Genomic DNA, 72,089 nt, shown 5'->3' on the forward strand with positions numbered 1-72,089 from the left:
CATGATACTATGATAAGTAAACATATCATTAAGTATATTAACAATGAACTACATATGTAAAAACAAGACTACTAACTTAATGATTTTTAAACGAGACATATATGTAATGATTATCGTTGTAAAGACATTTAATGTATATATATATCATATTAAGAGATATTCATACATGATAATATCATGATAATATAATAATTTAAAATCTCATTTGATATTATAAACATTGGGTTAACAACATTTAACAAGATCGTTAACCTAAAGGTTTCAAAACAACACTTACATGTAACGACTAACGATGACTTAACGACTCAGTTAAAATGTATATACATGTAGTGTTTTAATATGTATTTATACACTTTTGAAAGACTTCAATAAACTTATCAAAATACTTCTACTTAACAAAAATGCTTACAATTACATCCTCGTTCAGTTTCATCAACAATTCTACTCGTATGCACCCGTATTCGTACTCGTACAATACACAGCTTTTAGATGTATGTACTATTGGTATATACACTCCAATGATCAGCTCTTAGCATTCCATGTGAGTCACCTAACACATGTTGGAACCATCATTTGGCAACTAGCATGAAATATCTCATAAAATTACAAAAATATGAGTAATCATTCATGACTTATTTACATGAAAACAAAATTACATATCCTTTATATCTAATCCATACACCAACGACCAAAAACACCTACAAACACTTTCATTCTTCAATTTTCTTCACCTAATTGATCTCTCTCAAGTTCTATCTTCAAGTTCTAAGTGTTCTTCATATATTCTACAAGTTCTAGTTACATAAAATCAAGAATACTTTCAAGTTTGCTAGCTCACTTCCAATCTTGTAAGGTGATCATCCAACCTCAAGAAATCTTTGTTTCTTACAGTAGGTTATCATTCTAATACAAAGTAATAATCATATTCAAACTTTGGTTCAATTTCTATAACTATAACAATCTTATTTCAAGTGATGATCTTACTTGAACTTGTTTTCGTGTCATGATTCTGCTTCAAGAACTTCGAGCCATCCAAGGATCCATTGAAGCTAGATCCATTTTTTTATTTTCCAGTAGGTTTATCCAAGGAACTTAAGGTAGTAATGATGTTCATAACATCATTCGATTCATATATATAAAGCTATCTTATTCGAAGGTTTAAACTTGTAATCACTAGAACATAGTTTAGTTAATTCTAAACTTGTTCGCAAACAAAAGTTAATCCTTCTAACTTGACTTTTAAAATCAACTAAACACATGTTCTATATCTATATGATATGCTAACTTAATGATTTAAAACCTGGAAACACGAAAAACACCGTAAAACCGGATTTACGCCGTCGTAGTAACACCGCGGGCTGTTTTGGGTTAGTTAATTAAAAACTATGATAAACTTTGATTTAAAAGTTGTTATTCTGAGAAAATGAATTTTATTATGAACATAAAACTATATCCAAAAATTATGGTTAAACTCAAAGTGGAAGTATGTTTTCTAAAATGGTCAGCTAGACGTCGTTCTTTCGACTTAAATGACTACCTTTACAAAAACGACTTGTAACTTATTTTTCCGACTATAAACCTGTACTTTTTCTGTTTAGATTCATAAAATAGAGTTCAATATGAAACCATAGCAATTTGATTCACTCAAAACGGATTTAAAATGAAGAAGTTATGGGTAAAACAAGATTGGATAATTTTTCTCATTTTAGCTACGTGAAAATTGGTAACAAATCTATTCCAACCATAACTTAATCAACTTGTATTGTATATTATATAATCTTGAGATACCATAGACACGTATACAATGTTTCGACCTATCATGTCGACACATCTATATATATTTCGGAACAACCATAGACACTCTATATGTAAATGTTGGAGTTAGCTATACAGGGTTGAGGTTGATTCCAAAATATATATAGTTTGAGTTGTGATCAATACTGAGATACGTATACACTGGGTCGTGGATTGATTCAAGATAATATTTATCGATTTATTTCTGTACATCTAACTGTGGACAACTAGTTGTAGGTTACTAACGAGGGCAGCTGACTTAATAAACTTAAAACATCAAAATATATTAAAAGTGTTGTAAATATATTTTGAACATACTTTGATATATATGTATATATTGTTATAGGTTCGTGAATCAACCAGTGGCCAAGTCTTACTTCCCGACGAAGTAAAAATCTGTGAAAGTGAGTTATAGTCCCACTTTTAAAATCTAATATTTTTGGGATGAGAATACATGCAGGTTTTATAAATGATTTACAAAATAGACACAAGTACGTGAAACTACATTCTATGGTTGAATTATCGAAATCGAATATGCCCCTTTTTATTAAGTCTGGTAATCTAAGAATTAGGGAACAGACACCCTAATTGACGCGAATCCTAAAGATTGATCTATTGGGCCTAACAAACCCCATCCAAAGTACCGGATGCTTTAGTACTTCGAAATTTATATCATATCTGAAGGGTGTCCCGGAATGATGGGGATATTCTTATATATATGCATCTTGTTAATGTCGGTTACCAGGTGTTAACCATATGAATGATTTTTATCTCTATGTATGGGATGTGTATTGAAATATGAAATCTTGTGGTCTATTATTATGATTTGATATATATAGGTTAAACCTATAACTCACCAACATTTTTTTGTTTGTTGACGTTTTAAGCATGTTTATTCTCAGGTGATTATTAAGAGCTTCCGCTGTCGCATACTTAAATAAGGACGAGATTTGGAGTCCATGCTTGTATGAAATTGTTTAAAAACTGCATTCAAGAAACTTATTTTGTTGTAACATATTTGTATTGTAAACCATTATGTAATGGTCGTGTGTAAACAGGATATTTTAGATTTTCATTATTTGATAATCTATGTAAAGCTTTTTAAAACCTTTATCTATGAAATAAAGGTTATGGTTTGTTTTAAAAATGAATGCAGTCTTTGAAAAACGTCTCATATAGAGGTCAAAACCTCGCAACGAAATCAATTAATATGGAACATTTTTAATCAATAAGAACGGGACATTTCATAGGTGGTTTCCTTTTAACCTTGTCGATAAAATAAAGGTTATGGTTTGTTTTTAAAAACGAATGCAGTCTTTGAAAAACGTCTCATATAGAGGTCAAAACCTCACAACGAAATCAATTAATATGGAACGTTTATAATCAATATGAACGGGACATTTCAGTTGGTATCCGAGCGTTGGTCTTAGAGAACCAGAAATTTGCATTAGTGTGTCTTATCGAGTTTGTTAGGATACATTAGTGAGTCTGGACTTCGACCGTGTTTTCTTTAAAAATGATTGCTTAACACTTTTGTTGGAAACTATATATTATTAACATGTAATTATTATGTGATATATTAACCTCTTAATGTGTTTGATACTGTGTGATAGATGTCTACCATGTAGTGACCTGAACTTTTCCATGTTTATATATATTAAATGAAATTGTTATTTATATGATTAAGTATTTCCAACATGTTAAGCAATCAAACTTGTTAAGACTTGATTAAGTGAAATAGGTTTTATATAGACAATTGACCACCTAAGTTGACCGGTGATTCACGAACGTTAAAACTTGTAAAAACTATATGATGTCATATATATGGATATATATATATATAGTTAACATGGTATTATGATAAGTAAACATATCATTAAGTATATTAACAATGAACTACATATGTAAAAATAAGACTACTAACTTAATGATTTCGAAACGAGACATATATGTAACGATTATCGTTGTAACGACATTTAATTGTATATATATAATATTAAGATATATTAATATATCATAATATCATGATAAAGTAATAATTTAACATCTCATTTGATATAATAAACAATGGGTTAACAACACTTAACAGGATCGTTAACCTAAAGGCTTCAAAACAACATTTACATGTAACGACTAACGATGACTTAACGACTCAGTTAAAATGTATATACATGTAGTTTTTTAATATGTATTTATACACTTTTGAAAGACTTCAAGACACTTATCAAAATACTTCTACTTAACAAAAATGCTTACAATTACATCCTCGTTCAGTTTCATCAACAATTCTACTCGTATGCACCCATATTCGTACTCGTACAATACACAACTTTTAGATGTATGTACTATTGGTATATACACTCCAATGATCATCTCTTAGCAGACCATGTGAGTCACCTAACACATGCGGGAACCATCATTTGGAAACTAGCATGAAATATCTCATAAAATTACAAAAATATTACTAATCATTCATGACTTATTTACATGTAAACAAAATTACACATCCTTTATATCTAATCCATATGCCAACGACCAAAAACACCTACAAACACTTTCATTCATCAAATTGATCTCTCTCAAGTTCTATCTTCAAGTTCTAAGTGTTCTTTATAAATTCTATAAGTTCTAGTTTCATAAAATCAAGAATACTTCAAAGTTTGCTAGCTTACTTCCAATCTTGTAAAGTGATCATCCAACCTCAAGAAATCTTTTTTATTTAAAGTAAGATATCTTTATAATACAAGGTAATACTCATATTCAAACTTTGATTCAATTTCTATAACTATAACAATCTTATTTCGAGTGGAAATCTTACTTGAACTTGTTTTCGTGTCATGATTCTGCTTCCAGAACTTTCAAGCCATCCAAGGATCCTTTGAAGCTAGATATATTTTTCTCATTTCCATTGGGTTTATCCACAAAACCTGAGGTAGTAATGATGTTCATAACATCATTCGATTCATATATATATAACTACCTTATTCAAAGGTTTAAACTTGTAATCACTAGAACATAGTTTAGTTAATTCTAAACTTGTTCACAAACAAAAGTTAATACTTCTAACTTGACTTTTAAAATCAACTAAACACATGTTCTATATATATATGATATGCTAACTTAATGATTTAAAACCTAAAAACGCGAAAAACACCGTAAAACTGGATATACGCCGTCGTAGTAACACCGCGGGCTGTTTTGGGTTAGTTAATTAAAAACTATGATAAACTTTGATTTAAAATTTGTTCTTTTGGGAAAATGATTTTTCTTATGAACATGAAACTATATCCAAAAATCATGATTAAACTCAAAATGAAAGTATGTTTTCCAAAATGGTCATCTAGACGTCGTTCTTTCGACTGAAATGACTACCTTTACAAAAATGACTTGTAACCTATATTTCTGACTATAAACTTATACTTTTTCTGTATAGATTCATAAACTTAAGTTCAATATGGAACCATAGCAATTGGATTCACTCAAAACGGATTTAAAACGAAGAAGTTATGGGTAAAACAAGATTGGGTATTTTTACTTGTTGTAGTTACGTGAAAATTGGTAACAAATCTATACAAATCATATCCTAGCCAACTTATATTGTATTATACATGTATTCTAATATATTATATAATCTTGGGATACCATAGACACGTATGCAAATGTTTTGACATATCATATCGACCCATCTATATATATTATTTGAAACAACCATAGACACTCTATATGCAGTAATGTTGGAGTTAGCTATACAGGGTTGAGGTTGATTCCAAAAATATATATACTTTGAGTTGTGATCTAGCCTGAGACGTGTATACACTGGGTCGTGGGTTGGGTCAAGATAATATATATCAATTTATTTCTGTACATCTAACTATGGACAACTAGTTGTAGGTTACTAACGAGGACAGCTGACTGAAAATATTTAAAACATTAAAACGTATTAAAAAATGTTGTAAATATATTTTGAACATACTTTGATATATATGTACATATTTGTTATAGATTCATGAATCGACCAGTGGCCAAGTCTTACTTCCCGACGAAGTAAAAATCTGTGAAAGTGAATAATAGTCCCACTTTTAAAATCTAATATTTTGGGATGAGAATACATGCAGGTTTATAAATGTTTTACAAAATAGACACAAGTATGCAAAACTACATTCTATGGTTAGATTATTAAACTGAATATCGCCCTTCAAGTCTGGTAGCCTAAGAATTAGGGAAATGGCCCCTAATTGACGTGAATCCTAAAGATAGATCTATTGGGCTTAACAACCCCCATTCAGGTTATGGATGGTTTAGTACTTCGAGATTATTATTCAGATGAGAGGTTCTGTTTTGGGGATATTCTATGCATTAAGTTAACGTCGGTTACCAGGTGTTCAACATATGAATGATTTTTATCTCTATGCAGTTTGCGAAATGCCTGATAAGAGATGTGTTATAAAAATGAAATCTTGTGGTCTATTATTATGATTTAATAATATGTAGGTTAAACCTATAACTCACCAACAATTTTGTTGACGTTTTAAGCATGTTTATTCTCAGGTGATTATTAAGAGCTTCCGCTATTGCATACTAAATTAAGGACAAGATTTGGAGTCCATGCTTTTATAATATTGTTTAAAAACTGCATTCGAAGACTTATGTTGATGTGTAATATTATTGTAAACCATTATGTAATGGTCGTGTGAAAAACGCTATATTTTAGATTATCATTATTTGATAATCGTCGTAATATTTTAAAGTTTATGGTTTGTTTTAAAATTGAATGCAGTCTTTGAAAAACGTCTCATATAGAGGACAAAACCTCGCGACGAAATCAATTAATATGGAACGTTTATAATCAATATGAACGGGACATTTCAGTTGGTATCCGAGCGTTGGTCTTAGAGAACCAGAAATTTGCATTAGTGTGTCTTATCGAGTTTGTTAGGATACATTAGTGAGTCTGGACTTCGACCATTTTTCTGTAAAAACGATTGCTTAACACTTTTGTTGGAAATTATATATTATTAACATGTAAATATTATGTGATATATTAACCTCTTAATGTGTTTGATATTGTGTGATAGATGTCTACCACTAGTACAAATCCCATCGACTCACCTAATAATAATGAAGAGTCGAATATAATTTGGGAAGATTCACAAATTCCCGAAGAGGAACCGGAAGAAGAGGAACCGCAAGAAGAGGAGGAACCGTAAGAAGAAGAGGTTCCGAAAGAAGAAATATTGATACCTATAGTAAATCGATTAAATAAAAGAAAATCCTCAACCAACGGACCAAAGTTAATAATGGTCAATGGTGTTTCCGCCAAGGAAGCAAAATATTGGGAAGATTATCAATTTTCTGATGAATCGGATCTCGATGAGGATTCTGATGATGTTATAGAAATTACCTCGACCCAATTTAATAAAGCGAAAGAAAATAATAAGGGAAAAGGTATAAAAATAGAGAAACCCGATTCCAACCCCGATGAACTTTATATGTATCGGCAACATCCGTATTTCCTAAAATGTAACAATGACCCGGGAACCTCTAAACCACCAAGTTTTTCTAAACCATTGTGGAAAACGACAGCTCGTATTAGGGGAGCATCATATATCCCTAGGAAATTAGCAAAACGAACCAAGTCCGAAGAACCAAGTCCGAAGAAGAAGAAATGAGTGAGTCGGATTAAAGAGTTGTAATCATGTTGTGTAATATATGTAATATAGTGTGCTTGTACTTTTATGTTCTATATAAAAATTGCTTGTATTGTTTGTTAATTATCTTTTAAGAATCTAATCCTTGTCTATTTTACAGTATAAAAACAAAATGGACGTTAAGGGTAGACAATCGAATATTTTAGAAGACCTACCAGAGGATAAGATTGAGGAAATCTTGTCTAGAGTCAGTCAGAATTCATCAGCACATTTTGTTATGGCGAAATTAACTTGTCAAACATTTGAAAGACTTTCCAGAAATGCCTTAGTTTATAAAAGGCTTTCCTTTGATAGGTGGGGTATATCACATTGGGGAGATCGGAATTTACGCCGTGTTTTCTTTAAAGCGTTAAATGCGGGGAACCCAAATGCAATTTTACGCTACGGGTTAAGAACCTATTTTGACTCAACATATCCCAACATAAGATTTCGTGAGTTAGAAAGAGCTTCTAACATGCAACATAAAGAAGCATGTTATGCTTACGGGTTAATAATGTTCGCTTCTCATCAAATTGAGAAAAAGAACATTGGGTTGCAACTTTTAAATAAAACATTCCCATAAGTGATGGACTACGTAGTTGAGATGAGAAACAAGGTTTTTAGATTATTACGGGGCTGTTGGACATTACAAAACCCTCGTCCTTTTGACGACATTACAACATGCTGTCTTGTCAACGGTCACAACGGTTATGTTCCACAAGACCAAGGATGGGAAGTAGTCATAGTAAAACCAGAATGCATGACTTGTTTCTGGACGTATGAATTACGTGTCTTTATTGCCTTTGTTGAACGACTTGCGTATTAACTAGAATTGTCTTCGCAACTGTTTTGTATCAGAGTTTTTATGTGCTATATTTCATGCTATATGTAAAATAGCGGTATTGTAAGTTTGCAAAATATTGTATAAAAGTTTGAATGTGAAATATTATTATAATCAGTTTTCATATAGAATTGTAGTAGTTGAATTGTATGTTAGCTACTAAGTATGAACTTAACGGGTAGGTTTTTGTGATGACCCGGAAATTTCCAATCAAATTTAAACTTTAATCTTTATATGTTTCCGACACGATAAGCAAAGTTTGTTAAGTTGAATCTCAAAAGGTTTAAAACTATGTTCTTACAGTCATTTAACCTCGACCAAATTTCTGAGGATTCACGAACAATTAATTGTAAATAGATATGTGTGTATCAATATATAAATAATAATTTTAAGTATTATATGTCGTTACTATTAAAATGTAATAAAATAAAAATAAGATATTATAATAATTATTATTTAAAATATATCTTTATATATAATTAAAATATATTAAAAATAAATATTAAATAATTGTAATACTCGTTTGATGTTTCGATTGATATTAAGCAAGTTAAAAACAAACTTGTATGATTCTAAAATAAACGGCGATCCGAAACTGAGTTCTATGAATTATAGACTTATTAAAATGTATTTAGGAACTATTTGATAAGTTTTAAAAATTGTTATATCTTACCCAAGATCGAGCGCGGACAGTTGATTCAATTTATGTTTAATAATTTTAAACAATTAATGATCTTTTTATAAAATAATGTACATATTAAAACTGTCGGTAGATTAAAATTATTAAAGATGGCTGCTAGTTTTCTAATCACATGTTTATTATGTTACCAATATTATATATATATTCTCTATTGAGAATATATCCGTGAACCCTGACGTGATATGGTTGAATGATTATCAAATACTGTGCATGATTGAATGATACAGATTACTAGATTACCGTGCTTTGTTTCTATCACATTACATATACATATATGATATTTGTACACATGTATATAGAAAAATATCAAACACCAAATAAGAATTTAATGAGTCCATTTGAACTTTTCCTTTGTTTTCCTGTCATCCACAACAAATAACCATACCATCTATCATACTAACTATCTTCATCTACAAGACCTCATAAACACACTTCGACTGTCCGAAACAAATCATCATAACTTGATCACCACCTTTTCATTACTTTTGGAATTCACCATCTTTGGCTCAAATCAAGACTCGCGTATGTTTTTTTTTTCTTCTTCTTTACTTGTATTACTTACTCCGTATGATGTATTACCCTTCACCATGGTATCTATCTGTTAAATGTTACAATCCATAAATAATGTTCGATCACTACAATCAATTACCATCGCCTTGTAAACCACCTCTCCTTAAACCCACTAAATCATCACTAGTCGATCACCAAACCATGTTAAACTCCGACTACTTCTATTTGGTTCTTATGTCCCAATCGATCAAAATCAAACCTATTGTGTAGCTGCTACAGTCGCCACTCAAAATAACCACACGTAAACACCACACTTGCTCATCCAAAAGCAACCCGAACCATCACCTTCTCTCTCTCTCTCTCTCTCTCTCTAAATTCGTGGATCCAAAACCCATTTTATTTTCAAGTCTGTCTCCTGCATTGCTGTTTTCTACTGTGATTCACCAACTCAAAAATCACCACAACTACTACGGTTTTGCTGTGTTATGATTTAACCGAAATCGCCATATGATCATCACCACTCGCTGCAACTTCTTTGTGTTTCTTTCCCTATTTACCTGTTGCAAGTAAACCAAGATCACTACCACTATGTACCTGCTATTTTCTGTTTGTTTAAACTCAAAGAAATCGAATGAAGCAAAGCCAAAGAGTTTAGCTTACAATTTAAATACGTAAAAAGAGAAGTAGAGGGGTCGACCAAGTGGGCAAGGCTTAGATTCTAGTTTCCACTCACAAATTTTTTTTTTATATAAATCGATGCCTACTCATGTGGACCTTCACAGATAGAAGACTTAGGCTATTATTGAATTCGATTTTCTCATACATCAACAAGAAAAGAACCCCACCAAAAAGTTAAAGGTCTCCTCCACTAGAGAATGGGAATTAACTATGCAAATTAGAGGATGGAATGATGATAATAATAATTGAGTCGTGGCTGTTAGGTTACTGACTAGCGAACTATAATTTTTTTTTGGATTCAATCCGGTCGAACGCAGGAGGGGAAAAACAGCCACAAAGGTTAACTTGGGCCGTGATTGTGAATTGGGCCGAGTCCTTTCTTCTAGTGGGCCGAGCATTCTTGTTTTTTTGTTGGGCCATCAGCATCCCAATACTTGTTATTATTTGCTAGCTAATGATCGAACAACATGCTTGTTCATCCTGTTTCCCATTTCTAGCAGACCCTTACTCGCGTATCATTTATTTCTATCTTTTTACTGTTAAAAGTTGATGTTAATGGTGATAAAAGTGGAAGATGATGAAGACGATTAAAGGTGATGATAGAAAGTTAGGTGGTTAGGATCTTATGTTAATACATATGGTGTATGTTGTTATAATGATAAGATGATGAAAATAAAAGATGATCATTATGATTGATAATAGGATTAAATGATATGGTTAAGATCGATACTAAATGATGACGATGATACTATGGAGGATATGGTAATGATAAAGATTAGATGATCATAATGGTAATCATAATATGTTATGAGGAATATGAAGTCATAACACTTTCGTTGGGGTTATATATTTTAAAATGCGAGGGATGATACAAGAAACTATCGAGCAGTGCAATAGTTAGGAGTGTTGGTATTGAACAGGAGGTCACGGGTTCGAGCCCGGGTAGGGTCATTATTCTTTTTAAGGCCTATTCTATGAGGTTCGTGAATCCGAGGCCAACCTTACACTTGTTCAATGATGTTATATGTATTTTTACTACAAAATACAGTATGGTGAGTTTCATTTACCTTTTTACCCTTTATATTTTTGGGCTGAGAATACATGCGCAATTTTTATAAATGTTTTACGAAATAGACACAAGTAATCGAAACTACATTATGAAATTTCCCGTTCTTATTGATTAAAAACGTTCCATATTAATTGATTTCGTTGCGAGGTTTTCACCTCTATATGAGACGTTTTTCAAAGACTGCATTCATTTTTAAAACAAACCATAACCTTTATTTCATAAATAAAAGTTTAAAAAGCTTTACGTAGATTATCAAATAATGATAATCTAAAATATCCTGTTTACACACGACCATTACGTAATGGTTTACAAAAAAAATATGTTACATCGAAATCAGTTTCTTGAATGCAGTTTTTACACAATATCATACAAACATGGACTCCAAATCTTGTCCTTATTTTAGTATGCAACAGCGGAAGCTCTTAGTATTCACCTGAGAATAAACATGCTTTAAACGTCAACAAAAATGTTGGTGAGTTATAGGTTTAACCTATATATATCAAATCGTAACAATAGACCACAAGATTTCATATTTCAATACACATCCCAAACATAGAGATAGAAATCATTCATATGGTGAACACCTGATAACCGACATTAACAATATGCATATATAAGAATATCCCCATCATTCCGGGATCCTCCTTCGGACATGATATAAATTTCGAAGTACTAAAGCATCCGGTACTTTGGATGGGGTTTGTTAGGCCCAATAGATCTATCTTTAGGATTCGCGTCAATTAGGGTGTCTGTTCCCTAATTCTTAGATTACCAGACTTAATAAAAAGGGGCGTATTCGATTTCGATAATTCAACCATAGAATGTAGTTTCACGTACTTGTGTCTATTTTGTAAATCATTTATAAAACATGCATGTATTCTCATCCCAAAAATATTAGATTTTAAAAGTGGGACTATAACTCACTTTCACATATTTTTACTTCATCGGGAAGTAAGACTTGGCCACTGGTTGATTCACGAACCTATAACAATATATACATATATATCAAAGTATGTTCAAAATATATTTACAACACTTTTAATATATTTTGATGTTTTAAGTTTATTAAGTCAGCTGTCCTCGTTAGTAACCTACAACTAGTTGTCCACAGTTAGATGTACAAAAATAAATCGATAAATATTATCTTGAATCAATCCACGACCCAGTGTATACGTATCTCAGTATTGATCACAACTCAAACTATATATATTTTGGAATCAACCTCAACCCTGTATAGCTAACTCCAACATTCACATATAGAGTGTCTATGGTTGTTCTGAAATATATATAGATGTGTCGACATGATAGGTCGAAACATTGTATACGTGTCTATGGTATCTCAAGATTACATAATATACAATACAAGTTGATTAAGTTATGGTTGGAATAGATTTGTTACCAATTTTCACGTAGCTAAAATGAGAAAAATTATCCAATCTTGTTTTACCCATAACTCCTTCATTTTAAATCCATTTTGAGTGAATCAAATTGCTATGGTTTCATATTGAACTCTATTTTATGAATCTAAACAGAAAAAGTATAGGTTTATAGTTATAAAAATAAGTTACAAGTCGTTTTTGTAAAGGTAGTCATTTCAGTCGAAAGAACGACGTCTAGATGACCATTTTAGAAAACATACTTTCACTTTGAGTTTAACCATAATTTTTGGATATAGTTTCATGTTCATAATAAAAATCATTTTCCCAGAATAACAACTTTCAAATCAAAGTTTATCATAGTTTTTAATTAACTAACCCAAAACAGCCCGCGGTGTTACTACGACGGCGTAAATCCGGTTTTACGGTGTTTTTCGTGTTTCCGGGTTTTAAATCATTAAGTTAGCATATCATATAGATATAGAACATGTGTTTAGTTGATTTTAAAAGTCAAGTAAGAAGGATTAACTTTTATTTGTGAACAAGTTTAAAATTAACTAAACTATGTTCTAGTGATTACAAGTTTAAACCTTCGAATAAGATAGCTTTATATGTATGAATCGAATGATGTTATGAACATCATTACTACCTCAATTTCCTTCGATAAACATACTGGAAATGAGAAAAATAGATCTAGCTTCAAAGGATCCTTGGATGGCTTGAAAGTTCTTGAAGCAGAATCATGACACGAAAACAATTTCAAGTAAGATTTCCACTCGAAATAAGATTGTTATAGTTATAGAAATTGAATTAAAGTTTGAATATGATTATTACCTTGTATTAGAAAGATAACCTACTGTAAGTAACAAAGGTTTCTTGATCTTGGATGATTACTTGGAATGGATTTAGAAAACTTGGAAGTAAACTTGCAATCTTGGAAGTATTCTTGATTTTATGAAACTAGAACTTTTAGAATTTATGAAGAACACTTAGAACTTGAAGATAGAACTTGAGAGAGATCAATTAGATGAAGAAAATTGAAGAATGAAAGTGTTTATAGGTGTTTTTGGTCGTTGGTGTATGGATTAGATATAAAGGATATGTAATTTTGTTTTCATGTAAATAAGTCATGAATGATTACTCATATTTTTGTAATTTTATGAGATATTTCATGCTAGTTGCAAAGTGATGGTTCCCACATGTGTTAGGTGACTCACATGGGCTGCTAAGAGCTGATCATTGGAGTGTATATGCCAATAGTACATACATCTAAAAGCTGTGTATTGTACGAGTACGAATACGAGTGCATACGAGTAGAATTGTTGATGAAACTGAACGAGGATGTAATTGTAAGCATTTTTGTTAAGTAGAAGTGTTTTGATAAGTATCTTGAAGTCTTTCAAAAGTGTATGAATACATATTAAAACACTACATGTATATACATTTTAACTGAGTCGTTAAGTCATTGTTAGTCGTTACATTTAAATGTTGTTTTGAAACCTTTAGGTTAACGATCTTGTTAAATGTTGTTAACCCATTATTTATTATATCAAATGAGATGTTAAATTGTTATATTATCATGATATTATGATATATAATATATCTTAGTATGATATATATACAGTTAAATGTCGTTACAACGATAATCGTTACATATATGTCTCGTTTCGAAATCATTAAGTTAGTAGTCTTATTTTTACATATGTATTTCATTGTTAATACACTTAATGATATATTTACTTATCATTTAACATAATTAACCAAGTGTATCAATATCTTAATATAATTCATATGTACCTAGTAAGACGTTGTTATAACGATAATCGTTATATATATCGTTTTCGAGTTTCTTAATTTAATAGTGTCATTTTTATGTATATAACTCATTGTTAAAATACCTAATGAGATACATAATTATAATAAAATCATGTTAACTATATATATAACCATATATATATGTCATCGTATAGATTTTACAAGTTTTAACGTTCGTGAATCACCGGTCAACTTGGGTGGTCATTTGTCTATATGAAACCTATTACAATTAATCAAGTCTTAACAAGTTTGATTGCTTAACATGTTGGAAACACTTAATCATGTAAATAACAATTTCATTTAATATATATATAAACATGGAAAAGTTCGGGTCACTACAGTACCTACACGTTAAATAAATTTCGTCCTGAAATTTTAAGCAGTTGGAGGTGTTGACGTATCTTCTGGAAATAAATGCGGGTATTTCTTCTTCATCTGATCTTCTCATTCTCAGGTGAACTCGGGTCCTCTACGAGCATTCCATCGAACCTTAACAATTGGTATCTTGTTTTGCTTAAGTCTTTTAACCTCACGATCCATTATTTCGACGGGTTCTTCGATGAATTGAAGTTTTTCGTTGATTTGGATTTCATCTAATGGAATAGTGAGATATTCTTTAGCAAAACATTTCTTCAAATTCGAGACGTGGAAAGTGTTATGTACAGTCGCGAGTTGTTGAGGTAATTCAAGTCGGTAAGCTACTGGTCCGACACGATCAATAATCTTGAATGGTCCAATATACCTTAGATTTAATTTCCCTCGTTTACCAAATCGAACAATGCCTTTTCAAGGTGCAACTTTAAGCATGACTATCTCTCCAATTTCAAATTCTATATCTTTTCTTTTAATGTCAGCGTAGCTCTTTTGTCGACTTTGGGCGGTTTTCAACCGTTGTTGAATTTGGATAATCTTCTCGGTAGTTTATTGTATTATCTCCGGACCCGTAATCTGTCTATCCCCCACTTCATTCCAACAAATCAGAGACCTGCACTTTCTACCATAAAGTGCCTCAAATGGCGTCATCTCAATACTAGAATGATAACTTTTGTTGTAGGAAAATTCTGCTAACGGTAGGTGTCGATCCCAACTATTTCCGAAATCAATAACACATGCTCGTAGCATGTCTTCAAGCGTTTGTATCGTCCTTTCGCTCTGCCCATCAGTTTGTAGATGATAGGCAGTACTCATGTCTAGACGAGTTCCTAATGCTTGCTGTAATGTCTGCCAGAATCTTGAAATAAATCTGCCATCCCTATCAGAGATAATAGAGATTGGTATTCCATGTCTGGAGACGACTTCCTTCAAATACAGTCGTGCTAACTTATCCATCTTGTCATCTTCTCTTATTGGCAGGAAGTATGCTGATTTGGTGAGACGATCAACTATTACCCAAATAGTATCAAAACCACTTGCAGTCCTTGGCAATTTAGTGATGAAATCCATGGTAATGTTTTCCCATTTCCATTCCGGGATTTCGGGTTGTTGAAGTAGACCTGATGGTTTCTGATGCTCAGCTTTGACCTTAGAACACGTCAAACATTCTCCTACATATTTAGCAACATCGGCTTTCATACCCGGCCACCAAAAATATTTCTTGAGATCCTTGTACATCTTCCCCGTTCCAGGATGTATTGAGTATCTGGTTTTATGAGCTTCTCTAAGTACCATTTCTCTCATATCTCCAAATTTTGGTACCCAAATCATTTCAGCCCTATACCGGGTTCCGTCTTCCCGAATATTAAGATGCTTCTCCGATCCTTTGGGTATTTCATCCTTTAAATTTCCTTCTTTTAAAACTCCTTATTGCGCCTCCTTTATTTGAGTAGTAAGGTTATTGTGAATCATTATATTCATAGATTTTACTCGAATGGGTTCTCTGTCCTTCCTGCTCAAGGCGTCGGCTACCACATTTGCCTTCCCCGGGTGGTAACGAATCTCAAAGTCGTAATCATTCACCAATTCAATCCACCTACGCTGCCTCATATTCAGTTGTTTCTGATTAAATATGTGTTGAAGACTTTTGTGGTCGGTATATATAATACTTTTGACCCCATATAAGTAGTGACTCCAAGTCTTTAATGCAAAAATAACCGCGCCTAATTCCAAATCATGCGTCGTATAATTTTGTTCGTGAATCTTCAATTGTCTAGACGCATAAGCAATCACCTTCGTTCGTTGCATTAATACACAACCGAGACCTTGCTTTGATGCGTCACAATAATTCACAAAATCATCATTCCCTTCAGGTAATGACAATATAGGTGCCGTAGTTAGCTTTTTCTTCAATAACTGAAACGCTTTCTCTTGTTCATCCTTCCATTCAAATTTCTTCCCTTTATGTGTTAATGCAGTCAAGGGTTTTGCTCCTCTGGAAAAGTCTTGGATGAACCTTCTGTAGTAACCAGCTAGTCCTAAAAATTGGCGTATGTGTTTCGGAGTTTTCTGGGTTTTCCACTTTTCAACAGTTTCTATCTTTGCCGGATCCACCTTAATACCTTCTTTGTTCACTATGTGACCGAGGAATTGAACTTCTTCAAACCAAAATGCACACTTTAAAAATTTAGCGTACAATTCTTCCTTCCTCAATACTTCTAACACCTTTCTCAAATGTTCACCGTGTTCTTGGTCATTCTTTGAGTAAATAAGTATGTCATCAATGAAAACAATGACAAACTTGTCCAGGTATGGTCCACACACTCAGTTCATAAGGTCCATGAACACAGCTGGTGCATTAGTTAAACCAAACGGCATGACCATAAACTCGTAATGACCGTAACGTGTTCTGAAAGCAGTCTTTGGAATATCATCCTCTTTCACCCGCATTTGATGATACCCGAAATGTAAGTCAATCTTTGAATAATCAGACGAGCCTTGTAGTTGATCAAATAAGTCATCGATTCTCGGTAGTGGGTAGCGGTTCTTGATGGTAAGTTTGTTCAACTCTCGGTAGTCGATACACAACCTGAATGTACCATATTTCTTCTTGACAAACAAAACAGGAGCTCCCCACGGTGATGTGCTTGGTCGAATGAAACTACGCTCTAAAAGTTCTTGTAATTGGCTTTACAGTTCTTTCATCTCGCTGGGTGCGAGTCTGTAAGGAGCACGAGCTATTGGTGCAGCTCCTGGTACAAGATCTATTTGAAATTCAACGGATCGATGTGGGGGTAATCCCGGTAATTCTTTCGGAAATACATCGGGAAATTTTTTTGCGACCGGAATATCATTGATGCTCTTTTCTTCAGTTTGTACTTTCTCTACGTGTGCTAGAATAGCATAGCAACCTTTTCTTATTAGTTTTTGTGCCTTCAAATTACTAATAAGATGTAGCTTCGTGTTGCCCTTTTCTCCGTACACCATTAAGGGTTTTCCTTTTTCTCGTATTATGCGAATTGCATTTTTGTATCAAACGATCTCTGCTTTCATTTCTTTCAACCAGTCCATACCGATTATCACATCAAAACTCCCTAACTCTACTGGTATCAAGTCAATCTTAAATGTTTCGCTAACCAGTTTAATTTCTCGATTCCGACATATATTATCTGCTGAAATTAATTTACCATTTGCTAATTCGAGTAAAAATTTACTATCCAAAGGCGTCAATGGACAACTTAATTTAGCACAAAAATCTCCACTCATATAGCTTCTATCCACATCCGAATCAAATAAAACGTAAGCAGATTTATTGTCAATAAGAAACGTACCCGTAACAAGCTCCGGTTCTTCCTGTGCCTCTGCCGCATTAATATTGAAAACTCTTCCGCGGCCTTGTCCATTCATGTTCTCCTGGTTTGGGCAATTTCTAATAATGTTGCCCGGTTTTCCACATTTATAACAAACTACATTGGCATAACTTGCTCCGACACTACTTGCTCCGCCATTACTCGTTTCGACACCATTTGTTCATTTCGTTCTTTTAACCCCTGGTCCGTAGACCTCACACTTCGCCGCGCTATGACCATTTCTTTTACACTTGTTGCAAAATATGGTGCATAACCCCGAGTGATACTTTTCACACCTTTGGCATAGCTGCTTCTGATTGTTGTTGTTGTTGCGGTTATTATTGTTGTTAAGATGATTGTTGTAGTTGCTGTTGTTGTTGTTGTTGTTGTTGTTGTTGTTGTTAGGCCATTTGTTGTAGTTGCGATTGATGTTGCGATTGTTAGGATAGTTGTTGCGATTATTGTTGTAATTGCTGTTGTTGTTGTATTGGTGATTCTTATCACCGTTTTCCTCCCACTTTCTTTTAACTTGCTTCACATTGGCCTCTTCAGTAGTCTGTTCTTTAATTCTTTCTTCAATCTGGTTCACTAGTTTGTGAGCCATTCTACATGCCTATTTTATGGAGGCGGGCTCGTGTGAACTTATATCTTCTTGGATTCTTTCCGGTAATCCTTTCACAAACGCGTCGATCTTCTCTTCTTCATCTTCGAACGCTCCAGGACACAATAGGCACAATTCTGTGAATCGTCTTTCATACGTGGTAATATCAAATCCTTGGGTTCGTAACCCTCTAAGTTCTGTCTTGAGCTTATTGTCCTCGGTTCTGGGACGGTACTTCTCGTTCATCAAGTGCTTGAATGCTGACCACAGTAGTGCATAAGCATCATCTTCTCCCACTTGCTCTAGATAGGTATTCCACCATGTTAACGCAGTACCTGTGAAGGTATGCGTAGCGTACTTCACTTTGTCCTCTTCAGTACACTTACTTATGGCAAACACCGATTCGACCTTCTCGGTCCACCGTTTCAATCCGATTGGTCCTTTGGTTCCATCAAATTCCAAAGGTTTGCAGGCAGTGAATTCTTTGTAGGTGCATCCTACACAATTTCCTGTACTGCTAGATCCAAGGTTATTGTTGGTATGTAGCGCGGCCTGTAATGTGGCTATGTTTGAAGCAAGAAAGGAACGACATTCCTCTTCACTCATATTCAAGGTGTGTCGAGTAGTCGGTGTCATTTCCTTTATACAATAACTTGCAAACTTACAATACCGCTATTTTACATATAGCATGAAATATAGCACATAAAAATTTAATACAAAGTAGTTGCGAAAATAATTCTAGTTAATAAATAAGGCGTTCAGCAAAGGCAACAAAGACACGTAATTCATACGTTCAGAAACAAGTCATGCATTCTGGTTTTACTAATACCACTTCCCATCCTTGGTCTTGTGGAACGTAACCATTGTGACCGATAGTATGACAACGTGTTGTAACATCGTCAAAAGGGCGAAGGTTACGTAATGACCAACAGTCTCGTAATAACCTAAAAATCTCATTTCTTACCCCAATTACCGACTCCGTCACTTGTGGGAACGTTTTGTTTAATAGTTGTAGCCCGATGTTCTTTTTCTCACTTTGGTGAGAAGCGAACATTACTAACCCGTAAGCATAGCATGCTTCTTTATGTTGCATGTTAGCCGCTTTTTCTAAATCATCAAGTCCTATATTCGGATACATTGAGTCAAAATAATTTCTTAACCCGTTGCGTAAAATAGCATTTGGGTTCTCCGCAATATATGCGTCAAAGTAAACACATCGTAACTTATGGGTTTCCCAATGTGATATCCCCCATATTTCAAACGAAAGTCTCTTATAAACCAAGACATTCTTGGAACGTTCTTCGAATGTCTTACAAACTGATTTCGCCGTAAATAGTTGTGCCGAAGAATTCTGACCGACTCTAGACAAGATTTCATCAATCATGTCTCCGGGTAGGTCTCTTAAAATATTGGGTTGTCTATCAATTTTGTGTTTTTATATTGTAAAATAGACAAGAGTTAGATTCATAAAAAAAAATATTTATTAATACAAATATTTTTTACATATATCATAAAGCATAAGCACACTATATTACATATATTACACCACACGAATACAACTATCTTATTCTGACTCGCTCATTTCTTCTTCTTCGGTTTTGGTTCGTTTTGCCATGTTTCTAGGGATATATGATGTTCCCCTAATACGAGCTGTCGTTTTCCACAACGGTTTAGAAAAACCTGGTAGTTTAGAGGTTCCCGGGTCATTGTTACAACTTAAGGACTTCGGGGGTTGACGATACATATAAAGTTCATCGGGGTTCGATTTAGATTTCTCTATTTTTATGCCCTTTCCCTTATTATTTTCTTTTGCCTTTTTAAATTCAGTTGAGGTAATTTCTATAACATCATCGGAATTCTCGTCGGAATCCGATTCATCAGAGAATTGGTAATCCTCCCAATATTTTGCTTCCTTGGCGGAAACACCATTGACCATAATTAACCTTGGTCGGTTGGTTGAGGATTTTATTTTACTTAACCGTTTTATTATTTCTCCCACCGGTTCTATTTCTTCTTCCGGTTCCTCCTCTTCCGGTTCCGATTCTTCTTCCGGTTCCGATTCTTCTTCCGGTTCCTCTTCGGGAACTTGTGAATCAGTCCACAAATCATTCCAATTTACATTTGACTCTTCATTATTATTAGGTGAGTCAATGAGACTTGTGCTAGAGGTAGACATCAATCACACAATATCAAACATGTTAAGAGATTAATATATCACATAATATATACATATTAATAATATATAGTTTCCAACAAAAATGTTAAGCTATCATTTTTAAAGAAAACACGGTCGAAGTCCAGACTCACTAATGCATCCTAACAAACTCGATAAGACACACTAATGCAAATTTTCTGGTTCTCTAAGACCAACGCTCGGATACCAACTGAAATGTCCCGTTCTTATTGATTAAAAACGTTCCATATTAATTGATTTCGTTGCGAGGTTTTGACCTCTATATGAGACGTTTTTCAAAGACTGCATTCATTTTTAAAACAAACCATAACCTTTATTTCATAAATAAAGGTTTAAAAAGCTTTACGTAGATCATCAAATAATGATAATCTAAAATATCCTGTTTACACACGACCATTACATAATGGTTTACAAAACAAATATGTTACATCGAAATCAGTTTCTTGAATGCAGTTTTTACACAATATCTTACAAACATGGACTTCAAATCTTGTCCTTAATTTAGTATGCAACAGCGGAAGCTCTTATTATTCACCTGAGAATAAACATGCTTTAAACATCAACAAAAATGTTGGTGAGTTATAGGTTTAACCTATATATATCAAATCGTAACAATAGACCACAAGATTTCATATTTCAATACACATCCCAAACATAGAGATAGAAATCATTCATATGGTGAACACCTGATAACCGAAATTAACAAGATGCATATATAAGAATATCCCCATCATTCCGGGATCCTCCTTCGGACATGATATAAATTTTGAAGTACTAAAGCATCCGGTACTTTGGATGGGGTTTGTTAGGCCCAATAGATCTATCTTTAGGATTCGCGTCAATTAGGGTGTCTGTTCCCTAATTCTTAGATTACCAGACTTAATAAAAAGGGGCATATTCGATTTCGATAATTCAACCATAGAATGTAGTTTCACGTACTTGTGTCTATTTTGTAAATCATTTATAAAACATGCATGTATTCTCATCCCAAAAATATTAGATTTTAAAAGTGAGACTATAACTCACTTTCACATATTTTTACTTCGTCGGGAAGTAAGACTTGGCCACTGGTTGATTCACGAACCTATAACAATATATACATATATATCAAAGTATGTTCAAAATATATTTACAACACTTTTAATATATTTTGATGTTTTAAGTTTATTAAGTCAGCTGTCCTCGTTAGTAACCTACAACTAGTTGTCCACAGTTAGATGTACAAAAATAAATCGATAAATATTATCTTGAATCAATCCACGACCCAGTGTATACGTATCTCAGTATTGATCACAACTCAAACTATATATATTTTGGAATCAAACTCAACCCTGTATAGCTAACTCCAACATTCACATATAGAGTGTCTATGGTTGTTCTGAAATATATATAGATGTGTCGACATGATAGGTCGAAACATTGTATACGTGTCTATGGTATCTCAAGATTACATAATATACAATACAAGTTGATTAAGTTATGGTTGGAATAGATTTGTTACCAATTTTCACGTAGCTAAAATGAGAAAAATTATCCAATCTTGTTTTACCCATAACTCCTTCATTTTAAATCTGTTTTGAGTGAATCAAATTGCTATGGTTTCATATTGAACTCTATTTTATGAATCTAAACAGAAAAAGTATAGGTTTATAGTTGGAAAAATAAGTTACAAGTCATTTTTGTAAAGGTAGTCATTTCAGTCGAAAGAACGACGTCTAGATGACCATTTTAGAAAACATACTTCCACTTTGAGTTTAACCATAATTTTTGGATATATTTTCATGTTCATAATAAAAATCATTTTCCCAGAATAACAACTTTTAAATCAAAGTTTATCATAGTTTTTAATTAACTAACCTAAAACAGCCCGCGGTGTTACTACGACGGCGTAAATCCGGTTTTACGGTGTTTTTCATGTTTCCAGGTTTTAAATCATTAAGTTAGCATATCATATAGATATAGAACATGTGTTTAGTTGATTTTAAAAGTCAAGTTAGAAGGATTAACTTTTATTTGCGAACAAGTTTAAAATTAACTAAACTATGTTCTAGTGATTACAAGTTTAAACCTTCGAATAAGATAGCTTTATATGTATGAATCGAATGATGTTATGAACATCATTACTACCTCAATTTCCTTGGATAAACCTACTAGAAATGAGAAAAATAGATCTAGCTTCAAAGGATCCTTGGATGGCTTGAAAGTTCTTGAAGCAGAATCATGACACGAAAACAATTTCAAGTAAGATTTCCACTCGAAATAAGATTGTTATAGTTATAGAAATTGAATTAAAGTTTGAATATGATTATTACCTTGTATTAGAAATATAACCTACTGTAAGTAACAAAGGTTTCTTGATCTTGGATGATTACTTGGAATGGATTTAGAAAACTTGGAAGTAAACTTGCAATCTTGGAAGTATTCTTGATTTTATGAAACTAGAACTTTTGGAATTTATGAAGAACACTTAGAAACTTGAAGATAGAACATGAGAGAGATCAATTAGATGAAGAAAATTGAAGAATGAAAGTGTTTGTAGGTGTTTTTGGTCATTGGTGTATGGATTAGATATAAAGGATATGTAATTTTGTTTTCATGTAAATAAGTCATGAATGATTACTCATATTTTTGTAATTTTATGAGATATTTCATGCTAGTTGCCAAATGATGGTTCCCACATGTGTTAGGTGACTCACATGGGCTACTAAGAGCTGATCATTGGAGTGTATATACCAATAGTACATACATCTAAAAGCTGTGTATTGTACGAGTACGAATACGAGTGCATACGAGTAGAATTGTTGATGAAACTGAACGAGGATGTAATTGTAAGCATTTTTGTTAAGTAGAAGTATTTTGATAAGTGTCTTGAAGTCTTTCAAAAGTGTATGAATACATATTAAAACACTACATGTATATACATTTTAACTGAGTCGTTAAGTCATCGTTAGTCGTTACATGTAAATGTTGTTTTGAAACCTTTAGGTTAACGATCTTGTTAAATGTTGTTAACCCATTATTTATTATATCAAATGAGAAGTTAAATTGTTATATTATCATGATATTATGATATATAATATATCTTAGTATGATATATATACAGTTAAATGTCGTTACAACGATAATCGTTACATATATGTCTCGTTTCGAAATCATTAAGTTAGTAGTCTTATTTTTACTTATGTATTTCATTGTTAATACACTTAATGATATATTTACTTATCATTTAACATAATTAAACAGGTGTATCAATATCTTAATATGATTCATATGTACCTAGTAAGACGTTGTTATAACGATAATCGTTATATATATCGTTTTCGAGTTTCTTAATTTAATAGTGTCATTTTTATGTATATAACTCATTGTTAAAATACCTAATGAGATACATACTTATAATAAAATCATGTTAACTATATATATAACCATATATATGTCATCGTATAGTTTTTACAAGTTTTAACGTTCGTGAATCACCAGTCAACTTGGGTGGTCATTTGTCTATATGAAACCTATTACAATTAATCAAGTCTTAACAAGTTTGATTGCTTAACATGTTGGAAACACTTAATCATGTAAATAACAATTTCATTTAATATATATATAAACATGGAAAAGTTCGGGTCACTACACATTATATGGTTGAATAATCGAAATCGAATATGCCCCTTGTTATTAAGTCTGGTAATCTAAGAATTAGAGAACAGACACCCTAATTGACGCGAATCCTAAAGATAGATCTATCGGGCCCAACAAGCCCCATCCAAAGTACCGGATGCTTTAGTACTTCGAAATTTATATCATGTCCGAAGGAGGATCCCGGAATGATGGGGATATTCTTATATGTATATTGTGAATATCGATTACCAGGTGTTCAATCCATATGAATGATATTTTTGTCTCTATGCATGGGACGTATGTTTATGAGAAATGGAGATACGAAATCTTGTGGTCTATTAAAATTATGAAATGATTATTTATGTTAAACTAATGAACTCACCAATCTTTTGGTTGACACTTGAAAGCATGTTTATTCTCAGGTATGAAAGAAGTCTTCCGTTGTACAATTGCTCATTTAAAAGATATTACTTGGAGTCAATCATGACATATTTCAAAAGACGTTGCATTCGAGTCGTCGAGTTCATCAAGATTATTATTTAGTCAATTATAGTTGAATATATTATGAAATGATTTGCATGTCATCAATTTTCGATATAAAGCAAGTTATCTTTTAAAAACGAATGCAATGTTTGTAAAATGTATCATATAGAGGTCAAGTACCTCACGATGTAACCAACTATTGTAAATCGTTTGTAATCGATATGGACTTTGTCCGGATGGATTAGGACGGGTCCTTTCAGTTTTACCCGAATTAGAACTTATAAAACGCTAATATGAAGAAAAAGCTTTTATAAATGAGTTCATATTATGCTACGGAATACTATTGACTACTCTTAATATTCTATATGATTAACTTAATTCTTTTGGCTATTTTTGAAGGAAATGGCACCGACTACTCGTCAGAACTTGAACATGAGTGAGGAAGACTTCTGTGCTTTCCTTGCAGCAAATATAGCCGCAGTACAGGCTGCAATGCAAAACAACAATAACTCAGGGTCTAGCAGTGGAGTTAACTCCATAGGAAACCTTGTAGGATGCTCCTACAAGGCTTTCACTGCCTGTAAACCTCTGGAATTCGATGGAACTGAAGGACCAGTCGAACTGAAACGATGGACTGAAAAGGTCGAATCTGTGTTTGCTATAAGTAAATGTGCTGAGGAAGATAAGGTAAAGTACGCCACGCATACCTTCACAGGTACTGCGTTAACATGGTGGAATACCTATCTCGAACAAGTGGGACAAGATGCTACTTATGCACTACTGTGGTCAGCATTCAAAAACTTAATGAACGAGCAGTACCGTCCCAGAAACGAGGTCAATAGGCTCAAGGTAGAGCTTAGAGGGTTACGAACACAAGGGTTTTATATTACCACGTACGTACGACAATTCATAGAGTTGTGCCTATTTTGTCCTGGAGCGTTCGAAGATGAAGAAGAGAAAATTGACGCATTTGTAAAAGCGTTACCGGAAAGGATCCAAGAGGATATAAGTTCGTACGAGCCCGCCTCCATACAAAAGGCAAGTCGAATGGCTCATAAACTTATAAATTAAATTGAGGAAAGGATTAAAGAACAGGCGGCCGAAGAAGCCAATACGAAACAAGTCAAGAGGAAATGGGAAGAAACCAGTGACAAGGGTCACAATTTCAATAATCAACCCAATAATCATAACTACAATCGCACCAATTTTCGCAACAACAAACGCAACAACAACAACCACCCCAGTAACAACTACAACAACCGTTTCAACAACAATAATGTAGTGACCCGAACTTTTCCATGTTTATATATATATTAATTGAGATTGATATTTACATGACTAAATGTTTCCAATGTGTTAAGCAATCAAACTTGTTAAGACTTGATTAAATGAAATAAGTTTCATATAGACAATTGATCACCCAAGTTGACCGGCGATTCACGAACGTTACAAAATTGTAAAAAGTACATGTTGTGGTATATATAGATATATATATATATATATGGTTGACATAAGATTATTATGAGTAAGTATCTCACAAAATATTTTAACAATGTGTGATATACATAAGAAATGAGATTACTAAGTTAAGAAACTCGATATGATATATATAACGATTATCGTTATGATAACGTCTACTAAATACATATGTATCATATTAAGATATTGATACACTATATTTAACATGATAAAATGATATTTAAATATATCATTAAGTGTGTTAACAATGAACTACATATGTAAAAACAAGACAACTAACTCAAGAATTACGAAACGAGACTTATATGTAACGATTATCGTTGTAACGATATTTTAATGTATATATCATATTAAGAAATATTCATACATCATAATATCATGATAATATAATAATTTAACATCTCATTTGATATAATAAACATTGGGTTAACAACATTAATTGAGATCGTTAACTTAAAGGTTTCAAAACAACACTTACATGTAACGACTAACGAAGACTTAACGACTCCATTAGAATGTATATACATGTTGTGTTTTGATATATATTCTTACACTTTTGAAAGACTTCAATACACATATCAAAGTACTTCTACTTAACAAAAATGCTTACAATTACATCCTCGTTCAGTTTCATCAACAATTCTACTCGTATGCACCCGTATTCGTACTCGTACAATACACAGCTTTTAGATGTATGTACTATTGGTATATACACTCCAATGATCAGCTCTTAGCAGCCCATGTGAGTCACCTAACACATGTGGGAACCATCATTTAGCAACTACCATGAAATATCTCATAAAATTACAAAAATATTAGTAATCATTCATGGCTTATTTACATGAAAACAAAATTACATATCCTTTATATCTAATCCATATACCAACGAACAAAAACACCTACAAACACTTTCATTCTTCAATTTTCTTCATCTAATTGATCTCTCTCAAGTTCCATCTTCAAGTTCTAAGTGTTCTTCATAAATTCCATAAGTATAGTTTCATAAAAATCAAGAATACTTCCAAGTTTGCAAGTCTACTTCCAAGCTTTCTAATCCATTCCAAGTAATCATTTAAGATCAAGTAACCTTTGTTATTTATAGTAGGTTATATTTCTAATTCAAAATAATATTCATATTCAAACTTTGATTCAATTTCTACAACTATAACAATCTTATTTCGAGTGAAAATCTTACTTGAACTGTTTTCGTGTCATGATTCTGCTTCAAGAACTTTCAAGCCATCCAAGGATCCTTTGAACCTAGATCCATTTTTCTCATTTCCAGTAGTTTTATCCAGAAAATTGAGGTAGTAATGATGTTCATAACATCATTCGATTCATACATATAAAGCTATCTTATTCGAAGGTTTAAACTTGTAATCACTAGAACATTGTTTAGTTAATTCTAAACTTGTTCGCAAACAAAAGTTAATCCTTCAAACTTGACTTTTAAAATCATCTAAACACATGTTCTATATCTATATGATATGCTAACTTAATGATTTAAAACCTGGAAACACGATGAACACCATAAAATCGGATATACGCCGTCGTAGTGAAACCGGGGGCTGTTTTGGTTTGGATAATTAAAAACTATGATAAACTTTGATTTAAAATTTGTTCTTCTTGGAAAATGATTTTTCATATGAACATGAAACTATATCCAAAAATCTTGGTTAAACTCAAAGTGAAAGTATGTTTTTCAAAATGGTCATTAAGATGTCGTTCTTTCGACGGAAATGACTACCTCTTTAGTAATTGACATGTAACTTAAATTTATGACTATAAACCTATACTTTTTCTGTTTGGATTCTTAATTTAGAGTTCAATATGAAACCATAGCAATTTAATTCACTCAAAACGGATTTAAAATGAAGAAGTTATGGGTAAAACAAGATTGGATATTTTTGATCTTTTTAGCTACGGGAAATGTTTAACAAATCTATACAAATCATATCCTAGCTAGCTTATATTGTATTATACATGTATTCTAATATATTATGTAATCTTGGGATACCATAGACATATATGCAAATGTTTTGACATTTCATATCGACCCATGTATATATATTATTTGGAACAACCATAGACACTCTATATGCAGTAATGTTGGAGTTAGCTATACAGGGTTGAGGTTGATTCCAAAAATATATATATATACTTTAAGTTGTGATCTAGCTTGAGATGTGTATACACTGGGTCGTGGATTGATTCAAGATAATATATATCAATTTATTTCTGTACATCTAACTGTGGACAACTAGTTGTAGGTTATTAACGAGGACAGCTGACTTAAAACACTTAAATCTTTAAAACATAATAAAAATGGTTGTAATTATATTTTGATCATACTTTGATATATATGTACATATTTGTATAGGTTCGTGAATCGATCCGTGGCCAAGTCTTATTTCCGAGGAAGGAAATATCTGTGAAAGTGAGTTATAGTCCCACTTTTAAAATCTAATATTTTTGGGATGAGAATACATGCAGGTTTTATAAATGATTTACAAAATAGACACAAGTACGTGAAACTACATTCTATGGTTAAATTATCGAAATCGAATATGCCCCTGTTTATTAAGTCTGGTAATCTAAGAATTAGGGAACAGACACCCTAATTGACGCGAATACTAAAGATAGATCTATTGGGCCTAACAAACCTCATCCAAAGTACCGGATGCTTTAGTACTTCGAAATTTATATCATATTCGAAGGGTGTTCCGGAATGATGGGGATATTCTTAAATATGCATCTTGTTAATGTCGGTTACCAGGTGATCACCATATGAATGATTTTTTTCTCTATGTATGGGATGTGTATTGAAATATGACATCTTGTGGTCTATTGTTACGATTTGATATATATAGGTTAAACCTATAACTCACCAACATTTTTGTTGACGTTTAAATCATGTTTATTCTCAGGTGAATATTAAGAGCTTCCGCTGTTGCATACTAAAATACGGACAAGATTTGGAGTCCATGTTTGTATGATATTGTGTAAAAAATTGCATTTAAGAAACATATGTCGATGTAATATATTTCTATTGTAAACCATTATGTAATGGTCGTGTGTAAGCAGTATATTTTAGATTATCATTATTTGATAATCTACGTAATTTTTTTTAAAACCTTTATTGATAAAATAAAGGTTATGGTTGTTTTAAAAATGAATGGAGTCTTTGAAAAACGTCTCATATAGAGGTCAAAACCTCGCAACGAAATCAATTAATATGGAACGTTTATAATCAATATGAACGAGACATTTCAGTTGGTATCCGAGCGTTGGTCTTAGAGAACCAGAAAATTTACATTAGTGTGTCTTATCGAGTTTGTTAGAATGCATTAGTGAGTCTGGATTTCGACCGTGTTTTCTTTAAAAATGATTGCTTAACATTTTTGTTGGAAACTATATATTATTAACATGTAAATATTATGTGATATATTAATCTCTTAACATGTTTGATATTGTGTAATAGATGTCTACCTCTAGCACAAATCCCATTGACTCACCTAATAATAACGAAGAGTCGAATATATATTGGCAAGATTCACAAGTTCCCGAAGAACCGGAAGAAGAGGAAACGGAACCGGAAGAAGAGGAACCGGAAGAAGAGGAACCATAAGAAGAGGAACCGGAAGAAGAAGAGGTTCCGGAGGGGGGAATAGTAGGAACCACAGAAAACCGGTCAAATAAAAGAAAATCCTCAACCAATGGACCAAAGTTAATAATGGTCAATGGTGTTTCCGCTAAGGAAGCAAAATATTGGGAAAATTACCAATTTTCTGATGAATCGGATCCTGATGAGGATTCCGATGATGTTATAGAAATTACCCCGACCCAATTTAATGAGACAAAAGAAAATAATAAGGGAAAAGGCATCAAAATAGAGAAATCTAATTCCGACCCCGATGAACTTTATATGTACCGTCAACACCCATATTTTCAATATCGTGACAATAACCCGGGAACCACTAAACCACCGGGTTTTTCTAAACCAATGTGGAAAACGACGACTCGTATTAGAGGAACATCATATATCCCTAGAAGATTAGGAAAAAGAACCAAGTGCGAAGAAGAAGAAACCAGTGATTCAGATTTGAGGGGTGTGAGCATGTTGTGTAATAAATGTATTGTAGTGTGCTTGTACTTTTATGTTCTATGTAAAAATTGCTTGTATTGTTTGTTATTACGAATCTAATCCTTGTCTATTTTACAGTATAAAAACAAAATGGACGTTAAGGGTAGACAACCGAATATTTTAGAAGACCTACCAGAGGATATGATTGAGGAAATCTTGTCTAGAGTCGGTCAGAATTCATCAGCACATTTAGTTATGGCGAAATTAACTTGTCAAACATTTGAAAGACTTTCCAGAAATGCCTTAGTTTATAAAAGGCTTTCCTTTGATAGGTGGGGTATATCACATTGGGGAGACTTTAAGTTACGCCGTGTTTTCTTTAAAGCGTTAAATGCGGGGAACCCAAATGCAATTTTACGCTACGGGTTAAGAACCTATTTTGACTCAACATATCCCAACATAGGATTTCGTGAATTAGAAAGAGCTTCTAACATGCAACATAAAGAAGCATATTATGCTTACGGGTTAGTGATGTTCGCTTCTTACCAAAGTGAGAAAAAGAACATCGGATTGCAGCTTTTAAATAAAACGTTCCCATAAGTGATGGATTCAGTAGTTGGGGTGAGAAACAAGATTTTTAGATTATTACGGGGCTGTTGGACATTACGAAACCCTCGTCCTTTTGATGACATTACAACATGCTGCCTAGCCAATGGTCATAACGGTTATTTTCCACAAGACCAAGGATGGGAAGTCGTCTTAGTAAAACCAGAATGCATGACTTGTTTCTGGACTTATGAATTACATGTCTTTATTTCCTTTGCTGAACAACTTGCGTATTAACTAGATTTATCTTCAAAACTGTCCTGTATCATAGTGTACTATATTTCATGTTATATGTAATATAGCGAAGTTGTAAGTTTGAAGAATATTTGTATGTGATATATTATTATAATCAGTTTTTCATATGGAATTGTAGTAGTTGAATTGTATATTAGCTACTAAGTATGAACTTAACTGGTAGGTAGTACCCGAATTTAAACTTATAAAGCCCTAATATGAAGAAAAGGCTTTTATAAATGAGTTCATATTATGCTACGAGATACTATTGACTACTCTTAATATTCTGTATGATTAAATTGTTTCATTTGACTATTTTAAAGGAAATGGCACCGACTACTCGACACACCTTGAATATGAGCGAAGAGGAATTTCATGTCTTTCTTGCTTCAAACATAGCCGCAGTACAGGCCACGCTACATACCAACAATAACTCTGAATCTAGCAATACAACTAACGGCGCAAGAAATCGTGTAGGATGCTCCTACAAGGAATTCACTGCCTGCAAACCTTCAGAATTTGATGGGACCGAAGGACCAATTGGATTGAAACGGTGGACCGAGAAAGTTGAATCGGTGTTTGCCATAAGTAAGTGTGCTGAAGGAGACAAAGTGAAGTACGCTACGCATACCTTCACAGGTATTGCGTTAACATGGTGGAATACCTATCTAGAGCAAGTGGGACAAGATGCTGCTTACGCGCTACCGTGGTCAGCATTCAAGCACTTGATGAACGAGAAGTACCGTCCCAGAACCGAGGTCAATAAGCTCAAGTCAGAACTTAGAGGGTTACGAAGACAGGGATTCGATATTACTTCGTACGAAAGACGATTCACAGAATTGTGCCTATTGTGTCCGAGAGCGTTCGAAGATGAGGAAGAGAAGATCGACGCGTTTGTGAAAGGGTTACCGGAGAGAATACAAGAAGATATAAGTTCACACGAGCCTACCTCCATACAAAAGGCATGTAGAATGGCTCACAAACTAGTGAACCAGATTAAGGGAAGAATTAAAGAACAGGCTGCCGAAGAGGCCAACGTGAAGCTAGTCAAAAGAAAGTGGGAGGAAAACGGTGATAAGAGTCACCAATACAACTACAACTATCCCAATAATCGCAACATCAATCGCAACTACAACAAACGGCACAACAACAACAACAACTACATCAATCATCCCAACAACAATAACAACCGCAACAACAACAACAACAATTAGAAGCAGCTATGCCAAAGGTGTGAAAAGTATCACTCGTGGTTCTGCACCAAATTTTGCAACAAGTGTAAAAGAAATGGTCATAGCTGTAGTGACCCGGAAATTTCCGATCAAATTTAAACTTTAATCTTTATATGTATCCGACACGATAAGCAAAATCTGTAATGTTGAGTCTCGAAAAGTTTGAAAACTATATTCATGTAATCAATTACCCTTTGACCATGTCTGACGATTCACGAACAAAAATGTGTAAATAGAAATGTATGTGTATGTACATATGTGTATTTTTTTTTAAGCTAAGAAATATTGATAAAACATTTAAGAGCTTGGTGATACAAAAATAGATTATGAGATTATTATGTGACTTGAAAGCATTGAACGAATTAGTTGATATGAATATAAGCTACGAGATCTATTTTATGAACATAGAAATGCTATCACAGTAGTTAGTGAATAATACTTTACTTGAACGTATTTGTTCGATGTAAGTTTATCAATGAGATTAAAAGATAATATCAAGTGATTGATTTATCAGGTACATTGAATTAATTACGAGTCTTTGTTATGAGGTCCACTTGAATTAGAAAACTCTTACTTTTAACGGTATTCGGAATATTTAGTAAAGTGATTCCATGTAAGAACAAAAGTGTTATTATTGAGGATTAGACAGAGGTTAGCGGAGAGTCTCGTTTAATTATCAAAAGCGTACCTTGCAATGATTGACTTGTGTCACTTGGTAGGTTAATTATTTAGTTTTCTTAATATTGAAGACGTTTTACGATATAGATGAAACCTTTTAAAGAATGATTTTGAATATAACTAATTCTGGAAAACTAAATTATATGTATTCAATTTAGTACAAACACATTTTTTTCGATAAAATAGAATTTGATTATAAAATATTTTTATGGATTTTCAATGATATAAAAATAAAAATAAATATAAAATAAAGATTTCTAATGAGCACCAAAAGACTACAACATTTCATCACAAGATTGAAAGTTAAAATGTTGGAAATCACTAAACCTGCGCACTTGCACGAGAAAAATCATAACTAAATCATACTGACTCGAAAAAGGGTGATTCCGGTGTCCAAACGACCGTAACTCAAAAATCTACAACTTTCATGAAGACACCATACACGAATCGTGTACCTATCTACACGAAACGTGTAATCTTGTGCCGACATATTTTGGTGGCGGCTCACTATGCAACATGTTTTTAATTTTTATTAATATTATATTATATTATTATATTATTTATAAATCTATATATATAGGATCGATCATAATTGTTTTCTAACTATCTATCTCTCACACTCTCTCTATAATTATATTTATTATTATTATTGTTAGTGTTATTATTATTATTATTATTAGTATTATTATACATAAAATACTACGACGAGGTCATGGGCGAGTTATTTCAAAACGGGTTTTATGAGCGGGATAGAGCTAAGGAAATTATGAGTTATGGTTATGGAGGTGATGGGTATTGTTCATGGGTATGCTTGTGAGGTTAAACTAGTGTTTGTCACCTCCATTGCGTCTACGTACCTTTCCTACAATATTGAACTTCAATATTGATACGTGAGTACTCCTAATTTAATTTTTACATACTAATAGTGTATCCCTGACTAGTGCTCGAGAAAATAGGATTATGCATGCTTGTAAATTTGATAGTGCCCTTAGATAGGTTATGCCGAATCTTAAAGGTTGTTATATTATAGTTGAAGGAAGATATAAGATTTGCATGTCCTTAAAAAGCTAGAAAAAAATTAAGAACTTTTCCTTTAGATGCCAAATAGATTTGATGGACGGATTAAAAGTTATAGTCAATTAAAATTTCGTAAAAATGATTATTATCGTCGTTAATATCGTTGTCTTAATTTTTTTTATCAAATTGTTATTATTCCAAAATAACACGACTGTTACTTATTATTATTATCAATACTATATTATTAACTAGAAATGTAATACAAATTATATAACTACCTTAATAGAATCTATCGCAGTATTTTTATGATATTAAATGAACTTTATAAGTTTTATTACTTAAGATATATAAAAGTATATTTTAATATAAAATTTTATTTATAAACGAATTATATTATTTACTTTATTAAATCTTTAAAAAAAAAATATTTTAAAAATATAAAACGACGATATTTAAATTATATAATAAAACATTTATAAAGTTTTGAAATCATTTGGAGTTAAACTAATTTTTGTCGACCTTTGCATACTAGACTCGAGCATTAGGATTGTGGTACACTATGACTTAACTTAATGTATTAGACAAATATTGACAAATACATAATTATATATAAATAATTTAGGTTCGTGAATCCAAGGCCAACCTTACACTTGTTCAATGATGTTATATGTATTTTTACTACAAAATACAGTATGGTGAGTTTCATTTGCCTTTTTACCCTTTATATTTTTGGGCTGAGAATACATGCGCAATTTTTATAAATGTTTTACGAAATAGACACAAGTAATCGAAACTACATTATATGGTTGAATTATCGAAATCGAATATGCCCCTTTTTATTAAGTCTGGTAATCTAAGAATTAGGGAACAGACACCCTAATTGACGCGAATCCTAAAGATAGATCTATCGGGCCCAACAAGCCCCATCCAAAGTACCGGATGCTTTAGTACTTCGAAATTTATATCATGTCCGAAGGAGGATCCCGGAATGATAGGGGATATTCTTATATGCATATTGTTAATGTCGGTTACCAGGTGTTCACCATTTGAATGATTATTTTTGTCTCTATGCATGGGACGTATATTTATGAGAACTGGAAATGAAATTCTTGTGGTCTATTAAAATGATGGAAATAAATGATTATGATAAACTAATGAACTCACCAACCTTTTGGTTGACACTTGAAAGCATGTTTATTCTCAGGTTTGAAAGAGATCTTCCGCTGTGCATTAGCTCATTTTAAAGATATTACTTGGAGTCATTCATGACATATTTCAAAAGACGTTGCATTCGAGTCGTTGAAGTTCATTAAAGATTATTATTAAGTAAATGACAGATTAGGTCATTTATAGTTTGGATATTATGAAATGGTATGCATACATGTCAATTTTCGATGTAAAGAAAGATTGTCTTTTAAAAACGAATGCAATGTTTGTAAAATGTATCATATAGAGGTCAAATACCTCGCAATGTAATCAACTATTGTGAATCGTTTATAATGTATATGAACGGGTCCTTTCAGTTGGTATCAGAGCGGTGGTCTTAGCGAACCAGGTCTGCATTAGTGTGTCTAACTGATAAGTCGTTAGGATACATTAGTGAGTCTGGACTTCGACCGTGTCTGCATGTCAAAAGTTTTGCTTATCATTTCGTGTCGAAAATTACCTGCTTATCATTTTTAAGTCTAGACGCGCTTTCCTGCATTTATTGCATAATAGTGTATAGACGAATTCTTATCTTAGCATATCTGATACTGTGAACTTTGACTGACATTTTTCAAAGATTCTCCGTAATTTATGGGATTTTGGTATTATATATACATATGTAAATTATGTATAGAAAGATATCAAATCTAACTCCTATAATCTATTTCATATCAAAAATTCATTCCCTTGATCATACGAGATGGATCCCTCAACCAGTTCGAATTCCTCAGATTACGACAGCTATTCCGATATGGAGTCTCATTCCAGCTCCGAAAGCAGTATGACCGGAATAGATCAACCAATCAGTCATCACCTATTCTGGATGAAATGGGGATGGGTTCGTAGCCTCCTCAATTATTGGAGACAAGAAGAAAGTGATCCTTTCCATCCACCAAATTGCCCTATTGACAATGAACCTGAAGCACTTACCGGCGAACCTGTTCGAGAAACCATTTTCTCTCTCATCTCCAGAGTATCTCGTCACGATTATATACTACACCAAATTCTTGATTATATTTATCCGCTCGTCCGAACCGACGATCACCCCGGTGTAATAGAAGAAGTTAACGAGCTTCGCGCTCGGGTAGTGGCTTTGGAGAATACGGTGCGAAGGTTACAAACACCATCAGCAGCACCAGCAGCGTAACCAGTACCGCCAGTAACATCCACATCGCAAGTCTCAATACTAAAAGCACCAGTAGCATCACCGACATCAACATCAACCACCATTATTAACATCAACAGGATCATTACCACCACCAACAATCACATCCGCATCACACACCTCAATATCCCAATCTGTATATCGGATATCAACGTCACACGTACCAAAGATACCAAGGAGTACCAACAACAATAAACGATGAAGTATTGATTCATAACTTCATCGGAGAAACATTCTGTGGTGATTAGGTAATCTCTAAAGTTTTAGAGATTATCTATCTCAGCCTTAACCGTAAACCAGATGAGTGGACAGAGATGATAGAGAGAAGAACCGAAACTCTAACAAGACTGGTGCGTAAGGTACAAGCTAGACTTGTTTTACCAACATCATCAGCAGTACCAATAGCCTCACCAACACAGTCAATGCTGTCAACATTGTTAGAATCGTCAGCACCTCTAACCTCACAAGTTTCGCCAATTCAAGAATCACTGTGGAAACCATTACAAATTAATAACAAGTATATTGTATCAACGAGTTATGAAGTATTAACTCAGTTCCTCCGAAGAATTTATATGTATATTCTATAAAAAATTTTTTTACCATAATAAATCTTTCTGTACTAAGCTATTATGTATGGAACTTAACTATCTGGTTAATTCATATTACTAATTTGCTATGATGTACATTCTTCGTTAACAATTTAATCATTGTTAACTACAATCTCTGCTTCAACTCAATGAATTTTATTTCATAATAAATCAAGTGTATCATTCAATAACATGTTTGATTATACACTTTCATCTTTGATATACCCGAAATTTACGGGAAAACAATATTCGTATCTTGCGAAGTTAGCAAGAGTTCCATGAGCATCAGCATGATTCACTAAGGAAATACATATAAATATTGAAGCATTGATTACATTAGTGAAATACTCCGCAAAGTTTATGTAATCTCTAATGTTTTAGAGAAAATTCATTTCTAATTCAATCCGAAAATCAAATGAGCTTAGTATGATATTAACTCATTGAATCTGTACTACATCTGAAGAAAATATACCCACATATATTTTCATAAAGATTGTAATGAGAATTCTTGTTCAAAATATTATTTGTGAAATTTTTTTAACGGGTAGGTAATACCCGAGAGATATATAAAATCACAATTAATATGTTACATTCTTCAATTCTGATTCAATAATCATCAACTAAACCAATATACATTCTTCTATAGAAATCAAAACAATCATACTCATTCGAATCTAATTACATATTCTGATTTTGGGAATTTCAGAATTCAACTCGAGATACAACCAAAATCATCACTCTTAGATCCTTATATTTTTCAAAGCTATACTTTGACTTCAAAACTGTGATAGCACATCACTTTTAATCGTAACACACAAGATGGATATGAGAAATCATTCGGGATTTAGGACGATTTCATCATTTGGATATTGACTATGACAATCTGCAATCAAAACCCTCCGAAATTCTAGAAGACACTTCAAATAATAAACAATTGAGATGATGATCCAACCACACGTTACCCGAAGTTTTGTACCTGAAAAACTCTCGAAACCAAAGTCATAATCTAACATGTACCTGCGTCGAATTCTTCTAGCAAGAACAACATTTCGATTCCTTTTCAAAGTAGCCAATTTTGTCACGGATCCAGCAAGTCAACTTCGATTTTTTCAGTCGGACCAGTCTTATTATAACCCTGATAGATACGTTGCCCTTTCGTCATTATTACTGGGGAACCTTTCATATTCCACCATATTACCACCAGCGTTTAATCATCTAAAACACGATTCTTCTGAACCCACCTCAGATTGATAACCAGAGATTCAGATATTATTGCATTAAATGCAGAGGAAACATAAAAATGGTAGATGGTTTAAACGGTCAAAAGTTTGATGATAAAAGATAGTGAGTTGGTAAAGCTCAGAAAAAGAAAGGATTTGGTACTGAAAAATGGATTGAGCAAAGTATGAAGGAAGCCATGGACAAATCACAGAGACTGAATCTGCCTTCAAAGGATCCAAATGATTCAGTGCCTGCTGAACTCGTTAGCGAACACCTTATTTCTTATTCTAAATCTCCACAGACAAATATTATTCATCATCATCATATCTTGAATATTCTAAGATATCATAGTATCTTTCATTATAAATATCCTTGATAATTCTGAAGATATTTTCATAAGTATTCTCATTTGAAATCAATTATCTCTCTGTAATATCTGCAACATAAAAAGAAACTGTGTTAGTTTCTAAATACTGAAAAATTCGAATATGAATGTTTTTGAAGTAGTGTTGGGAACTGATACATGAGTTAATATAATATAATGACACTTGATCAACGTCATTATATTACAGTAGGTCATGTTAAGTTTCTAATGGGATGTGATGATTCACAGCACCATCATCATGTGCCATTTACACGACTCTTACATTCGATCTAATCCTTAAACATAGCAAGAAAATATTTCTTGATGATTCGATCTTTTACAGGATATTCTGGTAATTTGACAAGTCAAAATCGCATCATTAAGATTTCCTTCTTAGAACATTAACTATGTTCATTCCGAAATTCATAACTGCAAATTCTGGACCATTACTCGCTTGACTCGAGGACGGGAAGAGGAAACGAAAGAATGAAGCTCCAAACTAGAAATTGGAGCATAAACCGCAGCAAATAAAAGAGAATATTAATTATGGGTGACAATGATTATAGAAGACAGATGCAGGGGCATCGAAATATAAGGGAAGATATAAAACTCAACAACCACCCTGAAGCTACAAACCGTGCATATCAATACGTATTGCCACGTAAAGGCACGGAAAAATTAATAACACTATAACCCCAAGATAATAGTAGAAGTAAATAAAATCTTCCGGTGGTAGATGAAAGAGAAGGATGACAGATGTAAAAATTAAGAGTATATCAAGGATCAAAATGGGATGGAGCATATTGACGAATGTTTTAAAGTATGAACTGAGGAGAAAGAATAGAAGGTGTGAGTTGTAAGGAAACAAAGAGGGTGGATTTATAGAAAAATATCCGACAGAGCAATCGGAACAGATTATTACATTTACTCAAAGAAGATCCTGATTTCCTAAGTCGCCGAAGAACCAAATCTTATTACGAAAATTTTCTTTAAATCCCTTAAATTCCGGAAATCAATCATAGCTACGTCATCAGTTAAAACAAATCTACATTTACTCATTTCGCTCTTTTATGATAGCTTCACTCATACGCTTCGAGAAATCGAATTATTTTATCCGTACTTCTTAATCATGATAAAACTCTATGTATCAGCTTATATTCGTCATAATAACATTCTTACTATTAGCTATGACGACCTCTATCAAATTTCGGGACGAAATTTCTTTTAACGGGTAGGTACTGTAGTGACCCGGAAATTTCCGATCAAATTTAAACTTTAATCTTTATATGTATCCGACACGATAAGCAAAATCTGTAATGTTGAATCTCGAAAAGTTTGAAAACTATATTCATGTAATCAATTACCCTTTGACCATGTCTGACGATTAACGAACAAAAATGTGTAAATAGAAATGTATGTGTATGTACATATGTGTATTTTTTTTAAAGCTAAGAAATATTGATAAAACATTTAAGAGCTTGGTGATACAAAAATAGATTATGAGATTATTATGTGACTTGAAAGCATTGAACGAATTAGTTGATATGAATATAAGCTACGAGATCTATTTTATGAACATAGAAATGCTATCACAGTAGTTAGTGAATAATACTTTACTTGAACGTATTTGTTCGATGTAAGTTTATCAATGAGATTAAAAGATAATATCAAGTGATTGATTTATCAGGTACATTGAATTAATTACGAGTCTTTGTTATGAGGTCCACTTGAATTAGAAAACTCTTACTTTTAATGGTATTCGGAATATTTAGTAAAGTGATTCCATGTAAGAACAAAAGTGTTATTATTGAGGATTAGACAGAGGTTAGCGGAGAGTCTCGTTTAATTATCAAAAGCGTACCTTGCAATGATTGACTTGTGTCACTTGGTAGGTTAATTATTTAGTTTTCTTAATATTGAAGACGTTTTACGATATAGATGAAACCTTTTAAAGAATGATTTTGAATATAACTAATTCTGGAAAACTAAATTATATGTATTCAATTTAGTACAAACACATTTTTTTCGATAAAATAGAATTTGATTATAAAATATTTTTATGGATTTTCAATGATATAAAAATAAAAATAAATATAAAATAAAGATTTCTAATGAGCACCAAAAGACTACAACATTTCATCACAAGATTGAAAGTTAAAATGTTGGAAATCACTAAACCTGCGCACTTGCACGAGAAAAATCATAACTAAATCATACTGACTCGAAAAAGGGTGATTCCGGTGTCCAAACGACCGTAACTCAAAAATCTACAACTTTCATGAAGACACCATACACGAATCGTGTACCTATCTACACGAAACGTGTAATCTTTTGCCGACATATTTTGGTGGCGGCTCACTATGCAACATGTTTTTAATTTTTATTAATATTATATTATATTATTATATTATTTATAAATCTATATATATAGGATCGATCATAATTGTTTTCTAACTATCTATCTCTCACACTCTCTCTATAATTATATTTATTATTATTATTGTTAGTGTTATTATTATTATTATTATTATTATTATTATACATAAAATACTACGACGAGGTCATGGGCGAGTTATTTCAAAACGGGTTTTATGAGCGGGATAGAGCTAAGGAAATTATGAGTTATGGTTATGGAGGTGATGGGTATTGTTCATGGGTATGCTTGTGAGGTTAAACTAGTGTTTGTCACCTCCATTGCGTCTACGTACCTTTCCTACAATATTGAACCTCAATATTGATACGTGAGTACTCCTAATTTAATTTTTACATACTAATAGTGTATCCCTGACTAGTGCTCGAGAAAATAGGATTATGCATGCTTGTAAATTTGATAGTGCCCTTAGATAGGTTATGCCGAATCTTAAAGGTTGTTATATTATAGTTGAAGGAAGATATAAGATTTGCATGTCCTTAAAAAGCTAGAAAAAAATTAAGAACTTTTCCTTTAGATGCCAAATAGATTTGATGGACGGATTAAAAGTTATAGTCAATTAAAATTTCGTAAAAATGATTATTATCGTCGTTAATATCGTTGTCTTAATTTTTTTATCAAATTGTTATTATTCCAAAATAACACGACTGTTACTTATTATTATTATCAATACTATATTATTAACTAGAAATGTAATACAAATTATATAACTACCTTAATAGAATCTATCGCAGTATTTTTATGATATTAAATGAACTTTATAAGTTTTATTACTTAAGATATATAAAAGTATATTTTAATATAAAATTTTATTTATAAACGAATTATATTATTTACTTTATTAAATCTTTAAAAAAAAATATTTTAAAAATATAAAACGACGATATTTAAATTATATAATAAAACATTTATAAAGTTTTGAAATCATTTGGAGTTAAACTAATTTTTGTCGACCTTTGCATACTAGACTCGAGCATTAGGATTGTGGTACACTATGACTTAACTTAATGTATTAGACAAATATTGACAAATACATAATTATATATAAATAATTTAGGTTCGTGAATCCAAGGCCAACCTTACACTTGTTCAATGATGTTATATGTATTTTTACTACAAAATACAGTATGGTGAGTTTCATTTGCCTTTTTACCCTTTATATTTTTGGGCTGAGAATACATGCGCAATTTTTATAAATGTTTTACGAAATAGACACAAGTAATCGAAACTACATTATATGGTTGAATTATCGAAATCGAATATGCCCCTTTTTATTAAGTCTGGTAATCTAAGAATTAGGGAACAGACACCCTAATTGACGCGAATCCTAAAGATAGATCTATCGGGCCCAACAAGCCCCATCCAAAGTACCGGATGCTTTAGTACTTCGAAATTTATATCATGTCCGAAGGAGGATCCCGGAATGATAGGGGATATTCTTATATGCATATTGTTAATGTCGGTTACCAGGTGTTCACCATTTGAATGATTATTTTTGTCTCTATGCATGGGACGTATATTTATGAGAACTGGAAATGAAATTCTTGTGGTCTATTAAAATGATGGAAATAAATGATTATGATAAACTAATGAACTCACCAACCTTTTGGTTGACACTTGAAAGCATGTTTATTCTCAGGTTTGAAAGAGATCTTCCGCTGTGCATTAGCTCATTTTAAAGATATTACTTGGAGTCATTCATGACATATTTCAAAAGACGTTGCATTCGAGTCGTTGAAGTTCATTAAAGATTATTATTAAGTAAATGACAGATTAGGTCATTTATAGTTTGGATATTATGAAATGGTATGCATACATGTCAATTTTCGATGTAAAGAAAGATTGTCTTTTAAAAACGAATGCAATGTTTGTAAAATGTATCATATAGAGGTCAAATACCTCGCAATGTAATCAAATATTGTGAATCGTTTATAATGTATATGAACGGGTCCTTTCAATAGCGCGGCGAAGTGTGAGGTCTACGGACCAGGGGTTAACAGAACGAAAGGAACAAATAGTGTCGGAATGAGTAATGGTGGAGCAAGTAGTGTCGAAGCAAGTTATGCCAATGTAGTTTGTTATAAATGTGGAAAACCGGGCTACATTATTAGAATTTACCCGAACCAGGAGAACACGAATGGACAAGGCCGCGGAAGAGTTTTCAATATTAATGCGGCAGGGGCACAGGAAGAACCCTAGCTTGTTACGGGTAAGTTTCTTATTGACAATAAATCTGCTTATGTTTTATTTGATTCGGGTGCGGATAGAAGCTATATGAGTAGAGATTTTTGTGCTAAATTAAGTTATCCATTGACGCCATTGGATAGTAAATTTTTACTCGAGTTAGCAAACGGTAAATTAATTTCAGCATATTATATATGCCGGAATCGAGAAATTAAACTGGGTAGCAAAATATTTAAGATTGATTTGATACCAGTAGAGTTAGGGAGTTTTGATGTAATAGTTGGCATGGACTGGCTGAAGGAGATGAAAGCAGAGATCGTATGTTACAAAAATGCAATTCGCATTGTACGAGAAGAAGGAGAACCCTTAATGGTGTACGAAGAAAAGGGTAACACGAAGCTACATCTTATTAGTATTTTGAAGGCACAAAAACTAATGAGAAAAGGTTGCTATGCTGTTCTAGCACACGTTGAGAAAGTACAAACTGAAGAAAAGAGCATCAATGATGTTCCCATCTCAAAAGAATTTCCCGATGTATTTCTGAAAGAATTACCGGGACTACCTCCACATCGATCTGTTGAATTTCAAATAGATCTTGTACCAGGAGCTGCACCAATAGCTCGTGCTCCTTACAGACTCGTACCCAGTGAGATGAAAGAACTGCAAAGCCAACTGCAAGAACTATTAGAACGTGGTTTCATTCGACCAATCACATCACCATGGGGAGCTCCTATTTTGTTTGTCAAGAAGAAGGATGGTACATTTAGGTTGTGTATTGACTATAGAGAGTTGAATAAACTTACCATCAAAAACCGTTATCCACTGCCGAGAATTGATGACTTATTTGATCAACTACAAGGCTCGTCGGTTTATTCGAAAATCGATTTACGTTCTGGATATCATCAAATGCGAGTAAAGGAGGATGATATTCCAAAAACTGCTTTTAGGACGCGTTATGGTCATTATGAGTTTATGGTTATGCCGTTTGGATTGACTAAAGCACCAGCTGTGTTCATGGACCTTATGAACCGAGTGTGTGGGCCATATCTTGACAATTTTGTCATTATTTTCATCGATGACATACTTATTTACTCAAAGAATGATCAAGAGCACGAAGAACATTTGAGAAAAGTGCTAGAAGTATTGAGGAAAGAAAAAATGTACGCTAAGTTTTCAAAGTGTGCATTTTGGTTGGAAGAAGTTCAATTCCTCGGTCACATAGTGAACAAAGAAGGTATCCAGGTGGACCCGGAAAAGATCGAAATCGTTGAAAAGTGGGAAACCCCAAAAACTCCGAAGCATATACGTCAATTTTTAGGATTGGCTGGTTACTACAGAAGATTCATCCAAGATTTCTCCAAAATAGCAAAACCCTTGACTGCATTAACGCATAAAGGGAAGAAATTTGAATGGAAGGATGAACAAGAGAAGGCGTTTCAGTTATTGAAGAAAAAGCTAACTACGGCACCTATATTGTCATTGTCTAAAGGGAATGATGATTTTGTGATTTATTGTGATGCATCAAAGCAAGGTCTCGGTTGTGTATTAATGCAACGAACGAAGGTGATTGGTTATGAGACTAGACAATTGAAGATTCACGAGCAAAATTATACGACTCACGATTTGGAATTGGGTGCTGTTGTTTTTGCATTAAAGACATGGAGGCATTATTTATATGGGGTCAAAAGTATTATATATACCGACCACAAAAGTCTCCAACATATATTTAATCAGAAGCAACTGAATATGAGACAACGCAGGTGGATTGAACTGTTGAATGATTATGATTTTGAGATTCGATACCACCCGGGGAAGGCGAATGTGGTAGCTGACGCTTTGAGTAGAAAGGACAGAGAACCTATACGGGTAAAAGCTATGAATATAATTATTCGTACTAACCTTACTACTCAAATAAAGGAGGCGCAATAGGGGGTTGTAAAAGAAGGAAAGTTGAAGAATGAGATACCCAGAGGATCAGAGAAACATCTTAATATTCAGGAAGACAGAACCCGATATAGGGCTGATAGAATTTGGGTACCAAGGTTTGGAGATGTGAGAGAAATGGTACTTAAAGAAGCACATAAAACCAGATATTCAATACATCCCGGAGCGGGGAAGATGTATAAAGATCTCAAGAAATACTTTTGGTGGCCGGGTATGAAAGCCGATATTTCTAAATATGTAGGAGAATGTTTGACATGTTCTAAGGTCAAAGCTGAACATCAAAAACCATCAGGTCTACTACAACAACCGAAATGGAAATGGGAAAGCATTACCATAGATTTCATTACTAAATTGCCAAGGACTGCAAGTGGTTATGATACTATTTGGGTAATAGTTGATCATCTCACCAAGTCAGCACACTTCCTGCCAATGAGAGAAGATGAAAAAATAGAGAAGTTGGCGCGATTGTATTTGAAGGAGGTTGTCTCCAGACATGGAATACCCGTCTCTATTATCTCTGATAGGGATGGTAGATTTGTTTCAAGGTTCTGGTAGACGTTGCAACAAGCATTGGGGACTCGTCTAGACATGAGTACTGCCTATCATCCACAAACTGATGAGCAGAGCAAAAGGATGATACAAACGCTTGAAGACATGCTACGAGCATGTGTTATTGATTTTGGAAACAGTTGGGATCGACACCTACCGTTAGCAGAATTTTCCTACAACAACAGTTATCATTCTAGTATTGAGATGGCGCCGTTTGAGGCACTTTATGGTAGAAAGTGCAGGTCTTCGATTTGTTGGAATGAAGTGGGGGATAGACAGATTACGGGTCCGGAGATAATACAAGAAACTACCGAGAAAATCATCCAAATTCAACAATGATTGAAAACCGCCCAGAGTCGACAAAAGAGCTACGCGGACAGTAAAAGAAAAAAAGATATAGAGTTTGAAATTGGAGAAATGGTCATGCTTAAGGTTTCACCTTGGAAAGGCATTGTTCGATTTGGTAAACGGGGGAAACTAAATCCAAGGTACATTGGACCATTCAAGATTATAGATCGTGTCAGACCAGTACCTTATCAACTAGAGCTACCTCAACAACTCGCGGCTGAACATAACACTTTCCACGTCTCGAATTTGAAGAAATTTTTTGCTAAAGAAGATCTCACTATTCCATTGGACAAAATCCAAATCAATGAAAAACTTCAATTCATTGAAGAACCCGTCGAAATAATGGATCGTGAGGTTAAGAGACTTAAGCAAAACAAGATACCAATTGTTAAGGTTTGATGGAATGCTCGTAGAGGACCTGAGTTCACCTGGGAGCATGAAGATCAGATGAAGAAGAAATACCCGCATTTATTTCCAGAAGATTCGTCAACACCTTCAACAGCTTAAAATTTCGAGACGAAATTTATTTAACGGGTAGGTACTGTAGTGACCCGAACTTTTCCATGTTTATATATATTAATTGAGATTGTATTTACATGACTAAATGTTTCCAACATGTTAAGCAATCAAACTTGTTAAGACTTGATTAAATGAAATAAGTTTCATATAGACAATTGATCACCCAAGTTGACCGGCGATTCACGAACGTTACAAAATTGTAAAAACTACATGTTGTGGTATATATAGACATATATATATGGTTGACATAAGATTATGATGAGTAAGTATCTCACTAAATATATTAACAATGTGTGATATACATAAGAAATGAGATTACTAAGTTAAGAAGCTCGAAATGATATATATAACGATTATCGTTATGATAACGTCTACTAAATACATATGTATCATATTAAGATATTGATACACTATATTTAACATGATAAAATGATATTTAAATATATCATTAAGTGTGTTAACAATGAACTACATATGTAAAAACAAGACTACTAACTCAAGAATTACGAAACGAGACTTATATGTAACGATTATCATTGTAACGATATTTTAATGTATATATCATATTAAGAGATATTCATTCATCACAATATCATGATAATATAATAATTTAACATCTCATTTGATATAATAAACATTAGGTTAACAACATTAATTGAGATCGTTAACTTAAAGGTTTCAAAACAACACTTACATGTAACGACTAACGAAGACTTAACGACTCCATTAGAATGTTTATACATGTTGTGTTTTGATATGTATTCTTACACTTTTGAAAGACTTCAATACACATATCAAAGTACTTCTACTTAACAAAAATGCTTACAATTACATCCTCGTTCAGTTTCATCAACAATTCTACTCGTATGCACTCGTATTCGTACTCGTACAATACACAGCTTGTAGATGTATGTACTATTGGTATATACACTCCAATGATCAGCTCTTAGCAGCCTATGTGAGTCACCTAACACATGTGGGAACCATCATTTGGCAACTAGCATGAAATATCTCATAAAATTACAAAAATATTAGTAATCATTCATGACTTATTTACATGAAATCAAAATTACATATCCTTTATATCTAATCCATATACCAACGACCAAAAACACCTACAAACACTTTCATTCTTCAATTTTCTTCATCTAATTGATCTCTCTAAAGTTCCATCTTCAAGTTCTAAGTGTTCTTCATAAATTCCATAAGTATAGTTTCATAAAAATCAAGAATACTTCCAAGTTTGCAAGTCTACTTCCAAGCCTTCTAATCCATTCCAAGTAATCATCTAAGATCAAGGAACCTTTGTTATTTATAGTAGGTTATCTTTATAATTCAAGGTAATATTCATATTCAAACTTTGATTCAATTTCTACAACTATAACAATCTTATTTTGAGTGAAAATCTTACTTGAACTGTTTTCGTGTCATGATTCTGCTTCAAGAACTTTCAAGCCATCCAAGGATCCTTTGAAGCTAGATCCATTTTTCTAATTTCCAGTAGTTTTATCCATAAAACTTGAGGTAGTAATGATGTTCATAACATCATTCGATTCATACATATAAATCTATCTTATTCGAAGGTTTAAACTTGTAATCACTAGAACATAGTTTAGTTAATTCTAAACTTGTTCGCAAACAAAAGTTAATCCTTCTAACTTGACTTTTAAAATCAACTAAACACATATTCTATATCTATATGATATGCTAACTTAATGATTTAAAACCTGGAAACACGATGAACACCATAAAATCGGATATACGCCGTCGTAGTGAAACCGGGGGCTGTTTTGGTTTGGATAATTAAAAACTATGATAAACTTTGATTTAAAAGTTGTTATTCTGGGAAAATGATTTTTCATATGAACATGAAACTATATCCAAAAATCTTGGTTAAACTCAAAGTGAAAGTATGTTTTTCAAAATGGTCATCAAGATGTCGTTCTTTCGACGGAAATGACTACCTCTTTAGTAATTGACATGTAACTTAAATTTCCAACTATAAACCTATACTTTTTCTGTTTGTATTCTTAAATTAGAGTTCAATATGAAATCATAGCAATTTGATTCACTCAAAACGGATTTAAAATGAAGAAGTTATGGGTAAAACAAGATTGGATATATAGATGTGTCGACATGATAGGTCGAAAGAACGACGTCTAGATGACCATTTTAGAAAACATACTTCCACTTTGAGTTTAACCATAATTTTTGGATATAGTTTCATGTTCATAATAACAATCATTTTCTCAGAATAACAACTTTTAAATCAAAGTTTATCATAGTTTTTAATTAACTAACCCAAAACAGCCCGCGGTGTTACTACGACGGCGTAAATCCGGTTTTACGGTGTTTTTCGTGTTTCCAGGTTTTAAATCATTAAGTTAGCATATCATATAGATATAGAACATGTGTTTAGTTGATTTTAAAAGTCAAGTTAGAAGGATTAACTTTTGTTTGCGAACAAGTTTAGAATTAACTAAACTATGTTCTAGTAATTACAAGTTTAAACCTTCGAATAAGATAGCTTTATATGTATGAATTGAATGATGTTATGAACATTATTACTACCTTAAGTTCCTTGGATAAACCTACTGGAAAAGAGAAAAATGGATCTAGCTTCAACGGATCCTTGGATGGCTCGAAGTTCTTGAAGCAGAATCATGACACGAAAACAAGTTCAAGTAAGATCATCACTTGAAATAAGATTGTTATAGTTATAGAAATTGAACCAAAGTTTGAATATGATTATTACCTTGTATTAGAATGATAACCTACTGTAAGAAACAAAGATTTCTTGAGGTTGGATGATCACCTTACAAGATTGGAAGTGAGCTAGCAAACTTGAAAGTATTCTTGATTTTATGTAACTAGAACTTGTAGAATATATGAAAGTGTTTGTAGGTGTTTTTGGTCGTTGGTGTATGGATTAGATATAAAGGATATGTAATTTTGTTTTCATGTAAATAAGTCATGAATGATTACTCATATTTTTGTAATTTTATGAGATATTTCATGCTAGTTGCCAAATGATGGTTCCCACATGTGTTAGGTGACTCACATGGGCTGCTAAGAGCTGATCATTGGAGTGTATATACCAATAGTACATACATCTAAAAGCTGTGTATTGTACGAGTACGAATACGGGTGCATACGAGTAGAATTGTTGATGAAACTGAACGAGGATGTAATTGTAAGCATTTTTGTTAAGTAGAAGTATTTTGATAAGTGTATTGAAGTCTTTCAAAATTGTATAAATACATATTAAAACACTACATGTATATACATTTTAACTGAGTCGTTAAGTCATCGTTAGTCGTTACATGTAAGTGTTGTTTTGAAACCTTTAGGTTAACGATCTTGTTAAATGTTGTTAACCCAATGTTTATAATATCAAATGAGATTTTAAATTATTATATTATCTTGATATTATCATGTATGAATATCTCTTAATATGATATATATATATATATTAAATGTCTTTACAACGATAATCGTTACATATATGTCTCGTTTAAAAATCATTAAGTTAGTAGTCTTGTTTTTACATATGTAGTTCATTGTTAATATACTTAATGATATGTTTACTTATCATAGTATCATGTTAACTATATATATATATATCCATATATATGTCATCATATAGTTTTTACAAGTTTTAACGTTCGTGAATCACCGGTCAACTTGGGTGGTCAATTGTCTATATGAAACATATTTCAATTAATCAAGTCTTAACAAGTTTGATTGATTAATATGTTGGAAACATTTAATCATGTAAATATCAATCTCAATTAATATATATAAACATGGAAAAGTTCGGGTCACTACAGTACCTACCCGTTAAATAAATTTCGTCCCGAAATTTTAAGCTGTTGAAGGTGTTGACGAATCTTCTGGAAATAGATGCGGGTATTTCTTCTTCATCTGATCTTCACGCTCCCAGGTGAACTCGGGTCCTCTACGAGCATTCCATCGAACCTTAACAATTGGTATCTTGTTTTGCTTAAGTCGTTTAACCTCACGATCCATTATTTCGACGGGTTCTTCGATGAATTGAAGTTTTTCGTTGATTTGGATTTCATCTAACGGAATAGTGAGATCTTCTTTAGCAAAACATTTCTTCAAATTTGAGACGTGGAAAGTGTTATGTACAGCCGCGAGTTGTTGAGGTAACTCAAGTCGGTAAGCTACTGGTCCGACACGATCAATAATCTTGAATGGTCCAATATACCTTGGATTTAATTTCCCTCGTTTACCAAATCGAACAACGCCTTTCCAAGGTGCAACTTTAAGCATGACCATCTCTCCAATTTCAAATTCTATATCTTTTCTTTTAATGTCAGCGTAGCTCTTTTGTCGACTTTGGGCGGTTTTCAACCGTTGTTGAATTTGGATGATCTTCTCGGTAGTTTCTTGTATAATCTCCGGACCCGTAATCTGTCTATCCCCCACTTCACTCCAACAAATCGGAGACCTGCACTTTCTACCATAAAGTGCTTCAAACGGCGCCATCTCAATGCTTGAATGGTAGCTGTTGTTGTAGGAAAATTCTGCTAACGGTAGATGTCGATCCCAACTGTTTCCGAAATCAATAACACATGCTCGTAGCATGTCTTCAAGCGTTTGTATCGTCCTTTCGCTCTGCCCATCAGTTTGTGGATGATAGGCAGTACTCATGTCTAGACGAGTTCCTAATGCTTGCTGTAATGTCTGCCAGAATCTTGAAATAAATCTGCCATCCCTATCAGAGATAATAGAGATTGGTATTCCATGTCTGGAGATGACTTCCTTCAAATACAGTCGTGCTAACTTCTCCATCTTGTCATCTTCTCTTATTGGCAGGAAGTGTGCTGATTTGGTGAGACGATCAACTATTACCCAAATAGTATCAAAACCACTTGCAGTCCTTGGCAATTTAGTGATGAAATCCATGGTAATGTTTTTCCATTTCCATTCCGGGATTTCGGGTTGTTGAAGTAGACCTGATGGTTTCTGATGCTCAGCTTTGACCTTACAACACGTCAAACATTCTCCTACGTATTTAGCAACATCGGCTTTCACACCCGGCCACCAAAAATGTTTCTTGAGATCCTTGTACATCTTCCCCGTTCCAGGATGTATTGAGTATCTGGTTTTATGAGCTTCTCTAAGTACCATTTCTCTCATATCTCCAAATTTTGGTACCCGAATCCTTTCAGCCCTATACCGAGTTCCGTCTTCATGAATATTAAGATGCTTCTCCGATCCTTTGGGTATTTCATCCTTTAAATTTCCCTCTTTTAAAACTCCTTGTTGAGCCTCCTTTATTTGAGTAGTAAGGTTATTATGAATCATTATATTCATAGATTTTACTCGAATGGGTTCTCTGTCCTTCCTGCTCAAGGCATCGGCTACCACATTTGCCTTCCCCGGGTGGTAACGAATCTCAAAGTCGTAATCATTCAACAATTCAATCCACCTACGCTGCCTCATATTCAGTTGTTTCTGATTAAATATGTGTTGAAGACTTTTGTGGTCGGTATATATAATACTTTTGACCCCATATAAGTAGTGCCTCCAAGTCTTTAATGCAAAAACAACCGCGCCTAATTCCAAATCATGCGTCGTATAATTTTTTTCGTGAATCTTCAATTGTCTAGACGCATAAGCAATCACCTTCGTTCGTTGCATTAATACACAACCGAGACCTTGCTTTGATGCGTCACAATAAATCACAAAATCATCATTCCCTTCAGGCAATGACAATATAGGTGCCGTAGTTAGCTTTTTCTTCAATAACTGAAATGCTTTCTCTTGTTCATCATTCCATTCAAATTTCTTCCCTTTATGCGTTAATGCAGTCAAGGGTTTTGCTATTCTGGAAAAGTCTTGGATGAACCTTCTGTAGTAACCAGCTAGTCCTAAAAACTGGCGTATGTGTTTTGGAGTTTTCGGGGTTTCCCACTTTTCAACAGTTTCTATCTTTGCCGGATCCACCTTAATACCTTCTTTGTTCACTATGTGACCGAGGAATTGAACTTCTTCCAACCAAAATGCACACTTTGAAAACTTAGCGTACAATTCTTCCTTCCTCAATACTTCTAACACCTTTCTCAAATGTTCACTGTGTTCTTGGTCATTCTTTGAGTAAATAAGTATGTCATCAATGAAAACAATGACAAACTTGTCAAGGTATGGTCCACACACTCGGTTCATAAGGTCCATGAACACAGCTGGTGCATTAGTTAAACCAAACGGCATGACCATAAACTCGTAATGACCGTAACGTGTTCTGAAAGCAGTCTTTGGAATATCATCTTCTTTCACCCGCATTTGATGATACCCGGAACGTAAGTCAATCTTTGAATAAACAGACGAGCCTTGTAGTTGATCAAATAAGTCGTCGATTCTCGGTAGTGGGTAGCGGTTCTTGATGGTAAGTTTGTTCAACTCTCGGTAGTCGATACACAACCTGAATGTACCATCTTTCTTCTTGACAAACAAAACAGGAGCTCCCCACGGTGATGTGCTTGGTCGAATGAAACCACGCTCTAAAAGTTCTTGTAATTGGCTTTGTAGTTCTTTCATCTCACTGGGTGCGAGTCTGTAAGGAGCACGAGCTATTGGTGCAGCTCCTGGTACAAGATCTATTTGAAATTCAACGAATCGATGTGGGGGTAATCCCGGTAATTCTTTCGGAAATACATCGGGAAATTCTTTTGCAATGGGAACATCATTGATGCTCTTTTCTTCAGTTTGTACTTTCTCGACGTGTGCTAGAACAGCATAGCAACCTTTTCTTATTAGTTTTTGTGCCTTCAAATTACTAATAAGATGTAGCTTCGTGTTGCCTTTTTCTCCGTACACCATTAAGGGTTTTCCTTTTTCTCGTATAATGCGAATTGCATTTTTGTAACAAACGATCTCTGCTTTCACTTCTTTCAACCAGTCCATACCGATTATCACATCAAAACTCCCTAACTCTACTGGTATCAAATCAATCTCAAATGTTTCGCTAACCAGTTTAATTTCTCGATTCCGACATATATTATCTGCTGAAATTAATTTACCATTTGCTAATTCGAGTAAAAATTTACTATCCAAAGGCGTCAATGGACAACTTAATTTAGCACAAAAATCTCTACTCATATAGCTTCTATCCGCACCCGAATCAAATAAAACGTAAGCAGATTTATTGTCAATAAGAAACGTACCCGTAACAAGCTCCGGGTCTTCCTGTGCCTCTGCCGCATTAATATTGAAAACTCTTCCGCGGCCTTGTCCATTAGTGTTCTCCTGGTTCGGGCAATTTCTAATAATGTGGCCCGGTTTTCCACATTTATAACAAACTACATTGGCATAACTTGCTCCGACACTACTTGCTCCGCCATTACTCGTTCCGAGACCATTTGTTCCTTTCGTTCTATTAACCCCTGGTCCGTAGACCTCACACTTCGCCGCGCTATGACCATTTCTTTTACACTTGTTGCAAAATTTGGTGCAGAACCCCGAGTGATACTTTTCACACCTTTGGCATAGCTGCTTCTGATTGTTGTTATTGTTGCGGTTATTATTGTTGTTGGGATGATTGTTGTAGTTGCTGTTGTTGCTGTTGTTGTTGTTGTTGTTGTTGGGCCGTTTGTTGTAGTTGCGATTGATGTTGCGATTGTTGGGATAATTGTTGCGATTGCTGTTGTTGTTGTATTGGTGATTCTTATCACCATTTTCCTCCCACTTTCTTTTGACTTGCTTCACATTGGCCTCTTTCACAGTCTGTTCTTTAATTCTTTCTTCAATCTGGTTCACTAGTTTGTGAGCCATTCTACATGCCTGTTGTATGGAGGCGGGCTCGTGTGAACTTATATCTTCTTGGATTCTTTCCGGTAATCCTTTCACAAACGCGTCGATCTTCTCTTCCTCATCTTCGAATGCTCCCGGACACAATAGGCACAATTCTGTGAATCGTCTTTCGTACGTAGTAATATCAAATCCTTGGGTTCGTAACCCTCTAAGTTCTGTCTTGAGCTTATTGACCTCGGTTCTAGGACGGTACTTCTCGTTCATCAAGTGCTTGAATGCTGACCACGGTAGTGCGTACGCATCGTCTTGTCCCACTTGCTCTAGATAGGTATTCCACCATGTTAACGCAGAACCTGTGAAGGTATGCGTAGCGTACTTCACTTTGTCCTCTTCAGTACACTTACTTATGGCAAACACCGATTCGACCTTCTCGGTCCACCGTTTCAATCCGATCGGTCCTTCGGTTCCATCAAATTCCAAAGGTTTGCAGGCAGTGAATTCTTTGTAGGTGCATCCTACACGATTTCCTGTACTGCTAGATCCAAGGTTATTGTTGGTATGTAGCGCAGCCTGTACTGCGGCTATGTTTGAAGCTAGAAAAGTACGGAATTCCTCTTCATTCATATTCACGGTGTGTCGAGTAGTCGGTGCCATTTCCTTCAAAATAGTCAAATGGAACAAGTTAATCATACAGAATATTAAGAGTAGTTAATAGTATTTCGTAGCATAATATGAACTCATTTATAAAAGCTTTTTCTTCATATTAGCGTTTTATAAGTTTAAATTCGGGTAGTACCTACCCGTTAAGTTCATACTTAGTAGCTAATATACAATTCAACTACTACAATTCTATATGAAAAACTGATTATAATAATATTTCGTGTTCAAACTTTTACAAAATATTTTACAAACTTACAATACCGCTTATTTTACATATAGCATGAAATATAGCACACAATAAATTTGATACAAGATGGTTGTGAAGATAATTCTAGCTAGTACACAAGTCGTTCAGCAAAGGCAATAAAGACACGTAATTCATACGTCCAGAAACAAGTCATGCATTCTGGTTTTACTAGGATTACTTCCCATCCTTGGTCTTGTGGAACATAACCGTTATGGCCGTTGATAAGACAGCGTGTTGTAACGTCGTCAAAGGGACGAGGGTTACGTAATGTCCAACAGTCCCGTAACAATCTAAAAACCTCATTTCTTACCCCAATTACCGACTCCGTCACTTGTGGGAACGTTTTCTTTAATAGTTGTAGCCCGATGTTCTTGTTCTCACTTTGGTGAGAAGCGAACATTACTAATCCGTAAGCATAACATGCTTCTTTATGTTGCATGTTAGCCGCTTTTTCTAAATCACGAAGTCCTATATTCGGATACATTGAGTCGAAATAATTTCTTAACCCGTTGCGTAAAATAGCATTTGGGTTCCTCGCAATATATGCGTCAAAGTAAACACATCGTAACTTATGGGTTTCCCAATGTGATATCCCCCATCTTTCAAACGAAAGCCTTTTATAAACCAAGGCATTCTTGGAACGTTCTTCAAATGTCTTACAAACTGATCTCGCCTTAAATAGTTGTGCCGAAGAATTCTGACCGACTCTAGACAAGATTTCATCAATCATGTCTCCGGGTAGGTCTCTTAAAATATTGTGTTGTCTATCCATTTTGTGTTTTTATACTGTAAAATAGACAAGAGTTAGATTCATAAAAAAAAAAAAAAAAATACTTATTAATACAAGCAATTTTTACATATATCTTAAAGCATAAGCACACTATATTACATATATTACACCACACGAATACAACTATCTTATTCCGACTCGCTTGTTTCTTCTTCTTCGGTTTTGGTTCGTTTTGCCAAGTTTCTAGGGATATATGATGTTCCCCTAATACGAGCCGTCGTTATCCACATTGGTTTAGAAAAACCTGGTGGTTTAGAGGTTCCCGGGTCATTGTTACAACTTAAGGACTTCGGGGGTTGACGATACATATAAAGTTCATCGGGGTTGGAATTAGATTTCTCTATTTTTATGCCCTTTCCCTTATTATTTTCTTTTGCCTTTTTAAATTCAGTTGGGGTAATTTCTATAACATCATCGGAATTCTCGTCGGAATCCGATTCATCGGAGAATTGGTAATCCTCCCAATATTTTGCTTCCTTGGCGGAAACACCATTGACCATAATTAACCTTGGTCGGTTGGTTGAGGATTTTCTTTTAATTAACCGTTTTATTATTTCCCCCACCGGTTCTATTTCTTCATCCGGTTCCGATTCTTCTTCCGTTTCCGACTCTTCTTCCGGTTCCTCTTCGGGAACTTGTGAATCAGTCCACGAATCATTCCAATTTACATTTGACTCTTCATTATTATTAGGTGAGTCAATGGGACTTGTTCTAGAGGTAGACATCTATCACATAATATCAAACGCATTAAGAGATTAATATATCACATAATATTCACATGTTAAAAATATATAGTTTCCAACAAAATTTGTTAAGCAATCATTTTTCAAGTAAACACAGTCGAAGTCCAGACTCACTAATACATCCTAACAAACTCGATAAGTCACACTAATGCAAAATTCTGGTTCTCTAAGACCAACGCTCGGATACCAACTGAAATGTCCCGTTCTTATTGATTAAAAACGTTCCATATTAATTGATTTCGTTGCGAGGTTTTGACCTCTATATGAGACGTTTTTCAAAGACTGCATTCATTTTAAAACAAATCATAACCTTTATTTCATCAATAAAGGTTGAAAAAGCTTTACTTAGATTATCAAATAATGATAATCTAAAATATCCTGTTTACACACAACCATTACATAATGGTTTACAATACAAATATGTTACAACAAAATAAGTTTCTTGAATGCAGTTTTTATACAATATCATACAAGCATGGACTCCAAATCTCGTCCTTATTTAAGTATGCGACAGCGGAAGCTCTTAATAATCACCTGAGAATAAACATGCTTAAAACGTCAACAAAAATGTTGGTGAGTTATAGGTTTAACCTATATATATCAAATCATAATAATAGACCACAAGATTTCATATTTCAATACACATCCCATACATAGAGATAAAAATCATTCATATGGTGAACACCTGGTAACCGACATTAACAAGATGCATATATAAGAATATCCCCATCATTCCGGGACACCCTTCGGATATGATATAAATTTCGAAGTACTAAAGCATCCGGTACTTTGGATGGGGTTTGTTAGGCCCAATAGATCTATCTTTAGGATTCGCGTCAATTAGGGTGTCTGTTTCCTAATTCTTAGATTACCAGACTTAATAAAAAGGGGCATATTCGATTTCGATAATTCAACCATAGAATGTAGTTTCACGTACTTGTGTCTATTTTGTAAATCATTTATAAAACCTGCATGTATTCTCATCCCAAAAATATTAAATTTTAAAAGTGGGACTATAACTCACTTTCACAGATTTTTACTTCGTCGGGAAGTAAGACTTGGCCACTGGTTGATTCACGAACCTATAACAATATATACATATATATCAAAGTATGTTCAAAATATATTTACAACACTTTTAATATATTTTGATGTTTTAAGTTTATTAAGTCAGCTGTCCTCGTTAGTAACTTATAACTAGTTGTCCACAGTTAGATGTACAGAAATAAATCGATAAATATTATCTTGAATCAATCCACGACCCATTGTATACGTATCTCAGTATTGATCACAACTCAAACTATATATATTTTGGAATCAACCTCAACCCTGTATAGCTAACTCCAACATTCACATATAGAGTGTCTATGGTTGTTCCGAAATATATATAGATGTGTCGACATGATAGGTCGAAACATTGTATACGTGTCTATGTTATCTCAAGATTACATAATATACAATACAAGTTGATTAAGTTATGGTTGGAATAGATTTGTTACTAATTTTCACGTAGCTAAAATGAGAAAAATTATCCAATCTTGTTTTACCCATAACTTCTTCATTTTAAATCCGTTTTGAGTGAATCAAATTGCTATGGTTTCATATTGAACTCTATTTTATGAATCTAAACAGAAAAAGTATAGGTTTATAGTCGGAAAAATAAGTTACATGTCGTTTTTGTAAAGGTAGTCATTTCAGTCGAAAGAACGACGTCTAGATGACCATTTTAGAAAACATACTTCCACTTTGAGTTTAACCATAATTTTTGGATATAGTTTCATGTTCATAATAACAATCATTTTCTCAGAATAACAACTTTTAAATCAAAGTTTATCATAGTTTTTAATTAACTAACCCAAAACAGCCCGCGGTGTTACTACGACGGCGTAAATCCGGTTTTACGGTGTTTTTCGTGTTTCCAGGTTTTAAATCATTAAGTTAGCATATAATATAGATATAGAACATGTGTTTAGTTGATTTTAAAAGTCAAGTTAGAAGGATTAACATTTTTTTGCGAACAAGTTTAGAATTAACTAAACTATGTTCTAGTGATTACAAGTTTAAACCTTCGAATAAGATAGCTTTATATGTATGAATTGAATGATGTTATGAACATTATTACTACCTTAAGTTCCTTGGATAAACCTACTGGAAAAGAGAAAAATGGATCTAGCTTCAACGGATCCTTGGATGGCTCGAAGTTCTTGAAGCAGAATCATGACACGAAAACAAGTTCAAGTAAGATCATCACTTGAAATAAGATTGTTATAGTTATAGAAATTGAACCAAAGTTTGAATATGATTATTACCTTGTATTAGAATGATAACCTACTGTAAGAAACAAAGATTTCTTGAGGTTGGATGATCACCTTACAAGATTGGAAGTGAGCTAGCAAACTTGAAAGTATTCTTGATTTTATGTAACTAGAACTTGTAGAATATATGAAGAACACTTAGAACTTGAAGATAGAACTTGAGAGAGATCAATTAGATGAAGAAAATTGAAGAATGAAAGTGTTTGTAGGTGTTTTTGGTCGTTGGTGTATGGATTAGATATAAAGGATATGTAATTTTGTTTTCATGTAAATAAGTCATGAATGATTACTCATATTTTTGTAATTTTATGAGATATTTCATGCTAGTTGCCAAATGATGGTTCCCACATGTGTTAGGTGACTCACATGGGCTGCTAAGAGCTGATCATTGGAGTGTATATACCAATAGTACATACATCTAAAAGATGTGTATTGTACGAGTACGAATACGGGTGCATACGAGTAGAATTGTTGATGAAACTGAACGAGGATGTAATTGTAAGCATTTTTGTTAAGTAGAAGTATTTTGATAAGTGTATTGAAGTCTTTCAAAAGTGTATAAATACATATTAAAACACTACATGTATATACATTTTAACTGAGTCGTTAAGTCATCGTTAGTCGTTACATGTAAGTGTTGTTTTGAAACCTTTAGGTTAACGATCTTGTTAAATGTTGTTAACCCAATGTTTATAATATCAAATGAGATTTTAAATTATTATATTATCTTGATATTATCATGTATGAATATCTCTTAATATGATATATATACATTAAATGTCTTTACAACGATAATCGTTACATATATGTCTCGTTTAAAAATCATTAAGTTAGTAGTCTTGTTTTTACATATGTAGTTCATTATTAATATACTTAATGATATGTTTACTTATCATAGTATCATGTTAACTATATATATATATATCCATATATATGTCATCATATAGTTTTTACAAGTTTTAACGTTCGTGAATCACCGGTCAACTTGGGTGGTCAATTGTCTATATGAAACATATTTCAATTAATCAAGTCTTAACAAGTTTGATTGATTAACATGTTGGAAACATTTAATCATGTAAATATCAATCTCAATTAATATATATAAACATGGAAAAGTTCGGGTCACTACAATAATTACTTATGATTTGATTTTATATATTTCAGGACCACCCGTAAACAACACGAGAAGATTAATCATAAGACCTCATGATTGTACGCAACACGTCATTTGACAACACGGTACTTTATGTACGCAACACATCATTTGACAACATAGTACCATGGGCCGAGATTAATTCTGATCAATACGAATACGATGGGGTCTTTATTTATTTTATTGAGCAACTAATTGTGGACCACTAACATCGAACTGCTAATTACGGACTAAGAAAATATTAAAAGTATTATAAGTATATATATATATATATATATATATATATATATATATATATATATATATATATATATATATATATATATATAACGATTACTTGAAAAGAAAATATGTTGATATATTATATATATATATATATATGGTTAGGTTCGTGATATCTATCGGAGACCAAGTCGAGTTAAATACCTTCAAGGCAAAAGTGAGTATATAGTCCCACTTTTAAACTCTAAATATTTCGGGATGAGAATACATGCATTTTATGATTTACGTTATGGACACAAGTGATAAAAAAATATATTCTACGTTGAGTTGTACCACTGGCATACTTCCCTGTAGCTTGGTAACTACTATTTACATGTGGTATTGTAAACGCGAATCCTGTTGATAGATCTATCGGGCCTGACAACCCCAACCGGACTGGACGACTAGTATTCAACGGTTGCACAGTACTTCGTTTCGGTGACTACACTTGGTACAGTGTAGTGAGATTTCATAATAAAGGGAATATGCGACGTTGATTAAATGTTAAGTATGGTTATCAAGTGCTCAACCACTTAGAATATTTTTATTAAAACGTTTATGTATATGAAATCTTGTGGTCTATATTTATAACGCTGCTAGCATTAAACCTATATCTCACCAACTTTATGTTGACGTTTAAAGCATGTTTATTCTCAGGTTACTAGAAGTCTTCCGCTGTTTGAATATATGTTAGAGAAACCATGTGCATGGAGTCATACATGTTTTATTCGAGGAAGCATTGCATTCACAAAATTATCACCGTGTATTTATTTTGACTGCATTGTCAACGGAAGTATTCTTGTAAACTGTTATTTACGGCGATTGTCTACATGTAGAAAACATCAGATGTCGAAAACATTGAATTTTAAAAATTCATTTATGGTATATCTTTTCAAAAGAATGCAATGTTTATAAAACGTATCATATAGAGGTCAAATGCCTAGCGATGTAATCATATGTTATTGTATTCGTCCCTATGGATTGGGTCGGGTCGTTACATGTGGTATCAGAGCGGTAGTCTTAGCGAACCAGGTCTGCATTAGTGTGTCTAACTGATAAGTCGTTAGGTTGCATTAGTGAGTCTGGACTTCGACCGTGTCTGCATGTCAAAATTTTGCTTATCATTTTGTGTCGAAAATCATCTACTTATCATCTGTAGGAAATTACCTGCTTATCATCTTAAGTCTAAACGCGTCTTACTGCATTCATTGCATGAATGGTGTATAGACAAAATTCATATCTTAGCGTATTTTCTAATTCATATCTACGCGTATCTGTTACTGTAAACTTTGTCTGACATATTTCGTAAATCCCTCCGTAATCTATGAGATCTTTTGTTCTATATATGTGGATATTCTATATAATTAGAATACCACCCGATAGCCGGAAAATCATTTTATATCGAAAAATCCTTTATTCAATCATATGAAATGGAACTCGTCACTAGTTGAAGTCCCTCGGATTCCGATATGGAATACCACTCAAGCTCCGAAAGCAGTGTGACCGGAATGGATCAACCAATCAGTCATCATCTATTTTGGATGGATTGGGGATGTGTTCGTAGCCTCCTCAATCATTGGAGACAAGAAGAAGGTGATCCCTTTCATCCACCAAATTGCCCTCTTGACGATGAACCTGAAGCACTTACCGGCGAACCTATTCGAGAAACCATTTTCTCTCTTATTTCCAGAGTATCTCGTCACGATTATATACTACATCAAATTCTAGATTTTATTTATCCGCTCGTCCGAACCGACAATCACCCCGGTGTAATAGAAGAAGTCAACGAGCTTCGTACTCGGGTAGTGGCTTTGGAGAATACGGTACGAAGGTTACAAACACCATAAGCAGCATCAGCAGCATAACCAGTACCATCAATAACATCAACATCGCAAGCCTCAATACCCTAAGCACCAGCAGCATCACCAGCATCAACGTTATCACCATCATCAACATCAACAGGATCATTACCACCACCAACAATCACATCCGCATCACACGCCTCAATATCACCATCCGTACCTCGGATATCAACGTCACACGCACCATAAATACCAAGAAGTACCAACAACAACAAACGATGAAGTATTGATTCATAACTTTATCGGAGAAACATTCTATGGTGATTATGTAATCTCTAAAGACATAGAGATTACCTATTTCTGCCTTAACCAAAAATCAGATGAGTGGACAGAAATGATAAAAGGAAGAGTAGAAACCCTGACAAGAATGATGCGTAAGGTACAAGCTAGACTTGTTTTACCAACAACATCAGCAGTACCCTTAGCCTCACCAACATAGTCAGTGCTTTCAACATCGTTAGAATCGTCAGCAACTTTAACATCACAAGCTCCACCAGTTCAAGAATCACCGTGGACATCATCAATAACGCGTATATTGCATCAACGAGTTATGAAGTATTAACTCATTCTTCTGAAGAATTTATATAAATATTTTATATATATATGAATTCGGAAACCAAAATAAATATTTTCGTACTAAGCTATTAAGTATGAATTGAAAAAGGGTAGATACTACTCGTTTAAATTCATATTACAAATATGCAATGATGTACGTCCTTCGTCAGCAACTTAATCATCGTTAACTACAATCCCTGTTTCCATTCAATGAATTTCGTTTTACAATAAACCAAGTGCATTATTCAATAATATATTTGATTTTACACTTTCATTTTCAATGTACTCGAAGCTTACTGGGAAACAACATTCATATCTTGCGAAGTTAGCAAGAGTTCAATGAGTATCAGCATGATTCACTAAGGAAATATATATAAGAATAAATAATGAAGTATTGATCCATAACTTCATTAATATTCTGTGAAGAATATGTGGTTCCTAATTGTTTTAGAGATTACTTATTCTAGCTCAAACCGAAAATCAAATGAGTCTAATATTATATTGACTTATTAAATTCATGATTACATCTGAAGAAGATATATATGTACATATATTTTCATAAAGATTGTAATAAAATTCTCTGGTACAAAACATTACTTGTGAAATTTTTTTTTAACGGGAAGGTAATACCCGAGAGATATATAAATTCACAATTAATATGATTATATTCTTCGACTCTGATTCAACAATCATCAACTATACTCACTACCTTCGCAATAATATACATTCTTTCATAGAAATCAAAACAACCATTCTCATCCAAATTTGATTACGACAAAACGAAATCCAAGTCAAGACTTAACAGAAGACATCACTCTTAGGACTCTTACATCTTTCAAAACTATACTTTGACTTCAAAACTATGCTAGAACATCATTCGATTCTTGGAACCCAGAAAAATATTTGTATCATTCAAAGTCCTAAAACATCATATGTATATTAACGATTACAATCTATGATCAAACCCTTCGAAATTCCTGAAGACACTTCAAATAATGGACAATTGAGATAATGATCCAACCACACATTACCCGCAGTCTTGCACCTGAAAAGCTCTCGAAACCAAGGACATAATTTAACACGTATCCGCGTTAAATCTTTTAGCATTTATTAGCAAAAATAACTTTGCGATTCCTTTTCAAAATAGCAAATTTTGTCACAGTTTCAGCAAGTCAACCTCGACTTTCCATTCGAAGTAGCCTTATTATAACCTGTAATACATACGATTACCCTTTTGTTACCAGGGAACCTTTTATATTCCACGACATTATCAGCAAATGTACCAGCAACTCGTTACCCCTTTGGCAGAATCAACAATTGGTATTTTGAAATCTCGCAGCATTTCTATTTCGGCAGTTATATATATATATATATATATATATATATATATATATATATATATATATATATATATATATATATATATATATATATATATATATATATATATATATATATATATATATACAACGTCTATCCCCAAGAATTACATATTTCAAATGTGAAGTTTCTGAAAAATGCTCCAGTCTACGAATTAGTGCTATTAAGTTTTGGAAAAGACTGATAAAGTGGTAAAGACGGTAGACAACAATTACGATCAGAAGTTTGACAATAAAGAATAATAGATTGGAAAAGCTCGAACAAAAAATTTGGTACTGGAAAATGGATTGAGCAAAGTATAAAGGAGGTCGTGGACAAATCACAATGACAAAATCTACCTTCAAAGGATTCAAATGATTCAGTGTCTGCTGAAACCGTTAGTAAACCTTACTCCTTATTCTAAACCTTCACAGACAGATTTTCCGCGTCATTTCCTGATCTTAGATATTCTAAGATATCATCGTATTTTTCATTATAAATATCTCCGATATTCCTGAAGATATATTCCCAACTATCCTCATCAAAAATCATTTATCTCTTCACAATATTCGCGTTACAACATAAAAGAAACTGTGTTAGTTTCTAAATTCTGAAAAATTTGAGTTTAAAATATGAATGTTTTGAAGTAGTGTTGGAAACTGAAGCATGAATTAGTATAATATAATGACACATGATCAACGTGATTATATTACAGTAATTCATGCTGAGTTTCTAAATGGAACATAATGATTCACAGATCATAACGTCATCATGTGCCATGTTACACAACTCTTACATTCTACCCAATCTCCAAACATATTAAGAACATATCTCCTTGATAATTCTATCTTTTCAGACATTCTGGTAACTTACCAAATCAAGATCGTGCAATTACTATTTCCTTCTTAGAACATTAACTATGTTTATTTCAAAATCCATACCTACGAATTCCGGACCATTATTCGCTTGACTCGAAGTCGGGAAGAGGAAACAGAAGTATGGAACTGTTAAATATAAAAGAAAATATAAAGCTCGACAATAACAAATAAATTACAAACCGTGTATATCAATACGTATTGCAACGTAAAAGCACGGGAGAATTAACAATACTATAACCCCAATGTAATAGCAGAAATAAATAAAATCCTCCGGAGGTAGATGAAAAAGAAGAATGACAGAGATGAAAGTTAAGAGTATATCCAGGATCAGTACTGGATGAAGCATACTGATAAATGTTTTAAAGTATGAATTGAGGGAGGAAGAATAGAAGGTATGAGTTGTAAGGAAATGAAGGGAGGTAGATTTATAGTAAAAGATCTGACAGAGGAATCAAAATAGATGATCGCATTTAAAGCGGATTCTAATTTTCTTGATTATCGAAGAATCAAATCTCATTATAAAGATTTTACTCCAAATCTCTTGAACTTGGAAATCAATCCTATCTACGTCAAAAGATATGACGAATCTATACCTACTCATTTCACCCTTTGGTGATAGCCTCACTCGTACTCTTCACAAAAATCAAATTGTTTTATCAATATTAGTTGATGATAATAAAACTCTAATTTCCAACTCGTATACGTCATGAAAACATACTTATTGTCAGCCATGACCATCCCATTCAAATTTCGGGACGAAATTTATTTAACGGGTAGGTACTGCAACGACCCGGATTTTTCCAATCGTTTTATACTTATGAGATTAATATTTAAATAAATTAAACCTTACCAACATGATAAGCAATCCAAATTGTTGAGACTTGTGTTTTTGAAAAGAGTTTTACACAACGTTTGACCGTCCAATTTGTAGTGACCCGAACTTTTCCATGTTTATATATATTAATTGAGATTGATGTTTACATGATTAAATGTTTCCAACATGTTAAGCAATCAAACTTGTTAAGACTTGATTAATTGAAATAGGTTTCATATAGACAATTGACCACCCAAGTTGACCGGTGATTCACGAACGTTAAAACTTGTAAAAAAAACTATATGATGACATATATATGGTTATATATATAGTTAACGTGATATTATGATAAGTAAACATATCATTAATTATATTAACAATGAACTACATATGTAAAAACAAGACTACTAACTTAATGATTTTGAAACGAGACATATATGTAACGTTTATCGTTGTAACGACATTTAATGTATATATATCATATTAAGAGATATTCGTACATCATAATATCATGATAATATAATAATTTAAAATCTCTTTTGTTATTATAAACATTGGGTTAACAACATTTAACAAGATCGTTAACCTAAAGGTTTCAAAACAACACTTACATGTAACGACTAACGATGACTTAACGACTCAGTTAAAATGTATATACATGTAGTGTTTTAATATGTATTTATACACTTTTGAAAGACTTCAATACACTTATCAAAATACTTCTACTTAACAAAAATGCTTACAATTACATTCTCGTTCAGTTTCATCAACAATTCTACTCGTATGCACCCGTATTCGTACTCGTACAATACACAGCTTTTAGATGTATGTACTATTGGTATATACACTCCAATGATCAGCTCTTAGCAGCCCATGTGAGTCACCTAACACATGTGGGAACCATCATTTGGCAACTAGCATGAAATATCTCATAAGATTACAAAAATATGAGTAATCATTCATGACTTATTTACATGAAAACAAAATTACATATCCTTTATATCTAATCCATACACCAACGACCAAAAACACCTACAAACACTTTCATTCTTCAATTTTCTTCATCTAATTGAACTCTCTCAAGTTCTATCTTCAAGTTCTAAGTGTTCTTCATAAATTCCAAAAGTTCTAGTTTCATAAAATCAAGAATACTTTCAAGTTTGCTAGCTCACTTCCAATCTTGTAAGGTGATCATCCAACCTCAAGAAATCTTTGTTTCTTACAGTAGGTTATCATTCTAATACAAGGTAATAATCATATTCAAACTTTGGTTCAATTTCTATAACTATAACAATCTTATTTCAAGTGATGATCTTACTTGAACTTGTTTTCGTGTCATGATTTTGCTTCAAGAACTTTGAGCCATCCAAGGATCCATTGAAGCTAGATCCATTTTTCTCTTTTCCAGTAGGTTCATCCAAGGAACTTAAGGTAGTAATGATGTTCATAACATCATTCGATTCATACATATAAAGCTATCTTATTCGAAGGTTTAAACTTGTAATCACTAGAACATAGTTTAGTTAATTCTAAACTTGTTCGCAAACAAAAGTTAATCCTTCTAACTTGACTTTTAAAATCAACTAAACACATGTTCTATATCTATATGATATGCTAACTTAATGATTTAAAACCTGGAAACACGAAAAACACCGTAAAACCGGATTTACGCCGTCGTAGTAACACCGCGGGCTGTTTTGGGTTAGTTAATTAAAAACTATGATAAACTTTGATTTAAAAGTTGTTATTCTGAGAAAATGATTTTTATTATGAACATGAAACTATATCCAAAAATTATGGTTAAACTCAAGGTGGAAGTATGTTTTCTAAAATGGTCATCTAGACGTCGTTCTTTCGACTGAAATGACTACCTTTACAAAAACGACTTGTAACTTATTTTTCCGACTAGAAACCTATACTTTTTTTGTTTAGATTCATAAAATAGAGTTCAATATGAAACCATAGCAATTTGATTCACTCAAAACGGATTTAAAATGAAGAAGTTATGGGTAAAACAAGATTGGATAATTTTTCTCATTTTAGCTACGTGAAAATTGGTAACAAATCTATTCCAACCATAACTTAATCAACTTGTATTATATATTATGTAATCTTGAGATACCATAGACACGTATACAATGTTTCGACCTATCATGTCGACACATCTATATATATTTCGGAACAACCATAGACACTCTATATGTGAATGTTGGAGTTAGCTATACAGGGTTGAGGTTGATTCCAAAATATATATAGTTTGAGTTGTGATCAATACTGAGATACGTATACACTGGGTCGTGGATTGATTCAAGATAATATTTATTGATTTATTTCTGTACATCTAACTGTGGACAACTAGTTGTAGGTTACTAACGAGGACAGCTGACTTAATAAACTTAAAACATCAAAATATATTAAAAGTGTTGTAAATATATTTTGAACATACTTTGATATATATGTATATATTGTTATAGGTTCGTGAATCAACCAGTGGCCAAGTCTTACTTCCCGACGAAGTAAAAATCTGTGAAAGTGAGTTATAGTCCCACTTTTAAAATCTAATATTTTTGGGATGAGAATACATGCAGGTTTTATAAATGATTTACAAAATAGACACAAGTACGTGAAACTACATTCTATGGTTGAATTATCGAAATCGAATATGCCCCTTTTTATTAAGTCTGGTAATCTAAGAATTAGGGAACAGACACCCTAATTGACGCGAATCCTAAAGATAGATCTATTGGGCCTAACAAACCCCATCCAAAGTACCGGATGCTTTAGTACTTCGAAATTTATATCATATCCGAAGGGTGTCCCGGAATGATGGGGATATTCTTATATATGCATCTTGTTATTGTCGGTTACCAGGTGTTCACCATATGAATGATTTTTATCTCTATGTATGGGATGTGTATTGAAATATGAAATCTTGTGGTCTATTGTTACGATTTGATATATATAGGTTAAACCTATAACTCACCAACATTTTTGTTGACGTTTTAAGCATGTTTATTCTCAGGTGATTATTAAGAGCTTCCGCTGTCGCATACTTAAATAAGGATAAGATTTGGAGTCCATGCTTGTATGATATTGTGTAAAAACTGCATTCAAGAAACTTATTTTGTTGTAACATATTTGTATTGTAAACCATTATGTAATGGTCGTGTGTAAACAGGATATATTAGATTATCATTATTTGATAATCTACGTAAAGCTTTTTAAACCTTTATTGATGAAATAAAGGTTATGGTTTGTTTAAAAATGAATGCAGTCTTTGAAAAACGTCTCATATAGAGGTCAAAACCTCGCAACGAAATCAATTAATATGGAACGTTTTTAATCAATAAGAACGGGACATTTCAGTTGGTATCAGAGCTGGTATAACGCCGTCCATGTGTGGCGGGTTAGTCGTAAAGGAGGTTCTCACAGTGTTACCTGTGACGAAGCATTGGCTCTTACTCCTTGCGATCCTTTACGAGGGTTGGCAGTAGCCGAGAGGCAGGCCCTAAAATCAGTGTCTGAGGTACACTCAGTGGTCACCAGGCGGTTAGCTGGGAAGGCACTGGGTGGGACGGTGGTTGTCCCCAACTGTATTTCAGTTGGTATCCGAGCGTTGGTCTTAGAGAACCAGAAAATTTGCATTAGTGTGTCTTATCGAGTTTGTTAGGATGCATTAGTGAGTCTGGACTTCGACCGTGTTTTCTTTAAAAATGATTGCTTAACATTTTTGTTGGAAACTATATATTTTTAACATATGAATATTATGTGATATATTAATCTCTTAACGTGTTTGATATTATGTGATAGATGTCTACCTCTAGAACAAGTCCCATTGACTCACCTAATAATAATGAAGAGTCAAATGTAAATTGGAATAATTTGTGGACTGATTCACAAGTTCCCGAAGAGGAACCGGAAGAAGAGTCGGAACCGGAAGAAGAATCGGAACCGGAAGAAGAATCGGAACCGGATGAAGAAATAGAACCGGTGGGGGAAATAATAAAACGGTTAAGTAAAAGAAAATCCTCAACCAACCGACCAAAGTTAATTATGGTCAATGGTGTTTCCGCCAAGGAAGCAAAATATTGGGAGGATTACCAATTCTCCGATGAATCGGATTCCGACGAGAATTCCGATGATGTTATAGAAATTACCCCAACTGAATTTAAAAAGGCAAAAGAAAATAATAAGGGAAAGGGCATAAAAATAGAGAAATCTAATTCCAACCCCGATGAACTTTATATGTATCGTCAACCCCCGAAGTCCTTAAGTTGTAACAATGACCCGGGAACCTCTAAACCACCAGGTTTTTCTAAACCAATGTGGACAACGACGGTTCGTATTAGGGGAACATCATATATCCCTAGAAACTTGGCAAAACGAACCAAAACCGAAGAAGAAGAAACGAGCGAGTCGGAATAAGATAGTTGTATTCGTGTGGTGTAATATATGGAATATAGTGTTCTTATGCTTTATGATATATGTAAAAATTGCTTGTATTAATAAGTATTTTTTTTTATGAATCTAACTCTTGTCTATTTTACAGTTTAAAAATACAAAATGGATAGACAACCCAATATTTTAAGAGACCTACCCGGAGACATGATTGATGAAATCTTGTCTATAGTCGGCCAGAATTCTTCGGCACAACTATTTAAGGCGAGATCAGTTTGTAAGACATTCGAAGAACGTTCCAAGAATGTCTTGGTTTATAAGAGACTTTCGTTTGAAAGATGGGGGATATCACATTGGGAAACCCATAAGTTACGATGTGTTTACTTTGACGCATATATTGCGGGGAACCCAAATGCTATTTTACGCAACGGGTTAAGAAATTATTTTGACTCAATATATCCGAATATTGGACTTCGTGATTTAGAAAAAGCGGCTAACATGCAACATAAAGAAGCATGTTATGCTTACGGATTAGTAATGTTCGCTTCTCACCAAAGTGAGAACAAGAACATCGGGCTACAACTATTAAACAAAACGTTTCCACAAGTGACGGAGTCGGTAATTGGGGTAAGAAATGAGGTTTTTAGATTATTACGGGACTGTTGGACATTACGTAACCCTCGTCCCTTTGATGACGTTACAACACGCTGTCTTATCAACGGCCATAACGGTTATGTTGCACAAGACCAAGGATGGGAAGTAGTCCTAGTAAAACCAGAATGCATGACTTGTTTCTGGACGTATGAATTACGTGTATTTATTGCCTTTGCTGAACGACTTGTGTACTAGCTAGAATTGTCTTCACAACTATCTTGTATCAAAGTTATTGTGTGCTATATTTCATGCTTTATGTAAAATAAGCGGTATTGTAAGTTTGTAAAATATTGTATAAAAGTTTGAACGCGAAATATTATTATAATCAGTTTTTCATATAGAATTGTAGTAGTTGAATTGTATATTAGCTACTAAGTATGAACTTAACGGGTAGGTACTACCCGAATTTAAACTTATAAAACGCTAATATGAAGAAAAAGCTTTTATAAATGAGTTCATATTATGCTACGAAATACTATTAACTACTCTTAATATTCTGTATGATTAACTTGTTCCATTTAACTATTTTGAAGGAAATGGCACCGACTACTCGACACACCGTGAATATGAATGAAGAGGAATTCCGTACTTTTCTAGCTTCAAACATAGCCGCAGTACAGGCTGCGCTACATACCAACAATAACCTTGGATCTAGCAGTACAGGAAATCGTGTAGGATGCACCTA

Source organism: Rutidosis leptorrhynchoides, chromosome 4 (assembly GCF_046630445.1).
Source record: "Rutidosis leptorrhynchoides isolate AG116_Rl617_1_P2 chromosome 4, CSIRO_AGI_Rlap_v1, whole genome shotgun sequence".
Lineage (NCBI taxonomy): Eukaryota > Viridiplantae > Streptophyta > Magnoliopsida > Asterales > Asteraceae > Rutidosis > Rutidosis leptorrhynchoides.